Source organism: Meriones unguiculatus, chromosome 2 (assembly GCF_030254825.1).
Source record: "Meriones unguiculatus strain TT.TT164.6M chromosome 2, Bangor_MerUng_6.1, whole genome shotgun sequence".
NCBI classification, from domain to species: domain Eukaryota; kingdom Metazoa; phylum Chordata; class Mammalia; order Rodentia; family Muridae; genus Meriones; species Meriones unguiculatus.
In genome coordinates, this window is record NC_083350.1 from 161,068,830 (window position 1) to 161,140,918 (window position 72,089).

Sequence of the window (72,089 nt, forward strand, 5' to 3'; positions counted from 1 at the left end):
CAGATAACAGAGAACTGCCTATAAATCAGCATCCCAGGGCTACAGACAAACGGCCCTGTCTCTTGGACACACTACCTCTCTTCAGTTACATAATGAACCACTTCTTTCTCATAAATGACTTACATCTCTGGGTCAGACTTCATTTTCATGATTTCCATCATCTTCGCAACTAGTAGGAAAATTGCAAGGTCCAGTGGGGTCAGGATCGTTTCACAGAGTGGAAGAGAAAGGGCCCTGTGTGGACAGAGTGACTTTGGATGCGAGCCCCAGGGGAGAATATGACCTTCCACTGATTTTTCCAGTAGCTTCCGCAACTTTGCTTCTAGGTTTCAGAGTTGCCTTCCTTCCTTCAAGAATCCTCAAAATGTCAGTCATGGCTCAGCTCCAGTCTTCAGCTTTGGACTTTCTCCCAGCAATTAGCACACAGTGTCACTCTTTGACCTGGCCTCAGTTTCTCAAGTATTCTGATTTCTTCCTTACCTAAATTCTTCACTTAAAAATCTCCACTCTCCTTGTTGTCTGGATTTATGGGTGGTCCCTGTGTCATCTGGATCTCATTTGCAAGACCCTCCCTGATGTCTTACTTACCCTAGTTGGTAAATATTTGTGGAGGGTTGGCATCCGTTGACTTCCATAAGAGTTTGGTAAGTCTCAAACATGATACTCAAAGATTTCAGATTTGTATTATTAGAAACTATAAAAAGGGCTTCAGACTGTCTTTTTTGTTGTTGTTATATGAAGCCCTGTGCAAAACAAAAAGAATGTGTTACTTGTCAGAATATCACAGTAACTTCTTAGATAAACTATATTACCAAAAACGTTCTAACAGCCAGCTGATTGATATTAGGTAAACCTTACACGCATGAGGTAGGGCTGCCTATCTAAGGGTGACAAGAAGCTGTTTACAAAACAAATCAATAAAAAAGGGCAGATGGAGTTAGAATACTTTCGTTAAGATAAATATAAATAAGAGATTTAATGTTATTTATCACACAAATGGCCTGTGAGGAACATGGTTTATGTTCCATGATACATTCTCTCCCAGCTCTCCAGAGATCGTTTTTTGTACATTTCCAATCCTTTAATACCAAGATTTCAGAAGTGACAGAGGCCTCTGACTCATGTTCAGACTGTGTGGTTTGATTGTATACTCACTTAATAAGTCAGCTGTTAGTTACAGGATGGGATTATTTTAACAGTGAAAGGCAATCCCCACAGGAAGCTTGCACGGCTCTCCAGATAAGGATTCTCTTCGGCCTAATGTGGACTCCCCTTCAGCTTCTCCAACTGTGGAGCATGAAGAGTCCAGGCATGGTGTCTCTAGTGGAAAAACAATACCGAGAGCCACAACTGAGGCTAACTTCACAGCACAGCACAGAAAAGCACCTCCTTTCTTTAGGACGCTTTAAAATCTGCTCACTCACAGAGATCTGTGGCCATTTCCACTCCCAGCCCAGGGCGCTGTCGAATCTTCATCAGAAAGATTCTCCACATTGGACACGTCCCGTGTGAAGAGGTAAAAACTGTGCCTTCCCTGAGCTAGGGAGGCTGAAGTTCAACACCAAGAAAGTACATTTGTTCTTTTAAAAACCAGAAGCATACTCTTGGCAGCAGCCCTGTTTCTTAATATGCATTTAATTACCACATTACTTCTGGATTAGTAATACTTGTTTCCAGGGCTTATCAGCATATGCAGCCTGTGTGTAATAAAAAGCAATAAAAAGAAAAAAGTTTTATGATATGTATTTCAAAAGTTAGAGAAAACTCTCCCAGAGTAGATCTTTGTTAATTAACCCTCTATACTCATTACGAATGAGAAAGACATAGCCCAAGTTTTATAGGACTGCATTAGCTGTGGAAATCATATTTCACATGTGCTGTAAATCTATCCAGGATTTGTATTGGATCCCCTTTGTGATTTCTCTCCTGGTGAAAAATAACCTCAGTGTTCTGTTGTGGAATGATTAAGTGTGATAAGATCAAACCAGGAAAGTAAGTGAGCTCAGAGACATAGAGAGTGGGAGAGGCAGATGGCAGAGAGTCCTCCAAACTCAGATACAACCGTTTTCATAAGGTTAACCTATAGATTCAAGAGACAGGCGTCCCATGGCTGAAAACAAATAGAAGGAGCTCAGTGTGCTCAGAACCTAGTAGCTTCCATAGGCAGTACCCGGCTGGTGCCTCTGCAAGGCAGCTGGGCTACTCAGGTTGGCGGGGCGCCCCCTCCCACAGCCGGAGCTCCCTCCCACAGCCCAGAGCTATATAAGTTCAGCTCTCCAGAGCAAGGGCCAGTTCTCTTCCTGGACAGAGCTCAGGGCTGAAGATGATTCCTCTCCTGCCCTTATCTACTCTGCTGCTCCTTCTGCTGCTGTGCGACCTTAACCCCGCAAACGCCAACAGTTACTATGACAAGGTCCTGGCTCATAGCCGCATCAGGGGCCGGGATCAGGGGTAAGTCCCTGGCTTGTTTTATTTTATTTTTTACACTTAGCTTGTTCTAGAAATATGTACGCTATTCCTTCACAAATGTACCTCAGGGTAGTTGTAGTTTTACTTATTGCAAGGTAACAGGAAAAGAAAAAACAATGAGTATTCTGTAAACACACATATGTGTATATGTATTTACATATACGTAGATACATAGTTACAATGACATATATGTCTTAAACTCATAAGAATTGCTATCGCCATAACAAGTATTATTACTTTATGTGGGTTATTAATTTCAGTGCAATTAACAAAATACAACAGGGTAATCCTTTCAGTTTACCTGAGTTTTTATTTCCTTCCAAAACTGCAGAATATGGTTTTCAAAATTAAAGCATCTGCTCCCAGATGGGATCATGTCAAAAGCTTTAAGACGCCTCACAGGACATCAGCGCAAATTTCATTTGATTTGTATATGAAAATTAAACTCTGGGCTGTATAACTGCTTCTCTGAATCCTAGAAGTATTTTTATCTTTTAGGATAAATGTAGGATTTTTAAAAGTTATTAGAAACAAGTTGCTAACTGGAGCAAACATCTGCACTTTTTACATGTGGTTCTTGGCATTCCTCCCTAAGCCTTGGGGGGATTTTCTTAAATCTCAGAGCGCTCTTCACTGTGTTGTAAAATTTCCATGCCTTTGAGTGAACCTAAAATTGCAATAGAGGAGGATGGTTTTATTTGTTCTATTTAAAGAAACAAATTTCCTTTGCGTAAAAGCATTGTCTGAAGGCTACTTTTAACACTAATGTACTTTTGTAAGAACACAGGGAACCACATAACAGTGTGTAGTGAGACCTGTGTCCTGTGCAGTCGTTCTCCCATTGTTCAGGCAAATCCTAAAGCTGCCCAGCCTCCATATGCATACATGCTTAGTTTTAAAACAAGGGTTTTCTTTTTTCTCCCACTAATAGCAGTGTGTACATAAAAATCCTAACTCTGCTAACTCCAATTCCTTTTGAGTATTTCTTCCAGGTTAAATCTTATTTTTGAAATACTGGTATTTTAAAAAATAGTTGCAGTCATCTCAATGGTAGTCTCAAGTATACAATATGTCCTTCTTTCTTCTCCACTTCTTTCTTCCCCTTCCTCCTTCCTCTCTTCTTCCCTCCTCCTCTCCTTCCTCTTCTCCTCCATTTCCTCTTCCCTCTTGTATCCCCTCCCTTCCTCCCTCTTCTTCCTATCTCCCTTAGACTTCTGCTTTTCCAGGGACTCAGTAGGACTGGATCAGGAGTTAGGTTTGTACAAACTTAAAATCCCATCTTGAAATGTCATCTGAGCATTTCTCTCAGGCACCTGACCTATAACTGCAAAGAGGCACTCGCCATATAGATTAACTCTTTTCTCTCCCCTCTGCTTTCCAGCCCAAATGTCTGTGCCCTCCAGCAGATCCTGGGCACCAAAAAGAAATACTTCAGCTCCTGTAAGAACTGGTATCAAGGTGCTATCTGCGGGAAGAAAACGTGAGTCTCCCTTTTCTTCATTGACAGTTTGAAGATCCAACAGGATGGCATGCACCTCTCCTGGGGCACATGCCCTAGTCTGAAAGTACTGCCTAAACTCATGTGCTTTTAAAGAAAGGCTTGTACATAGGTAGAGAAGCTCCCTCTCATCACAACTGTTATGAGTGGATTTCTCTCTAAGACCGTAAGCTGGAGATGCCAAAGTAGGCCCATGACAGTGTGAGATGGCCTGAATCTTTGTTGTTTGGTCCTCTTTTGTCTTAACAGAGTCAGTTAAACTCTGTGTTTCATTTGCCCTTCTCACACCTACACATACATACACACACACACACGCACACACACACACACACACACACACACAAGGAGCGGGGGGGCAGGGGGAAAGGGGAGAGAGAAGGAGAAGGAAGGAGAGAGAGGAAGAGTCAAGGTAAACAAATTGATCTGAAATGTAAAATTTTTAAAGTCCAAATCAATGTTTCTCTGGTCATTTATACATTTTTGAAAAATATTCCACTTCATCCCTGGGTTTTCACTGAAGCAATAATGCTTCACTGCACAAGCTGCTCCATCCCCAGGAGACCATGATGGTGATAGCAGAAGCTCATGACTCAGTTGAATATCCCCATAGCTAACAGGATGATTCTTCTATGGCTTTCCTGTATATTCCACAGATCAACCTAAAGCTGAAGAACATTATTGCCTATGTGGTAGACAAGCCTATTGATTGGTTTTACATAACTATTGATAAGAAAATAAAAAGCCCTGGATCTATAAAGGTTAGGAATCACTTGCCCAATTGATCATTTTACAAGAAGGGAGCTATCTTAAAGGTAGGATAGCTTAGTAAATCAGAAAGGGTTTCCATGTCGTCCCTAGTGATGAAAACAATAGAAGGGCCCTCACTGCCAAATTGTGTCCTCTATGGGGTAGTCTTGAGGGCTGAAGAATCTAAAGATATGCTTAGCACACCATGGTCAGCCTCAGGTACCCTCCAAAGACACTGAAGCCAGAGGACTGCCCCAACCCCTAGGATACTTTGAGCTCCAAAGTGATATACCTTCAAACCCTCAAGAATAGACACATGCATGCATACACGCATACATAACTTATTTCTATCCTTGTGCTATTGGGACAAACACTCAATGCAGAACTATTTAACCTTGGGAAGTTCATTGACTTTTCCATGTTGAGTGTTTAAAAGGAAGTGTTTTTTATGTTCTTTCTGGAAGTTAAGGACATCTTATTTCACCAAAGTTGTCACACAGCAAAAGCCAAGATTCTTGTTTTCCATTAAACAAAAGTCCTGTTTGTAGCCAGACTTGTTACCAAAGCTTTAAGACTGTCCCCTTAGCAAAATTTCTTCCAATAGCTTCCACTTCAAAATCACACTTATATTTCTTCACTGAAACAAATGCAAATGCTAATCTCAAATATCCAAAGAAACCAATACTACAGAGAGGGAGGAAGCCTGGCTTGTCCTCAGCTCCCTTCTTCTCAAGTTGCCAGTGTCTTCTGTGTAATGTCATTTTTAGGTTGGCTTCTTTGGGAAGCCAAAGAGCTACTTTGGGAATTTACTAGAAGGAAACAGGCCAGGTCTCAAGAAAAGCATAAGCATCCCTAGGCTTAAGGCTTAAGGTACAGTCTACAATAATGTAGAATCCCTAACATAAAGCAAGCTCCCTGTTGATGCTAGTGACATTTTCAACTGGCTTTCTATGACATTTTTGTTGAAATTCCCATGCATCAAGCTGTGTTGATACATGATTGTTTCTTCTTCTTCTTCTTCTTCTTCTTCTTCTTCTTCTTCTTCTTCTTCTTCTTCTTCTTCTTCTTCTTCTTCTCCTTCTCCTTCTCCTTCTCCTTCTCCTTCTCCTTCTCCCCCGCCTCCTCCTCCTCTTCCTCTTCCTCCACTTCCTCCTCCTTCTCCTTCTCCTTTTTCATTTTCTTCTTGCTTTTCTTCTTGCTTTATTCAACTTCCTAACCATATAGGAAAACAGATTTGTGTGTGACTAATGCTCTCTGGGAACAAGACTAAAATGCTTCTGTTGTATTTGAGACAATCACTCAGATAAACACATTGTCCACTTCTCAGCTGAGATTACAGGGCACCATTCTACAAACTCACCCCTTCTGCTGTGTGACTTTTCTACTTCAGAGCTGACTATCTGATTATATAATTTGTTTGGAATAGCAATTTGTCTCATAATGACACTGTTCTGTTATCATCACTGTTTATCTTTAGATGTTTAACTATAGACATATCTCATTGTTATTGTTTATCAAGCTCATAAATCAAACTCAAGAGGACATTTAATTAATTCCTACATAGTCTATTTATTTCCAGATCTATGTAAGTCTAATTGCCACCAGGGGGCAAATTAAGATTTGTATCAGGGCTACAGGCAGTTTCCTTATCTCAGGTGCAGCCAACTCTTGAAACTGCAGAGAACATTAAAACTTGTATAGCACAGTTAAATTAATAATAACAATAATAACTAATAACTTAATTAATTAATAAGAACTATTGATAATTTAAAGCAAAAGTAACTCTGTGTCTTAGTTAAGAATGCAGCTTACTTGGTTGACTGCTTCCTTTGAGTGCTCAAAGCCCTGGGTTCGATCCCCAACACAACCTAAAACCACAATGATGGTGTTCATCCTAGAGAATCAGGAATTCAGAGTCATCCTCAACTACCTAGGGAGTTCAAGCCAGCCTGCACACATGAGACACTATCTTCTGGGGAGAATAATGAAATGATAAGACTAGAGAGGTAATAAATGAGTAAATTTGATGAAAACATCATATCATGTATATGTATGAAAACATCAAAGAAATATTTATTTTGTATAATTCATGCTAATAGTTTTACATGAGATAGGATTTCATACATTAGAATGAGTTAGTGTATTTCTGTCATTTCAAGGTGGCGTATAGCAATGAGCATTTTCTTGTTCCTTTTAGCTAACAAAGTTATTCTGAAAACTTTTTTTTTTTTGAGATTCACAACTCTTTGTATTTTGATAATACCTCTGCTCTTCTCATGTTCAACTGTTTGGAAGGCTGAATCTCAACATATCAAGTGGCTTGTTTAAGGGCAAGCATCTAGCACACAGTGGACACCCACAGTAAACTCCATTCTTCAGGACCAAGATCCAGGAACCTTTCCCCAGTGCCATGACGGTGCACAGAAAACCTTACAGACTTACACAAGTGTCTGGTATCTGAAGGATGGAAAGCAAAACTGGCTTCTACAATCTTAGAGCATCGTAGGACTAAGTAATCCGTTCTGTTAGGCTTATGTGGCTAACAGGCTTTTGCAGTTCTCTGTTTTAATATTGAGATTCTCCCCCTCTGTGCAGGACTGTGTTATACGAATGTTGTCCTGGCTATATGAGAATGGAAGGAATGAAAGGCTGCCCGGCAGGTAAAAATCTACATTTCTGCACTACATGGGGAGCTATTTCTCTGTGAGGAATTCATTTAGGGAGCTTGTGGAGAAGCCAACAGTATGTGCCCGCATGAGGTTACAGGCGTGTGAATGTGCGTGAGTGTATGGGTGTGTAGAACGCTCTTAAGTCTGACAACTCTTCACATTTTTTTTTTGTGATGAAATCTTAGACCTCTTTCCCCATGCACTGGAAGCTGATGGTACCTGACCTAATGGGACGCCTTGTCGGAGGCAGCTCCCCCTTCAGGGAGGTCCCTGTCTTTGAGCATGGCCTCTACTTAAGGAGGCAGCATCCTTAGCTGACCGTCTCTGAGTTTGTAATGGAAACAAACACTCTGGAATGTGCTGGCCCGTAATTCTGTCAATGAAAGAAGTTGCTTTTCAATCCCTCTGGATATGCGATGCCAATCAGTACCCTTCCCCAGGTCCCAGCTACTCAGCAGAAGGGTCTCCCCCCAGGCACAGGTCTTCCAGCCATAAACTCCAGAGAACTTACTGTCATGGAAACCAACCCATAGACAGTCCCTGGCATAGTATTGTATTCAGAATGACGTGCTAAGTCAGCAACATGCACGGCACTGTTCTGAGCGGCTGAGAGATTGTCAAAAACCTCACTTCTGAGACCCGGTGTTTGGTTAGTGCTGCTGGTGGTGATGGGATGTGACTAACTCATGTCACATCTGTAAACAGATGTGTCATAGGCTTTCTCACATGGAAACTTGCGCTTAGTAAGTGTAGGATGTGTTTCCTTCAATATCAGCATGGGCGTGCCATGAAACCCGGTAAAATTTAACCTTATTCACATTTTTTTTGTAAAATTCATGATTTAGTTTAATAATTGTCTTGGGGAGTTCACTAGAGTAGCCATTTACTTTACAACCATGTCCAAATGACACCAGTTTTCAAATCAACAGGGTCAGAAAAACAAGAAGGCTGCATAGTGCTAGATCTACCTTTTCAGGTTGGCATCAGACATGCCAGAAAAACCTTCTGAAAGTTTTAGATATGTTTCCCTCAAATGGAGAGAACTATGTCCCTATATCCCTTTAGGGAACAAGAACCGTAACAATTATAAATGTAAACACAACAAGCTGCTTACAGATTCAGCCAGCATTGCAGCGCGTGTTATCCTGGCCAGTCTCTGGGAGGGCAAGAAGCAACTTGTCTTTAGCTGAAGTAATCGGATATATTCTCTGGAAATCCTGACTGAACTGTTGTGGCAGGATGTACTAAATGTTACTTCAGTTTGGTATTTTAAAACTCACAAAAGAAGTGCAAAGAAATACTAGTCTGAGTGGTACTTTGTAATGACCCTCAAAATGGAAACATTGGGTAAAGTGGTTAATTTGTGGGATTTTGCTGCTTAAGTTGATTGGTTCAGTATATTGGGGAATAGATGAAGTTTGAATGCTTGTGGAAGCATATCCTAGAAATCAAGTTCTAAGCATCTGCTCGTCTCTGACTATCGCAGTGATGCCCATTGACCATGTTTATGGCACTCTGGGCATTGTGGGAGCCACCACCACTCAGCACTATTCCGACGTCTCCAAGCTGAGAGAAGAGATTGAAGGAAAGGGGTCGTACACATACTTTGCACCGAGTAACGAGGCTTGGGAAAACCTGGATTCGGTAATTTGGCCTTTCCATTATCTGAGACATGTATTGAGTGACACTGCCGTTTTCATTTCAATTGATCAATTTATATATGAGTTGCTGGGGCAGTGGTGTGTGTTCATGCTGTCATAGTGAAACTCCACAGGAGACACTCTTTTAAAAGGGAAGAACAATGGGCTGAAGGAATTACTATTGTTGTTGTTGATATATTCCTCTCCTCTTACCTTCTTGGTTGTAAGAAAATACACATTAAGTTCAGACAACATATATATTAGAAAGGTAAATGAAAGTGCCTAGCTAGATTTAAACATTTATTTTAAGCTGTATTACATAGCTGTATATTATTGTTGATAAACAACATAACTACAGTTGCACTGAAAGAGAAGCTTAATAGTTTATGCTTGTCGATATATGCATAATTACATGCCACACAGATTGCTGTTCCAAGATTTTCAGTACAGGAAATATTTCAATATTTGAACCAAGTGTGATAAACAATATTTGATTTTATGAACAGACTAATTCATGACAGACTAATTCATAAAATATTCCTCAATTTCCAATTGTATATAATTAGTAGAGAAATAAATTCCTAAGTTCTGCTCCTGTGGAGATGAATCGACTCAAGGATGGCTCAAGGCAGCTTCTCAGGCACAGCATCCTGTATCTCTGCTGTGTTAATGCTGAGTCGAGATCACTTGTCTTTCCTATCACACCTGGGCATCCTCACCTTCAGAGTAAAAGTTAGATATTTCCTCCTGGAACTGCACGCTGCCCTTTGCCTGCATCTCGACAACTTTGGCTCTCACGTTAGTGTGCACAGCTATGATCTCTGTGGGTCTTGTACTGATTTCCCTTGGAACCTCAATGATTCTGATCTCCACATTAATATTATTCTTCAACATATGACATGGCTACATAAGTAAAGGACACTGAGAATGTAAGCCATTTCTTAACTCTATAGATAATTGCTTTTCTTCAACCCTTTCCCCCATAGTAGGCAGAATCTATATCACCATTCAGACTTAAACACTGTCAGTGACCCTGGCTCCCCACCTCAGTCTCATAAAAAAAAAAAAAAATCAGTCTCTATCATGTTCAACAGTAAAGAATGCTTGCAGAAGACCCAAGTTTAGTTCCCAGCGCCCACATCAGCAGCTCACAACCACCTGTAACTCCAGCTCCAGACACCTACAGGCACTCCCACACACATGGTGCACACAGACAAGCACACACACATGCATGGGCAAACACACACACAAACACACTCAAGAACAAACTGGGTGCATGAGAGAACTTCCACAGCAAACCACAGCAAACCACAGCAATGAACTTTTCTCTGATTCTGCCCAGGACATTCGCAGGGGCCTGGAGAACAATGTCAATGTTGAGTTGCTGAATGCTTTACACAGCCACATGGTTAACAAGAGAATGCTAACCAAGGACCTGAAACACGGCATGGTTATCCCTTCAATGTACAACAATCTGGGCCTCTTCATTAACCATTATCCCAATGGGGTAAGTTTTATTTGTAAAAGTGTTGTTTCTTTATTTCTTTACTATTTATTTATTAATTTATAAAATTTACATTTTGGGAGTCATGTTTTTGCTCAGGTTTATCTGTTCTCTTGATTGAATGTTTACAGAAATGATGAAATGTTTGTTATAGTATAATGTAAATGCTTGTATTATGATTAAAAAAAAAGAAGAAGAAGAAGAACATGGTCATGTAACATTTCAAGCCAGCTGAGTCCTCCTAAAGACTGAATGATTGGCAGTTAGAGCTAATGAGTATTAAGCTATTTCTTAGAGATGGTGAAAAGTACAACCAAGAGGGAGATGATTGCCCTCTCAGTTACTCTCTGGACACTGTCTGGTTGAGGTTCTTGAGGTTTTATATTAGCTAGACTATGGCAAGTTGCCAGTGGGGCCTCAGGGTTTTCTCTTTTTTTTTTTTTTCAACATTAAAATTTCCCAAGTGGGGAAAAATTCCAGTGGTGAGGCAATGTAATTTATTGTTCAGTAGGACCTCATGAAAATTTTGCAATGGTGATTCTTATTCCTCTACTAGAATTCATTTCAAAGCTAATTAGAATTCTTTACGCAATTCTTTGACCTACATCAGAAATAACTATTGTAACAAGTATTTATATTAAAGAATAAAAATAAAGTCGATAACCCAGGTGAAGGAAATGATTTGTCTTGTATCTCCAGAAATGTTTTTGATGAATTGGGGTTCTAAACAGTTCTGCTTCCTCTTTGACAACATTCCAGCGTTGGTCCCCGGCTCAGGCTCTCAGCATGCAGGCTCCTCACCTCCTTACCAGTACTAAGGGAAATATGGAAATCACTGTTGTCTTAGCAGTCCATGGGTAGGTGTAATTTTTTTATTCCAAACGATTGTAGGTTGTCACTGTGAACTGTGCTCGGGTCATCCATGGGAACCAGATTGCCACAAATGGTGTTGTCCATGTCATTGACCGTGTCCTGACACAGATTGGGACCTCCATCCAAGACTTCATTGAAGCGGAAGATGAGCTTTCATCATTCAGAGTAAGAACCAGGGCAGATTCTACGGAGTCACTGAAAACTTTTCTTCCCTGACAAGATCTGTAGACTACAAAAAAACAAACAAACAAAAAAATGCTATTCAACAAATCTGGCGAACTACAACAATATATCCATGAAATAGCCATTTCCACTTCACAAAGGAAATACCATCCCATATAAAGTAATAATACATGTTTGAACATGAGTGATAAAGAAAGGATTATCATGTTTGTGACTTCAGAATGCTTAGGGTCTTTAAAACATGTCAATTCGGTAACATTTTGGATTTTGCTACAGTCAGATAAACACTGGCAGACTTTCCATTCTAACCAACAGCTTGAGGGATATTTGGAAAGTCTTAGTTGGTTGGCCCCAAAAGCAGTATTTTAGCAATTTAAGAGGAGCAAATGTCCCTGGTGAAGCTCTGAACGTCCTCCTGACACCCTAGGCCAAGTGTGTGACAGGTATCCTCAGGATTTGCCGTGCCGTCCCCTGAAAGTCATTTGTGTTTCAGGCGGCTGCGATCACCTCTGACCTTTTGGAGTCCCTTGGAAGAGATGGTCACTTCACACTCTTTGCTCCCACCAATGAAGCTTTTGAGAAACTCCCACGAGGAGTCCTAGAAAGGATCATGGGGGACAAAGTGGCTTCCGAAGGTAGGACATATCATCCTGCCCCCGAATTCTCCCAGAGACCTAGGATGAAGGCAGTGAAAAAAGACGAGGCATTGCCAATACTGGCAGCTGTGATAGGAAAGACCCAATGCAGTAGGCAATGTGAGGTGCTCTAGAAAACACCATTTAAAAGATTGAAAGAACAGGCAAGTATAGTGCTTAGTTAAAAACAGCTGTGAGGTTTTTGCAGGCATTTGTGTTGTTCCCAAGCAAATAAGTTACAGACATTATGAAAGGTTAATAAGAAGCTAGAAGGGAAGGGACTGCTCAGCAGTTAAGAGGGCTGGCTGCTCCCACAGAGGACCCACAATCGATTCCCAGCACACCACAGGATTCCAGGGAATAGGATTTTTTCTTCTGGCTTCTTCGGCACCAGGCATGCATGTAGTGGCTGAACACACATTCAGGCAAAATAAATACATCTTCTTCAAACTGAAAAGAAAAATTAATCAAGTATGGAAGAGTAATTTCAGGTCTGATTTTAATATGGATTGCATATTACATAATACTTCCAAAAATAAATTTATGCTATAAGTTATAACTGAACTGAGAAAGTTACATGGTTCTCTTTGGCCACTACATATTGATTCACAAGTTTATGTGGGTCCTTTCCAGCCTCCCTTCCAACAGCCAAATGGTCTTTGTCTTGTGCTAACAAATTTTATATACTCAGTCTCCAAACATGTTTATCTAGAGTAAGCTGACAAACTTTGAGGGTGTGAGTCGCAATATAACATGGAGGGTCAGACAAATCCCACAGACGTTCCTCATGAAACTGTCTGCATTTTCTAGAAGTTGTCTGGAGGAAATAGCTTACCTTGCCCTCAGGTTCTAGAACGATATTACAAATCATGAACAGTCTTTTGGAAGCGGTTAATGCAGTATTCTGTCTGTGTGTTTTAGAACAGTCACAGCTAACAAATAATTCATAAACTGTGTAAAACACTTTTTCTCTTTCCATTCTTTTTTGTCTTCCTGGTGCTGCACAAATAATTTGGAAAGCTCATATTCTCTTTCCTTTCTTTCTACCAAGCTAAGCTGTTTCTAGAAGCACTGATTTAAAACACACGCTTTCTATAACAAGTACAGTTAAGATTTTTAATATCTCAGTGCTTACAGCTGTGTCATATTTCCTTGATGAATTTAGTTCCACAATGAAATGCATATGGTCAAATGTTATTTCCCTTGACCTGAAGTTTGATTTTTTTTTCCTTTACTTATTTCCCCAGCTCTCATGAAGTACCATATCCTAAACACTCTCCAGTGCTCTGAGGCCATCACAGGAGGAGCTGTGTTTGAGACCATGGAAGGCAACACAATTGAGATTGGATGTGAGGGGGACAGCATCTCCATTAATGGGATCAAGATGGTGAACAAGAAAGACATTGTGACTAAGAATGGTGTCATCCACCTGATTGACGAAGTCCTCATTCCCGATTCAGGTGAGCAGGGCCCCAACCATCATTTTGCTTATCCTGGAGGTGTTTGGGGATCAAGTCCATAAAGGAAGAGCTACTGAGTAGTCTAAAGAAGCACAAACCCCAACTGGCTGGGTGCTCACCAAGAGCTGACTCTAGAGTCTGTGCAGCCATGGGTGGCCCTTGCAGGGCCTTGGTCCAGCATCTAATATTTGTAAAAGGTTTTTACACTGCTAGTGTGTTTCTTGGCAACAAAGATAGAGAGTGTAGAAAGGCTGAAAGGCAGCTGAAAGAAAACTACACTAGGAAGATAGAAAAATTTCCTCGATGATTATTTGTACTAATCAGGCCCTTCACATGCAAAGTAGAACCTTCATACTAAGGGAAGGGTGGAATCTTTTCCTAGACTGACAAGTAAATAGCTCACAGAAATAGAAAAGAACCAGGCGTTGATATATGAACCCAGGATGGGGACCGTAACAATGACGACATTGTTGAGATGGCGATGGTTTATCTTACAGCCAAACAAGTTATTGAGCTGGCTGGAAAGCAGCAGACCACTTTCACAGACCTGGTAGCCCAGTTAGGCTTGGCGTCTTCTCTGAAGCCTGATGGGGAGTACACCTTGTTGGCACCTGTGAACAATGCATTCTCTGGTACGTGCTGGCTCCTGTTCCCACTCTCTTGATCCCTTCTTCCTTCTCGGTGATTATCCTCAATAAGAAATAATAGTCATGCCCAGTGGCCCACACCTGTAATCCCAGCACTGTGGGAGGTAGAAGCAGGTGGATCTCTGAGAGTTCCAGGCCACCTTGGTCTACAAAGCCAGTCCAGGACAACTAAGGCTATGCAGAGAAACCCTGTCTCAAAAAAAAAAAAAAAACCACAAACAAACAAATAAACAAAAACCAACAACAAAAATGTATTTCACAGAGAAATATATAAATTATGAGAAAAAGTTTAGTGACCAAAAATCAAAATTTTTAATGTTTTCTAAGTACTAAGTTGCAATATATAAAATTATTAATTAGAGAAATTAGAATTTCTAGAAATGCAGTATCTTTCTCAGGATAATAATGTACATGTTCTGGCACTATGTCACATTTGGATTCTGTGTGCTTTGATCCTTGACCAGTAATAAGCATGAACTTACACATGACTCATCAACAGTCACCCATGTGACTATGGAACCTAATTGTCAGATTTTGCCAATCACCATCATGAAAGTAAACCGTTCCTATGTAGATGATGCTATTGTTTGCCCAACAAGAACTTCATGGACATAGCCTGTGGTGATAGGTCAGTTTGTACTGGCAGATAGCCTTGCTGGCCTTGAGCATTTAACTCCTTTATGATGTGAGCGAGGGGTGCATGAAGAGCATTAGAGATTTCCATGTTTCTTCTCGTGCCGTGTTCTCCACACATGATAATGTTCCTCTCTAATGAACTTATTCACAGATGACACTCTAAGCATGGACCAGCGCCTTCTTAAGCTAATTCTGCAAAACCACATATTGAAAGTAAAAGTCGGCCTCAGCGACCTCTACAACGGACAGATCCTGGAGACCATCGGAGGCAAACAACTCCGCGTCTTTGTGTATCGGACGGTAGGTGAAAAAGACCCGGATGTAACGTGCATCTACACTGGCCTGAATGTCACAAAGCACAAGTGGTCTAAGAACTGCCATAGCGAATGTTCCTCAGACTTTTGTAGGTGTGACTGTAAAAATTTAATGTTCATATAATCAGAGATGAGTGCAGTTTAGAAGAAAGGTGCTTGGGAGAATGTGCTGTGAAGGGCAGAAAACTAGCATTTGTTCCAGTTAACAAGTGACTATTAATTCCAGAAGATTCCCCATGACCTCAGTGTTTGCCTTGTAGACTACTTTGTAGTTTCCAGGGCAGATTTTGTGTTGTGTTAAACATGTGGGAGGGGGGGAAGGGGCTTCTGGGGTGCCTTTCCCCTCCCCTTCACTCAGAAATGGAATTTCTTCTGAGTGACTTTCAAGGTGAATTTGTAAAAGCCCATACAGATTTCTGGATCCTATGAAATGAATCTGAAGGGTTACTTCCTGCAGGAAACGTCCTGGAAACACTGGCAATCAGAATTACAGTACAGCCGAAAAGACTTCGTAGGGAGGGTGGGGTCACCTGGAGGTAGGTGGAGCGTCACGTGGGAGCCCTTTACTAAGGCTGCCCGACGGCAAGGCACACGTTTCAAATACCTCGGGCAATTAGCCTAACCTTCAATTATGCATGCACATATATTAAGTTGTGCATGCACACACACTGGATTATGCATATGAACGCGGTAACTTATACACGTACCCACATTAACTGATATCTCTGCATTTATTAAATTATACATGTGCATATATTAAATAAAACATGCATCTATATGTATTTTAAAACTGAATGGAATTAAGGATTAGGCATATAACTGATGGGTCTTACAGTCAAGAAAATGTACTAGATGTGAAGCTTACATGAATCACTGAATTCTGAAATATTTATAGCTAATACTAACAGAAAGAGTAGCTAAACATGGAACAGGTTGAGAGAAAAAAATAAAACAGTGTTAGACTGCAGTCTGCTGACAGGATGCACAGACCTGGCCCAAGGTGGCTTGACCAGTGGCAGGACCGATGGAAAGTGCACGGTCACGTGTACAAGACTTTAAGCACAGGACAGAAGCTGCTTTCTCTAGTCTCACCAGTCGAGTGACCTCTTGGAAGGGCTCATATCAAGCTCACAAAAGGGCATCGCGGGTCTTTCCTCCCACCGCTAGGCTATCTGCATTGAAAACTCCTGCATGGTGAGAGGAAGCAAGCAGGGCAGGAATGGTGCCATTCACATATTCCGCGAGATCATCCAACCCGCCGAGAAATCCCTGCATGAAAAACTGAGGCAAGATAAACGCTTTAGGTAAGTCTAGCACCGGCGCTTGCACCAAAGGATGAGCCCTGGCGCTGCCCGCGAAGCAGCCAGTGTATGGTGTTGCTAACCCCAGGGATACATCAACAACACAACCCTGGCCCAAGGCTCAGGGACCATCATGGAGGAAAGACTGTAAGAGGCAAAGGATGGTTGCTGTGGGGCAGTCCCTCCTGTATACCACAGGCGACCACACTCACAACAACGTGGTCACCTAATTAAGACCTTCACCATAACACCACGTGAGGGAGATTTCACCAGACAGTGTTCCTGGATTGGGAATTACAGGCAAGTACAGCCAATGAGAGAGGAAGAATCCACCTTCTCCAGTGAGGAGCCCTCTAACAGGTTACCTTAACCCCATGCCAGCCCCAGACACACGTTCATATCAGCAACACTAAACGGACTCATCAGGCTTTGTTTATATATACACACGTGTGTGTGTGTGTGTGTGTGTGTGTGTGTGTGTGTGTGTGTGTGTGTAAAGTGATTAAAGAATAGGAAGTCATGAATTTGAAGAGCGAGTGGGTGTGCCAACACAGCAGGAGTTAGAAGGGGGAGATGGAGGTGTGAAAATGATGTAAATACAGTACTTGTGAATGAAATGCTAAAATAAATTGAAAAAATTAAATTGAAAAAATTCACACAAATATTTTTAAATTAACACATGTTTTCAGTGCTATTTGGTCTGTTCCTAGGGTACCATGGTATAATGAAAAAATGAAAAAAAAATGGTGGGAAAAATCCAAAAATGAAAAAAATCCAAATGAAATGAAAATGAAAAAAATCCAAAAATGAAAAAAAAATGGTGGAAAAAAATCCAATAGTCTGATTTACTCCTTGAATTTTTTTCTTATAATTGTTTCTTTAAAAGTGATCCAATAAAAAATACTCTTTAATAAAATATCAAATGAAACAAAAGTTTTGTGTCACATAAAATGTCACTTTGGTACTTTTATAAGAAAAAGGGAGGTGGAGAAATGTATAAATGATATAGTTCAATCATTTTCCCATTATCAAGTTTTCTTAAGAGGGAGATATTGCATTTACATGAAAATGTGTGAGGAGATTTGTCATTGTTTCTATAATACAGGGACCACACCTTGCTCTGTATCTGGTTAAGGGAATGTAAACCTAACTCTTATGTTAAATTAAATGCATATTCTCTGTGCTTAGCATCTTCCTCAGCCTCCTCGAAGCTGCAGATTTGAAAGATCTCTTGACACAGCCTGGGGATTGGACCTTGTTTGCACCAACCAATGATGCCTTCAAGGGGATGACCAATGAAGAAAGGGAGATTCTGATTGGTGAGTGATGGTGAATGGCAGCTATTTACCCATCAAATTAAGAATCTTAAATAGACCTCTAGCTTTTCTGGCCAGATTTCAGAAAAGAAAAGAAAAGTCCCCTCCAGTTCCCTTAACAACCTTTGGTTTCCTCTATCCTATTTGGGATGTGAGAAGAGACATTCATTAATGTTTATTCATAAACTGCTTACTGTCATATTAAAATAGTGAAAGCACACAATTGCACAGTACAAAAGGGAACTGTCATAATTTCAAGACTAATTGGCATAGTTTGAGCTGATTAAAATGAATACTGTTTTGATAAAGCATTGGCATCTATGAGAAAATGTTGGCATTGTAGAAAAAACAGAACAGGAAAAAACTGAGACAATGAAATGTTTTATTCCTTAGTTCTTGTATCAAAATGTCAGAAAAGCAACATATTATTAAATCAACATCTGTCTTTTTTGCAGGAGATAAAAATGCTCTCCAAAACATCATTCTTTATCACCTGACCCCCGGGGTTTATATCGGAAAGGGCTTTGAACCTGGAGTCACTAACATCCTGAAGACCACACAGGGAAGCAAAATCTATCTGAAAGGAGTAAGTTACCAGGAGGAATTTATAAAGCTCTTACAGTCATTACATGGTCTTCATGTAGTTTCTCCTTACCATCACCCTTTATTTTGAAAGGTTAATGAGACGCTTCTGGTGAATGAGTTGAAGTCCAAAGAATCTGACATCATGACCACAAATGGTGTCATTCATGTCGTGGATAAGCTCCTCTATCCAGCAGGTCTGTAAAGACTGAATCACTGATGGACTAAGACTGCGCAGCTTGACCTTGGTTCTTACCATGTCTGTTGAATATTTGTCTCCACAGACATTCCAGTTGGAAATGATCAGCTCTTGGAAATACTGAACAAACTGATAAAATACATCCAAATCAAGGTATAGAATGCTAATGGATTTTATTTCTAGTCTGTTGAGCAGATGTTGTAGGGTTGATATAAAAGACTAGAAATTATTAGTATAACATTACTACAATGTAAAAAATGGAAAAAACATAGCATATGCATATACTTAACAGTGGATTATTTTATAATCTTAAAACTTAGTAAAAACCTGGTTATTTTTATAGCACCTGACCTAACTTCAGGTCCATTGAGTCACCTTAGATGTTTTTAAGTTTAGTTAGAATTAGTGTTCTTGAAGTGGAATACAGGTTGTGTTACTAAACGTAAACATTTATTTTCAGTTTGTTCGCGGCAGCACCTTCAAAGAAATCCCCATGACTGTCTATAGTAAGTATATGAACAGTTTTAGCTGCAAACAGAGATGATATGCAAATCCTTCTCTTTGTGTATACAAAGACTGCTGATAATCTGGTATTTAGAATTCCAAATCCTCTGAAACCCATTGTCTTTCAAAGGGGGCTGGAGATCTGGAAGAAGCCTCACAGGCTTAGTCACACCCTCCAAGTCCATTGAACCACTTCTCTTCTAATTGGAAACAAAAGTGACACCTTATTGGAGAGTAAAAACACACACCAGAATGGGGGAAGGTAAATTAAAAGGGCCTGTCAGGAGACAGATTACATTCCGAGCCATCTGAAAATGGTAAGGAGTGGGCACAAGGAGAGAGCATTGTCACTCATCCTACCCTGGGCCTGAGTTGGACATGGGAAGATGAGCAGAAGAACCCCAATTCTTATGAGATGCTGGTTCAAAACCTACCACATCCAAAAACTGGGCAGAAGAACCCCAAATGTGCTAAGTGAGTGTTTTAACCCCCTACACTACCAGATTATCAAGATCAAAGTTCAACTATTTAACTATGAAAGGACTTTTCACTCCTATCATAAATGCTGCTGTCAATCATCAAATAGCTTCTCCATTATGGTTTTTCTCTCCTAACTCCTCCCCCCATTCTACTTCTTTCATTGTCGCCTTTCAATCTAAAGTTCTTCTCATTTTGTTTTGGCTCTCCCACAAAAACAGTCAAATATGCTAAACATTACTTTACTTGCCTACTAGAAAATTATTCTCCTTTATATCGTGAACATTCAGCTACCTGGTTGTGAACATTTTCCTTAAAATTAATGGGAGACATGAGAAGGAGAAGAGCCAAGGTCTGGAGCAAAACAAAATGTCCTCTTCCCCACCTGCTCTAACTGCTTCAGTCCCAGGGCCAGGCCCCCAGTGCTGCCTTAGAGAGTCCACTGTAGTCACGACGATGGGGCATTCTCTAAATTCCAGCCATGGAAAAACATATCTCAAAACAAATAAGAGTCCTCCTGGCCTCTATTCAGCAGACGCGTGACTCCATCTTCCTCCACTATGCCACAAATCTTTACAAAAATATTTAACTTTTCTGCTTTATCCGCAACAGTTCTGCTATCAACTGTACATGGCAACACAGTATTTTGCTTATCATGAGCCAAGATACTATTACAGTATAACCTGAATTATGTTTGCAGAATTATGCAAATCTAGTAACTTGCCAGCCCACTCAGAGGCCTAAAGCGACTCTGTAGTTTACATTTCTATACTGGCTGTTTCGAACGCAGGTGCAGGCCAATTAAAGCAAAGATTCCATTTTCAGAATCATGTGTCAACTTGTCTCTAATATTTCTTCTGTTTTGTTGGTGCTTATTTTTCTTGCCTCCCCCAAAAATATCATACATTTTAAATTTTTATTAGGGAGCACACTTTGATATAAGTTGTCAAACAGAAAATATTTTACAGAGAGGACAAAAGTCAGGAAATCTTTAGAGCTGCCCCAATGACTTAAGCCTTCACAAAAGCAAAAGTGCCAATCAAGACCCTAATGTTCAAATTCCTCAGCAGGTGAAACCTTAAAAGTGATTAGTTAATTATTCCACCTGAACAATAGCAGCAGAGGTCTCTGTATGCTCCAGGGAAAGAGTCCTCTTTGGCAGAACCACTTGTGAGATCAAGAACTGAAAACACAAATCTGATACCTTTTAGAGCTTTATAATTTGAGTTTTCAAGGGATAACATATTGTTGAAAAGTAGTTCCCATAACGGTCTAGCACACGCCAATTCAAAGGGTCGACACAGCTTAGAATGTAAGAGAGGGGCCTGAGACTGGCAGAAACCCACACTGTGCTACAGATTCTTCGTGTCACACTTGTGATCACCTTTTAAGACTTCTACTTAGGAAAGATGAGGCTGTGGATCTGAGGACCTGGCTCATACAGTAAAAGAAACAGCACAACCAAAACCCATGATAAACTCACTTGGGAGGTGACATACATTCACCCCAAAACCTTTACATGGAAAGTAGCTTAAAATAATCACAACAAAGTTGGCAATTAAATGTTGACCACATCATATTTGTTGCAGAAAGCTCATGACTTCCTGGCTGAAATTTCTCCTCTACAACTGTGAATTATTTTCCATATTTTCCTTTCTATAACAAATGCATGGGAGTATTTCAAGGGTCTTTTTCTTCCCATATCCTTCTTATAATTTAGAAAGAATCTGACAATGCAATTTAAGATGTTATGAATTGCATGAAATTAATCATGTTTATTTGTCTTCTGTTGCTACACAGCCAGTACTCTCAAGAAGCACAAAGGGAAGTCAGTACTTTAATGACATGGTTCAAAGTGGTAGATTTCTATCCAGGCAGGGTGCATCATTTAGTTAGAGGTCCCCTCCCACCCTCTCCAGCTGGAACATAGCCAAGTCACTGGCCTGCAGAATCCAGCATCTGGACATGAGAAGACATTAATGTGCTGTGACTATTTCCTGTGACTGCCTGAACCTAGTGCCTTAGCTGATAAGTTAACCCTACAAAGACCAAAAAGGACAACTTCATTTGAGTTGTTTCTAGCTAAACTTCGTTCATGCTCCACTTTCTATGTTTTCAGCAACTAAAATTATAACCAAACTCGTGGAACCAAAAATTAAAGTCATTCAAGGCAGTCTTCAGCCTATTATCAAAACTGAAGGTAAAAACCAAAATTCTCCGTGGTTCCTTTCATTCTGGTAAAACGCCATGTAATCAACTCATCTCTCTGAATATACCTATATTCTTTTTTAAACTAACATGCTAAATATTTCTTTACAAATGGCATGCTTGGGTAATTGCAAATAGTGGAGAGTAATATTTTTTTTAGCAAAGTAGAAGATGCATCCCCTAATATTTTCAGTACATTTGCTTGTATTTATTTTAATTTAATTGAGGTTGTGTTAACACTAGTACCCAGATAATCACTTGACAAATTAATCTTGAAGAGTTCTGTCGTAGATTCCTTCAGAAAATACATTCTTTCTGTAGTTTTATTTTTACACATACTCCTACCACTGTCACCCATTCTCTTTTATGCCATTGAAAGAAAATTGTTTAAAAAAAATGTAGACATTTTTTTTCCAGTGAGCAATCATGATATCCTTTAAGATGTAGGTTGCTAAAACAGAAAAGTAAATAGCGTCGCTTAGTGCATCAAACCTTGGAGCCTCCATTTCAGCTCAGAACATAATCTAATATAAATACATTAAATATATACTTCTATAATATGACTGTGCTAACTGATGTCATCCTCTTGGATATTACCTTGATTTCCTGCATGTTTATTACCTCTAAGATTAAACTTAAGCAACAGTGTCTACATTAACGCTTGTTGCAGTCATAATTCACCACAAAGAATACACCTGTTGTCCTCTTTTTTCCATGGGAAAGATGCAAACAGTCTTTCAAAAAAGGAACAGATTATGCCTTTAACTGAATCTTAGGGAAAATATTGTTCTAATCACCCTTGGATTTGAGTTTGTTTGGATTTGTGTTTCATTCTATGGCATGAGACACATGAGTCTCTTCCATCTAGGCAACCCTACCTTAAACTCATTAAAAACACAAGGTTGATTCTCTGACTGGCCAGCTATGGACATCATTCTTTCTTGAGCCTATAGTTGAGTTATTCTTTAGAATCTGTGCTTAGCTTTTTTTAAAAATTATTTCTATCATTTCATTTTTTTATTTGTGGATGAAGAAAATTGGGGTTTTAAGTAGAAGTTAAATTTAAAGTGTTTTAGGTGACTATGTACATCTGTCTGTCTATCTATCTATCTATCTATCTATCTATCTATCTATCATGTCAGTGAAAAATGACAAGTGATTTTGGGCAAAAACATTGGATTTTTTTTAAACCATAGTCAATAATATTTGCTGTAACTGATATGCAGCGTCCAGACCTGAAGTCATTCAAATGTTCCCTGTTCCCATTTCCAAAGGCTTTTCTCCTTCCACACTTCTTCATCCAACTCTTCTATCCTCCCAGTCTTTGTCAACAGGTTCTGTATGCCACTTGTCAGTTGGGAGCAACCTTGAGGGTTGGTCTACCTGGGTTCTTCCTCAGGATAATCTTTAGGGAGGTGGGGTCAGCTCATCTACAAATATTCTTCTCTGTAGGACGGAAAAGTGATACTTTTGTGTAACATAACAACCCATCCTGGCAAACATCCACAGCTTCCATTCACTACTTTCATTCCTTTCTCAGGATTTGAACTTTGTAAATTCATTGATGGTTTTGTTCTTACTAAATGAATCAGAGTCCAAGACATAATTTTACAATGTTTCTGTCAAAAAGATACTAAACCAAAATTCAAAATTAAGAATAAGTCAGCTAAAATTTAACTGTGCTGGATGTTTTCCAAGTTATCATATATATGCGTATATGTATGTATGTATATATATGAAATATATACATTTTATACATATATAAAATGTCTAGTAAAATTCCTTCTTTTGTAATATTTAATAATAAAAGGTGCTTCCAGAATTTCAATTTAGCTTTGATAAAGAAAAAAACACTACCTTAAGCATAGTGCTAACTCATTTTCTTGCCTTGAGTCACTTCCTTTTAAAGATGAGCACGTGTTAAAACCTATCCCTACCCTTTGAGTTGAAAGAACAGTTTTCTGTCTTATATCATTTGTTACATAGTTCTGGGTAATGGTGTTCTTTGATGATTTTTCAACAAACAAATCAATCCTCTCAAAGATAATCAATTACAATGTCATTCAGCTATTGAAAAGTACAAGTTAAATGTACTGAACTGAATAATTCTCACTCCTCCATAAAATATTCCTGATTGACTAATGTAGCAGTAAGCTTTCTAACATTAGAACTGATTTTCTCTGGGAACAAAATTATTTTGCAAGCCAAATGCAACCCACTGTGCCTTTGAAGGGCACTGTTAACTGTTAGTGAGTTGATTCTGCTGTTTACATCCTTCCCTTAGTCAAGGTAAGTGCTCAAGTCAGTTTTCCTCTAAAGCCTAAAACCACAGCATCTTCAAGGTAAGTATATTAGATTTCTTAGTGTGCAGTCCTGTGCCCCTAGACAAAAATGTAAGGTCACAAGGGATAAAAAACATTAAATAAAATATTTTAGTACAGACTGGCAGACGATATCCTATGACAAAGTGTGATTTGAACCAGTTGTCACTCAAGAGATGTCAGTCTGTAGATGTTGTTTGATTCCCAGAGAAAGCCGCATAAACTACTCTGTGTAATCAGGCCTTACACCTGCTAACGAGGGACGATGGTGTTACACAGCTTGCTCATGCGCCGCTGTAAGTGCTAAGGCAGGTGGGTGGAGCTGCAGCATAACTGACCAAATCACTTGTTTTCTTAAATATTGTCTAACCTAAAACCAACAGGAAATGTTTAAAACTGCTTTCATAAAACCTGAAACAGTGAAGTCTGAATGACGAGAAATGTGGAAATAAGTTTCTTGTTTGGTCAAATGGAAGGGGTTGCTTTAATGCACTAATCTGTCTCCTACAATAATGTCTCAGGACCTGCGATGACAAAGATCCAAATCGAAGGTGAACCTGACTTCAGACTGATTAAAGAAGGTGAAACCGTGACAGAAGTGATCCATGGAGGTACACCTCGTGCCTTTCCTTATGCCTCAGTAGCATCCCTGTCACACTTTAAAATAGTGTTGATTTAGAATTACTAAACAGCTGATTTTCTCTTGATTTTCACTTCAGGCAAGTTTGAGAGATTGTGTTTACTAGGTATGAGTTCTTGCCAGCTAGTCAGGAATGTAGCATAACTTGTCTTTAAGTGTGTTCAATAATAATTTAAGGCTTAAACTCTGGATCACTTTCAATGAATGCGCAAGAATGGTAAACATGAAGTATAGCGATTGCAATAGAATCACTATTCCTTGCAGAATCACTAAAAGATGTGTTGTTCCCAGAAGAGGAGGGGGTTGATGATTTTTGTGTAAGACCCTGGTAATAATGGCTGGTGAGATGGTTCAGTAGGGAAAGACGCCTTCTTCCAAGCCTGACTATCTGGGTCAGATCCCGGGGCCCCACAGAGTGAAAGGATCAGGTTGTTTTCTTACCCCCATAGGCACACCATAGCTTACACACCCGCACACTCCACTAAGCAAAGTAAAATTGCTGTGAACCTTTTAGAGACTGCACTAAGAAGCCAGCCCTAGGTTTTCTTGGAAGGTTTTCTTACCAGTGACAGCTCAGCTTGGCAGCTAATTCTCCTGCTCACCTGAGACACAAGGGTTACTCACGCTGGTCGGAATGTATTCATAGTCCGTTCCAACAACGGCTACAACTGACCCCTGAATAAGAGTGTTGTGAGAGATGCATCTTTGGTTAAAATCTCCAGCTCTGGAGGTACAAAACGCTGAAAGAGGGTAAGTCACACGTGGTACTCTTTCTGTCTTCAGAGCCCGTCATTAAGAAGTACACCAAAATCATAGATGGGGTTCCCGTTGAAATAACTGAAAAACAGACCCGGGAAGAGCGAATCATCACAGGTAACACTTAATTCCATACGTGAACTGTACTCACGCTATGAACACTATAGTTATACTAACCCTAAAATATGTGCACACAAACCTAGTCTGTGTCGCGATAACTATTAAATCTATTCCATTTCCTGTTTTGTTTTTGAAAAAAAAAAAAAAAGATAGTGTCCTAAATGTCTTACTCTAAGACTTTTTCATAGATAGGTCGATAAACATGTATCTTTTCTTCTGTGTATACATACATGCTTTGTTCTGCCTTTAGTTTACAGCCTGTTGCTGAGTTACTGACTACTCAGAGCGACTTCCTCTGAGGTTCTATTCATGTTAAAATCTGCACGTCTACAGAGCAAAGTGTACATGAGTCTGTCTAAAACTGTAAACTTTGTAAGAGACTCGTGTCTCTGAATTAACCTAAAATTCTAAAAGCAGTCATATTTAAACATGTCCACTAATACAGTCAGTACCTCAGATTTCACAATCAGCCTCTCCGGGGGGCACAGCTGAATCCATCCCTGGCGTAGCGCCCATGGTTGCACTTACTCTAGGGAGTTTAGTGGTCGCAGCACAGACCACGTGGCCCACTCAGTCTAAAACCCCTTTTCCTTAAGGTCCTGAGATAAAATACACCAGGATTTCCACGGGAGGTGGAGAAACAGGAGAGACCTTGGAGAAATTTTTGCAAAAAGGTCAGTATGCCTAGAAAAGCAAGAGTGTGGCGATAAGCCGCTGGTCCCGTGTCTAAAGTCAGCTTGACGGCGTAGAGCATGCTGTTCATGCCACCTCGCTCCCGTGTTTCTATTCCACACCAACATAAGCATTGGCCAAACACAGGGACAAGGCCAAAAGTGGTAGCCGTACGAATTATTTGCTGGGATAGTGGTGGTAGCTGGATGGATTGTTTGCTGGGCTACTGATGATAGGTGGACAGAGTTTTTGCTAGGAGACTGGTGGCAGCCACCGTCGGGATTGCGGGTATACCGAATAGCAGCCGATGAAAACATTGTACCAGACACCAACACGAAAAACTTAGGTGGAGCTGAGAAGTCTCTGGCATTCTCTCCTGAGCAAGTGGCAGTGTGTATTGTGTTAAATTCCTTTCTATCATGTGAACCAATTTCTGCTGTGAACATGTATCCTCTCAGAGGTCTCCAAGGTCACAAAGTTCATTGAAGGTGGCGATGGTCACTTATTTGAAGATGAGGATATTAAAAGACTTCTTCAGGGAGGTTAGTAAAACCCTGACCACTAACCCCCTTAACAGGAGGTGGAGGAGTGCTTCAGCTTTTTAAAGACTGGGCAAGTAGCTTTTCCTTTAATTAGATTAAAAAGACAGCACGGTCGGCTGTCTTCGCCAAATTGATTGGTGTGTATAAGCCATTAGTCCACAAAGTCATTACTGGTTAAACAGTCTTTAAAAAGTTTTATGATATAAAATTGGGGAGCAATGAATACTTTTTTTTTGCCTTGACACAGAAAATTGAGCAGTTATTTTGACTATGTGAAAGAGTAACAATTTTGCTAGCTAGCAGATGAGCCTAAATTTGAAAAAGCCTTTCATGTTTCTAAAAACGTATTCATTGTCCCCATAGCAAAGGCAGGCATGTTCGTGGGTTTGTAGGTGCATAGTTAAGCATAAAAACATGCTTTTAGCAACTTGCATTTCCAAAACTATGTTCTTACAAGTGAATATGCATTCTTGCTTACTGTTTGAGTGATAATCTATACTCAGGATTGCAAATTCTTTAGCATATAAAAATCCATCTTTGAAGTTTGGAATGGACTCTGTCTGTGGCATTAAACTGACTTATTTTCAAAAGAAAAAAAAGGATTCAAAATATACAGACTCTCAGTGATAGTTATTCAAACAAATAGGAAATGTTTTACAAATCATTTGGATCATTGACAGCTAAATAAATGCATTTTAATTCTAACAACAAAACATCAGACTAAAAAGTATCCAGAGTACAAATAAATAAATATCTACAACAAATGTGTTCTTTTCAGTATATTATGGATCAAGAAAGACAACTGAAATCTGATGTTTATCTAAAATATAGTCACATGGCTTTCTAAAGAATATATATATATGTGTATATATACACAAGGAAAATATAGCTCATTTTAAGATCTTACATATTTCTGGAAGTCATTTTTGCTTATTTTAATATAGATACCATCTCTTATATCATGCTTCTGGATTTGTGAAATGATTGTTTTATCCAAACAATAATGCTTTTTTGAAGTATATATTCACATATATCTGAAAAAATATAAGACTTCCTTTCAGACTGCAGGGGACTTATAGCATATCCCAAGCCATAATGAAACTAATGATTCCTTGACAATGCAGTAAAGAGCTCCCTAGGTAACTCTCTACTATAAAAACATGTAAGACCTTAAAGGAAGAGCGAACACATTGTGGCATTTAAATTGAATTCTTTGTTTTTCTTTTTAACCCTGCCATAGTCTTCAGCTTTGTGGAATGGCGATGCTTTCTAGAAAATTAATTAGAACCTGTTCCTATTTTGGTTGTTTCATTTCTGTAGGCTTAAACTGTGGGTAAGTATGTGACACTTAAATATTAAAGAATCAATTCTCCCTCCCGAAATATATGTACTACCTGTCAAGGAAATGGTGTTTTCTCTTTAATTAATGGAGTTATTTCTATGTCTGTTTCTCTCAGTTCCCATTACTTCTCTGGGATGTGAACTCTCCATAGATCAAGGGAATTGGTTTCAAGGTCTCCACTTTAGAAGACTTAGCAAAATATTGTTAGGGATTTTTCTTTTCTTAGTAAGGAGGGTGTAGGCCTGGAGAGGTGACTCTGAGGTCAAGAACACTTGCTGTCCTCTCAAAGTACTAGGATTTGGCTCTCAGCACCGCACCCACCTAGAAGCCTTCAGCTGCCTGTGACTCCAGCTCCAGGGGCTCTGGTACCCTTTTCTGGATGTTCACTGGCGCTGCGCACACTTGATGTCTATAACTCACATGCATGCACATACACAGGAATAAACGAGTATTTTGAAAGACTCACAGTGTGCAATGTAGTTATTACTCTCTGGGCTTTAACTAGAAAAGTTAGCTCTTTTTCTCTAGTTCTCTAAGCCTCAAGCTCACCCTGAGTAACAGACATTTCCCTGACTTCAGGTATCTGTATATTCTCCCACACCCACCTATAAAATCACTTCCTAAAGCTCTTTCATTTTGAGATATCCCAGAGTCCAGAGAGCAAACCCAGGCTCTGAATTTAATTGTAATTTCCTTCTGAATGTTTTTGAGCTTTGTTTCTAATTTGGATGCTGTCAGAGCAGAATAATAATAATTAGCAAAAACGTCATTGTCAGACCACTACCAAATTTATATGAGGACATCTAAATGCAGTCATCCTTTTGAAAGAATCTAGAAGATTCTTCTTAACTTGCTATCAATTTTGCAATTAAATAGAATTTAATAAGCTCACTATAAACCACGCCCTTATTCAATATTTAAAGTTACATCCATCTCATTATGATGATATATTATAAACCATTTTTCTATCATCAAATAAGCCTGCAGTTAAACAAAATGTCTATTTGATATGTTATAACTTGGACTTTTTAATTAAAGTACATTTCCCTCTTCTTATCCAATCTCTAAAGGGTTTCCATGGTTTCATGTTTAACTGTAGTGATAACATGATATGGTTACATGCCTTATGGAGAATCAACATGTTGGAAGTGTGCTAAGACTGGAACAAAGCTCAGAAGTTCTTTAAAATGTAGTTTACTTTCTCATTTGCTTGCTGTTGTGCATTACACTATGCTTAGGCTTTTAATTTCAAAAAAAATGAAAAAAAAATATCAATTGGCTTTATTGTTTATTATTGATGATATATAAACAAACTAAAGTTTTAAAGAAAAAATGAAGACAATCAGAAAAATGAAACAACCACAGGAACCAATCAGCCTTTAATCCCAGATACCCTCAGAGTGAATATAAAATGTAACCTTAGGCTTTCTAGCTAGTTACATCAGTAGTTATATTAAAAGAGTTAGATAATTAGTTTTCAGCTACAAAAATACAAATCATGTGAACACTTGCAACTCTTCAATCTGAAGAATGTTGGGACTGGAGAGATGGCTCAGTAGTTAAGAGCAATGACTGCTGTGTTTGAGTCTGTGCACCTACATGGAAGCTCACAACTGTCTATAACTCTAGATCAATGGGTTCTACACCTTCTGTTGTGCTCCTCAGACACTAGTCATACATGTGGTACCCAAACATACATGCAGGTAAAACACTCCTACACAGAAAGTAAAGAAAATTTAAAGAAAAAAGGGAAAAGTTTTATTATTTATAGTGAGTTAATTTGTCAGTGATTTTATAGGAGGGACAGTGGATTTTGGGGGAAAGTGGACCTTGGCACATTTCTAAATTGCTAATGGGTTTATAGTGAGAATTTTACAGAGGCACAGGCAACACGTGTTATGTGTAAAATTCCTCTTGGAAGGCAGTGTCACAGTTTACCAAAATGTCAGCTGTAGGAAAGCCATTCATTACATGCAAACATGGAACGGAGTAGGAGACTGCAAAGGACACAATAAAACACTGTATTTCGTTACGCATTCACTACGATGTGTGGGAAGTGATGGCTTCTCAGGGAGTGTGAAATTCTAAGGGCCAGTAGGTTTACTACTCAAACAACTACACATTGAGACAATCATTATTTACACTTCATACTTCTGTGCTTGGCAATGGCCTCCTGATTCTTCCTGAAATTCCGAAGCATTTCTAACTGCCAATCTCTGATTTTAGACACACCTGCAAAGAAGATACAAGCCAGCAAAAGGGTTCAAGGTAGGCGTATCTACTGCACTGAAATATGTTTGGCATATTTTGGTAATGTAACTTACGGAGGGGAGGGTTTCATGCAGCTTGTTGAATTTTGGTTTTGGACAAACAGAAAATTTAGTGAGTTTTGATGTAAAGTTTCCTGTGGTGAGTGTCAGGAAGTAAACTATGCTCTTTACCACTTGACTCAGGTAGAACAAATCTCAAGAATGGAAAACAGACTTGTGTAAGTGGTTAAATGTATTGAATTACTGAGTCAGAGAAACATGCTGGGTCTGGAGAGATGGCTCAGCGGTTAAGAACACTGGCTGTTCTTGCAGAGGATGTGGGTTTGGTTCCCAGCACCCACATGACAGCTCACAACCATCTTAACTCCATTTCCAGATGTGGAACCCTCTTCTGACCTCTGTGGGCACTCGCACACATAATACACAGACCAACACTCAGACACATAGAATATAAACAAATAAACATTTTTTAAAAGGACATGCTTTCATATGAGAGCTGAAAACAGGCAGACCTAAATCCTTGTAAATATTACTTGAGTGAGAGGCTGAAGTTGAGACATAAGTCAATAGTACTCAAATAAGTACATACATAACTTAATTCTCTATTATATCTACCACATTTACAATGTTATTTTCTCCATTTATGCCTAATTTCTAATATCTTCTCTTAAGTTAGTAAATGGTTCAGTTTATTCAAAAGCAAAGATTTCCTTTATAGGGCTTACACACTTGGAATTGAAGGTTTCTAATTCTTGAGATAATTGCACACTAATATTTAAAAAAAACCCATAAGGTTCATAAATATAGTATATGAAAACTTGACCTTCATCCAAACCAGTATATAGAATGTTGACATTAAGTAGTCAATTGCATATGTTTTTAATTAAAAGATTTATCAAGAATTTCTTATAGGCACACAAAGTCATTTCAAATTTCTAGAGATTTAAATCATCAAATTTTATGTTCCTGTAAACCCTTGATTAAGATATAAAGTCTTCCTCACCATAAAGTGAATATATTATCCAGACAACATGGTCTAAGTAAATCTTGCTACAAGGAGCAATGATTGCCTTTGACAGATACATTTGTGCACAGGCTACCTTGTTCTTACCCATGATTTTGTCCTATTCACATCTAACTACTCTCACTTCCTTCTACTCAGGATCTAGAAGACGATCAAGAGAAGGCCGTCCTCAGTGAAAATCCAAAGACCAGACAACAGAGTTTATATAATCCTAAATCTGATTTCAAGGGAAATTTTAAGAGCCACATTGACTTCAGAATCTGAAATGCCAACAAACAGAAACCAGCCTTCAAGCAAGCCTGAACACAGAAAATAATTTCTTTGTTTATGAAAGAAAAACATAGGAAAACAGTAGATAGCCTCCTGTGGGGTAGGAACTGAAGGAAATGTAGGACCATCCGTGGCTTTTATTATCTCAGTGGGAAAAGCTGTGATTAACTTAGGAATCCACCAGAGATCATTCTCCTGACTGGATCCACAACAGCTCAGTCTCTGCTCAGTGAGCTTTTTCCCTCTTTGAGAAGAGAGAGGCTGAATGTACTCCATGGAAAGACCAAAGCGTACAGTTACCTTTCCATGGGAGGCTAAGGGTTCAAAGGGGGGGGGTGCTCAGTATAGAATCATCACACCAGGTTACAGCCAGTGGTGTTACATATTTCTCATGCAATGTGGGTTTCCTGCTAAATTTTGTTGTTTTTACACTTGATTTATACTCTCAAGATGATTGTCATATGCTTCTTGCAATATACATGTTTTCTCTCAAACATTTCAATAAAACCATTCTTCAGGTATAAGGAGAATTACTTCAGACTGGGTAATTCAGAAAACTCAAGGCTTAAGTTAAAAGTGAGTTTAGACTTTGGAATAGGACTTCATACCTTTTTTTATTTTTAACAAGTACTCAATAAAGAAAACTGAATAAAATAAGTGTTGCTCAAATTTTTCAAACTATTATGTGACATAAAAGATTATCACATAATAACTAGTCAGAATTATCAACGAGTCTAATATAACCCAGAACTGTTAAGTTATTAAAATCAAGAAAGTTACTCTCCTCAAAAGGCAAAAAGTCAACATTTATAATGTACCATAGGCTGTCATGAAATAAACAGGTCATAGTTCACAAGACATCAATTAATTATTCTTGGGCTCAGTGGCAATGTGAGTCAAAGATTCCCTTCAATAAGATTTAAAGTCACTATGCCAGTACCATGCAGCTTTTATTACTATTGCTCTATAGTACAGCTTGAGATCAGGGATGGAGATAACTCCTGTAGATCTTTTATCATACAGGACTGTTTCGGCTATTCTGGGTTTTTTGTTTTCTATATGAAGTTGAGAATTGTTTTTTTCAAGGTCTATAAAGAATTGTGTTGATATTTGGATGGGGACTGCATTGAATCTGTAGATGCTTTTTGGTAGGTTGGCTATTTTTCACTATGCTGATCCATGAGCATGGGAGATCTTTTCATCTTCTGATAGCTTTTTCAATTTCTGTCTTCAGAGACTTGAAGTTTTTTTTTTCATACAAGTCTTTCACTTGCTTGGTTAGGGTTATGTTTTTGTGGCTATTGTGAAAGGTGTTGTTTCCCTAATTTCTCAGCCCATTTGTCTTTTGTATAAAGGAGGGCTACTGATTTTTTGAGTTAATTTTCTATCCAGCCATTTTGCTTTAGGTGTTTTTCAGCAAAGGAAAAAAAAAAAAGATTTAAAGATTTAAAGTTACCAGAGCACCTACTGTGTGTCAAAGAAGAGGAATATTAGCTTGGCTTTTACCCTCAGATACTAATGAGTCTCATCTTCAGGTTGGACTGGCTGAAATAAACAAGTACTATCAGTAATGTAATAAGCACAGAGCGGGCAGTAGCATGCGAAAATAAAACACCATCCTGTAGACTAGTCACTGGAAACACCAACACTGAGGGAGGGTAGACTGAAGACCCCAGACTCTCTCCTAAGTGGCCAACTTGGCTCAGGAAACTGAACTCAGCCCTACAGTGTCACTGTGGGACTTAGGAAGAATCTCACGTGAGAAGTAAGAAATGTCTCATGTTCTCATAGGAGAAATGACAAGGGTAAGAAAGCCTGGTTTAAAAAAACTTGGTTTCTGTTCACTGATGAAGTGCTTATTAGTTTTTGGGTATCTACTAATCTTTGGAGCATAGGAGAGTGATGAGACTGCCTCCACCACTCATTTAGACTTCCAGACAGGAGAGAAAATGCCCCAGCCCGCAACCCGGAGCCTCAGCAGGAAAGAAGGTTCTGCAGAGTATCCCAGTCTAATCCTGTCCAGCGGCAGCTCCTGGAGGCCTTCCTGTGTACTCTCTCCTCGTCGGTCCTCTGACCCATCTTTGAGGCTTAGCACCAACTCCTTTCTGCTATATCTCATCTGGATTCCTCTAACACCCCAACCTGAGACTCACACGGGGCAGAAAGGGCAATCTCACTTTTAGGTCACCTTTTTTGTTCATTTTTATTTTTATTAATTACAGTTTATTCACTTTGTATCCTCCCTGTAGCTCCCTCTCTTCTCCCCTCCCAATCACACCCTCCTTTCCCCTTCTCCACCCATGCCCCTCCCCCAGTCCACTCTCTTTCCTTCTGACCCTAGTCTATCAGGTCTCATCAGGAGTGGCTGCATTGTCTTCCTCTGTGGCCTGGTAAGGCTGCTTCCCCATCAGGGGGAAGTGATCAAAGAGCAGGCTAATCAGTTCATGTCAGAAACAGTTCCTGTTCTCATTACTATGGAACCCACTTAGGCACTGAACTGCCATGGGCTACATCTGTGCAGGGGTTCTAGGTTATCTCCAGGCATGGTCCTTGGTTGGAGTATCAGTCTCAGAAAAGACCCCTGTGCCCAGATTTTTTGGATCTGTTGCTCTCCTTGTGGAGTTCCTGTCCTCTCCAGGTCTTACTATTTCCTGCTTCTTTCATAAGATTCCCTGCACTCTGCCCAAATTTTGGCTATAAGTCTCAGCATCTGCTTTGATACCCTGCAGGGTAGAGCCTTTCAGAGGCCTTCTGTGCTAGGCTCCTGTCCTCTTCCCTGTTTTCTTCCTCTTCTGATGTCCACCCTCTTTGCCTTTCTGAATGGAGATTGAGCATCTTAGCCCGAGTCCTCCTTCTTGCTTAGCTTCTTTAGGTGTACAGATTTTACTATGTTAGGTCACCTTTTTATCCTCACCTTTTTGAGCATCATTGTCATTCATTACCTGATACCAGTATCAAAAAATTTATTTTCATTTTTTCCTAGTCATGTCTGTGTGTGCTCCCCAGCTCCTTTTTTATAGTCAGTGCTGCACAGTGTGTACACCCAGAACCCCTCCCCATGTGGAAAGTAGTGAAGAAGAAACCTACTGACTACTGTCCTTTAGTACCCCGGAAATTCTCATATAGCCACACCTTCTTCATAAACCCCAGAAAAGGGTTCCTGAAATCTTAGCTAATTATTCCCCTTTTTAAGAAATAAGACCATTGTTCTGACTGTTCTAGGGCCTCTGTAAGGTCTAAGCCAATGATCTTCATTGACAGTATGGTGTCCAACTGATAAGAAAAGTCTGTTGCTTTTTTTTTTTTTTTTTTCCAACCTAGATTCCAAAAACAACACTTGGAGAACTGGACCATATGTGAAGCAGGCTGCTCGGTAGCTTCTACATTTAACAATGAAGCAATAAACTACCTCATAGCCCACACTTTTATGAGGTTTAAGAAAAGTTATGAAAACAGAAATTTCTGGAAAAGCCAAGAAACTTCATGAAAGGGGGACAATTACACTTTATGCCCTTCAGGTGTTTGGTTGTGGGTGCTGGGCAATAACAGAAAACTTGAGAGTATAAGAAATATCCCATAAGAAAAAAGCAAAACAAAACAAAACAAAAAAACAGTAATGGGGAGGATAAAGAACCTGTCATTCAGAACATTCTAATGATCAGCTCATGGAAAGGTGCTTTTTGATTTCATTATTCCTAAAAATAGCATCAGTTTAATTTGTTTAAACTTTGAAAACTGTTCATTAGGTTGTTTTGTTTTCAAACACAATACTAGAGAAATGACTCCAGTTCCAGGGGATTCAAGGTCCTCTTCTGGCCTCTATCATCAGGGCATGCATATTGTGCACATACATGCGTCCAGGCAAACATGCATACGCATAAAATACAAACTCAAAAAAATTAAAAGTAAAAATTAATCCAGATTTCTTAATGTCTCGGAACAATATATCAAAATGTTCTCTTTTATTTTTAATAAACCAGAGTACAACAACACTAAACAAAAAGCATGAAATACTACAGACAGTACTCCAGGAAGTGAAAATAAATATTATAGCAAGTTGATTATTGAGGAAAGTAGAAAGGGAATTTAAAAGCTCCTATATAAAAATGAAAAGAGCAACCCTCCCCTGAACTTCTGGGATATTGCCAACATTGTTCTAAGAGGAAAGCTCGAAAGCTACAGTGTTTATAATAATCAGAAATACTCCAAATTAGAAAAAAACAAGAACAATACACTGCAAAGTCCTAGGTAAAGAAAACAAGCCAAGACACAATGCAGTAGGCAGTAAGAATTATCAAAGATCAGCAGAGAGGATAAAAGGAATCAGGGACTAACAGGACAACGCACAGGATCGAGCAAACAAAGAGGTTCTATTTGTTGCTTTTGGTTTTGTTTTTTTAATAAACACGATTGACAAATAGCTACTCAAGTCACCAAAGCAAAGAGACATATCTGTTAATAAAAGTAGAGATAAGATGGGTAGTTAATACAAATTCTAATAAAATACAGAGAATTATCACATAGTGCTTTGGAAACATACACTCTAAAACAAGTGGTCTCAACCTTGCTAATGCCCTGACCCTTTAATACAGTTCCAAATGTTGTGGTGACCCCAAACCATAAAATTATTTTAATTATTTTTGTTGCTACTTCACAACTGTAATTTTGCCACTGCTATGAATCGTAATGTAAATAGGTGTGTTTTCCAATGGTCTTGGGCCACCCTTGTGAAAAGGTTACTTGGAGGGGCATTGAGAACTTCTGCTCTAAAAAATTAAAAAACTCATAGACACGCATGTCTTATCGAAATTAAATCAAGAATACATAAACAATTTACACCTGGGCATAATAATCAATAAAAGTGACACCATGTTAAAAAGTTGCCCGACAAAGAAAGTCCATGTCTTTACCCAGACTCTGGTACTCCTTGGGACAAACAACACAGCCACTGAATAGAGCACACACCAGGGCAAACTCTCAAGCGAGAAGAGAACCTGGGCCATCCTCTTTAAGAAGGTAGATGTGTGGGTAGAGAGAGCTCAGCAGGTAAACTACATTACCAAGTCTGAGAACCTGAATCCAGTCTCCAGGACCTGCATGATAGAAGGAAAAAGCCAACTCTCACAAGTTGTCCTCTGACTGCTGCATGTACTATTGTGTGCATGGGTGTGTGCCTATCCCCCCACACACACAGAGAGAAAAAGAGAGAGGGAGAGAGAGAGAGAGAGTACTAGCAAATAAACAATGAAATACAGGCAACTAAAGGAGACAACTAAAGAAGTCAAAGTATCATTATTTACTCTACAAATGGACTGAGGAAAAAAAAATTCAGGGAAACAACACCTTTCACAATAGCCTCAAATAATATAAAACATCTTGGAGTAACTCTAACCAATCAAGTGAAAGACTTGTATGATGAAAGCTTCAGTAAAGAAAGATATCAAAAAAGATATCAGAAGACAGAAAGATCTCCCCTGCTCATGAATGGGTAGAATTAATAGTAAAAATGGCCATCTTATCAACAGCAATCTACAGATTTAATGAAACCCCCATCAAAATTCCAATGCAATTCTTTACAAAGCTTGAAAGGACAATTCTCAGTATCCCATGGAAAAACAAAAAACCTAGGAAAACTAAAACAATCCTGAACAATAAATGAATTGCTGAAGGTATTACAGAGCTTTAGTTAAAAAAATAAGTGTGACATTAGCATATAAACAGACAAATATTAACTAATGAAATCTAACTGAAGATAGTGCAGGCACTAAGAACAATTTATAAATGGGACCTACTGAAATGCAAAGGTTTCTGTAAAACAAAGAACACTGTCAATCAGAAAAGGAGGCAGCCTACAGAGTGGAAAAGATTTTTATTAACTCTACATCCAATAGAGCTCTAATATTCAAATAAAAAAAAACCTCAAGAAACTAGATATCACAAAACCAAATAATCTGATTTTAAAATGGAGTACACATATAAACAGAATTCTCAACAGAGGAATCTCAAATGGATAAAAAACAAAGAAATGTTCTGCATATTTAGCATCAGGGGGCTGCAAAACAGAACTACTTTGAGAGTCCAACTCTCACCTGTAAGAATGCTAAGACTAATAACACAATGCTGGTGAAGATGTGGAGCAGGGGACACACCTTCTTTGCTGGTAGGAGTGCAAAGCCAGTGTACAGCCACTAAGAAAACCAATATGGCAGTTAATCAGAAAATTGGGAATAAATCTACCTTAAGACTCAGCTCTACCACTATTGGGCAAGAATGCCTCATCCTACCACAAGGCCACTTGCTCAACTATGTTTATATCAGCTTTATTCATAAAAGCCAGAAACTGGAAACAACATGGATGCCTGCCAATTGAAGCATGAATAAAGAAAATGTGATACGTTTACACAATGGAGTATTACTCAGATATTTTTAAAAAGACATCATGAAGTTTGCAGGCAAGTGGATGCAACTAGGGGGGAAAATATCCTGAGTCTTCAGACCCAAGAAGATAAACATGATATATTTTCACTTACAAGTGGATATTAGTGGTTAGGTAAATGCAAATCAGGCTATAATCCATAGTCCCAGAAAGGTTAGGTAAAGAGAAGAGCTATAGAGGGGAAGCATGATTCTACCCGGTAAAGGGAACTAGAATAGATTCTGTGGGTGGACTCAGGTTGGGTGGGTATGGGAGCAAGAGGGGTCAGGTGGGAGGGATGGGGGAAATCAGTGCAGGGACAGATATTTGGAATTGGGGGGCATTTTGGAGGCAGTTTGGAAACTTTGTGGAATCTAAGAGGGTGGCCCTCGCACCCTTAGTAATATAGAATACAGAGTCTTAACTAGCCATCTTTTGTAATCAGACAAGGCTTCCAGTGGCAGGACGGGGCTACACTCATTTGAATTGTTGGCCAAGGAGGTCCTATGGAGATTCCCTAAACAACCCAGACTGATTTTAGGACAAAAGGTTGCTCCTTGAGATCTTACAGTGGGGCCCTGTTGCCAAGGACAACATCCACACAGCTCGTTGAATGTAGAGAGGTCAAGCTTGAGTGAGTATGGAGCCTTTACCCCTAGGTTCTGGTTTCCTTAGTGCAAGAAGGTTTTCTGCAGGCTATAGAAAGAGAATTCTGGACACCAACCCAGTCACAAAACCCTCCACCGACAATCTGTCCTGTCTACAAGATGCTCTGCAGTGGTGGCACAGAACTTGTGGGAGGGGACAAGCAATGTTTGGTTTAATTTGAGGTTCACACCGTGAAGTAGCCCATGCCCTACACTGCCTGGATGAGAAAAGAATCTACTTCCATTCTACCCCCGATTCTTGGATCTTGTTGCCCTAAGGTCCTATATTATTTGCCCTGGAAATAGTCCATTTCTTTTTTCTGATTTCCCTGGCTATTCCCTTGCTATGGTCTTCCTGTTTTGTCACCCGGCATCACCTGAAGGTTTGGATTTGGCTGTTGTTTTTGCCCTGTGAGTGAGAGCTAGAAGCTACACTGTGTGTGACTCCCCTTCCCACACCAGCCAATAGTCTTCACTCAGCCTATCTCACATTTGAACCCCAGACAGACATCACAACACTGACGAGATGACATCTATTGGACATATGTTATACCAGACTTGCCAAGCACCTTGCATGGATTTCCCTGACAACTCTCCAAATTAGACACAGTGTGTTTGGTTGTTTGTTTGGTTGTTTGGTTGGTTTTGGTTTGTTTGTTTTTTTTTTTTAGTTTCTCTATGTAGCGCTGGCTGTCTCAGAACTTTTTCTGTAGATCAAGTTGGTCTTAAACTCACAAAGATCCTCCTGCCTCTGCCTCATAAGTGCTGGGATTAAAGGTGTGTCTGTAAGACACAGTTTTTATCTACTTTTGGCAGAAGAGGAAATTTCCAGAGAAATTTTTTCCCCCAAATTGGCAACAGAAAGAAACCAAATTTGAATATACAGTCCGGCTTTAGAATCTGAGCTCTTTATTCACATGCTAGCACTAAAATGTGATCCTTTGAGCAACAGAGCCCAGATTATGAAAACCAAAGTTATCCGATGGGTGGAGGAGGTATCCTCATGGGTCAGGACAGGCCACTGCTATCACAAAAGGGCAGCATCTGAGCAGGAAAGACACTCTACTGGGTCACAAATTTTCTCTGGTGCTACTTTGAAGATGGGCACACTACAAAGATTTCTGCATCCATGTGACTTCAGAAGCATGGAAGACTTTGCTCAGCACTGATGTACTCCTAGGAGCATCATGAACTTATATCAAATGCAAATGTTGGGGTGTGAACCAACGCAGACTTGCTAATGAGAAGCAGTCTTGAGGTATCTGGAAGCAGGAAGCAGTTCTGCAAAATGCAAACTCATCTCTGTTTTGAGCCAATAAGATCAGCGACTGAAGATGTGGAGATTAATAAACTCCTGTGGACAAGAAAAGCAAAACCAAAAGCTTCACCCATCTGCAGTCTTCAAGAATTTCATCACACCGAGTACAGCTGTCTGTTTTGACTTTACACAGATAACATTTTGAAGTGCATGTCTTGACTGATGATTTTTAAACACCCTATGCATCTATTTTCATGAACCTTTAATGTCCACGTGACATATGCAGACATACATTGAAACAATGGACAATTAAACAAAAAGAAAGACATTTTTATTTTGTCATATTCTAGCAGATGGATGTTGATTTTTCACTAATGTTACTTTTTTCCAGTAAAACATGGCTGAGAAGTTTGGCATGGTGATGAACATGTGGGTTCCATTAACATTGAAGGCTTTTTATCTCCATGACGTGGACCAGCAGACCATTCTTCAGTGGCAGGTCCTGAGAGAAAAGGCCGGGTCAGAGGGTAAAGAGATAGAAAAGCGCAGAATCAGGAGGTCCTGCATAGACTTCACCTTATGGCAAGCATGCTTATTAAGAAGTTCGGCATCATAGGTACTTTTTCCAGGGGAGAAATGGGTTAGAGTTCACAGTAGGCTAGTCAAACAATGTTGCACTAAGGGAACACATGATATATCCAGAGTATTAAGAACCAAGCACACAGCAGCCTTGGGATGGATAGCTCCAGCCTCTTCACAAGGAAAAGCAAAGTTCCCAGGAACCAAATGCTTAATTCCTTTGATGTCCTGGCCCCAGCCCCAGACTGGCCTTGCTGCGTCTGCTCCTGGGCAAGGGCACAGAACTAAGTAGGCTCCTTACACACTTTCATCAGAGCCTCTGAGAAAGGCTTGGATCTGTCTTCTCTCTATTCCCAGCTGCTTAATCTCTTTTCTTGGTTCTCTCTCTGAAGTTGCCATTTGTTCTCATTAATTATAATGCTTTCGACGTTTGTGATTTTTTTTTTAAACTAACCTCACTTTTAAGTCTCAGAGATGTGTTCTACACAAATGCAAATCATTCCATCTCTCCTGGATGTGCCCCAAGGCAATAGTTACCATGTTTATTTCCTATTCTTGATCTTCCTACTATTATCTTTCAGTTCAAATTTTCAGTTTCCCTTACTTGACAAAGTGGTTTGGAGGCAGTCCTCCTACAACACATCGTGGCCAATCATACATATCTTTTTAATTCGCTCCTTAAATAAACATGAAACTGCACATTCCTGCCACCTTTTCTATGATATTCAAGGTTTTAAAAGGCTACGTGTTTTTTTTTTTATCTCTATTTCTGTGCTTCCCAATATTTCAGCCAGATTGTATTTAGCAAAAGGTGGTTGAAATAAGTTCATTTAATTCTCCAAAGTTTGTTAAATGCTTTGAGCTATTTTCCTGAACCTATTTTGATTCAGATTTCAGCCGTTCAGGCAGTAATGTTCCTCACCATCTTTAATAGCCATTCCTGAAAAATAACTCTGCAAACGACGCATCTGGGGACAAAGATGGCTTGAGAAACCTCCCAGGCTGCTGTGCATCTGTACACATCTGTTTGTGGTTATTAGTCACAGGAAAGCGCCTGGGAGTTAACAAGTTTTACTTAAGTTCTCCTTCAGAGTTCCTCCATGTTGGCCAGACATTGTCGGATGCTGGCTGCACTAGCCCTGCCATGGTCTGAATGGCAAATGTCTTCCATAGACTCAAGTTTAAAACTCTTTTCCCCAGGTTTGCTGCTGCTTTAAAGGCTATGAAACCTCCGGGAGGTGACCCAGCTGGCGGTAGATTACTAAGGTCGGGACTTCTGAGGCTATGCCTGGCCTCTGAATGCCAGGATGTAACAGCCACACCCCCATGCACCTCTATAGATGGAGCTACTCTGTGCCACCTTCCCACTGTGACCAACCACTGCCCTCTGAAATGAGTAGCCAGACTGAATTCTTCCTCCCTGAAGTTGCATTTGCCAGCCAAGTGATACTAAAAGTAAAGAGTATACAGGTAAATAAGGCAGATTTTGCTCCCTGCAGTAAGGACACCCACCAGGCTCAATGTGGTTTTGAGTATTCCAGTGCCCTTCTCTCCCACAAGAACATTGACTAGAGATCACTGCGGGTTTTTCTCCCCTTTGTCATTCCAATGGGCTATTTGGCTCTTTGCAGTATGTTGCTAATGAGCCGCTATGCTTGGCAAAAGGATTGCCCAGTTGTGTAGCTAAATTCACTAAACCAGCTCCTTTTACCAACACAGGCCGCTGATAACTCATAAACCTGCTAGGTTTTATTATCCAAATGTGGCAATTATCATTTATCCTTAGCAGAATAGTAAATGTTTTCCAGATCCATGCAGACTACAGACAAATTGAAGAGACGCAGAGTGTAGAATGCTACAACTTAACTCAGGGCGGCATTTCTCTCAGCTTAATGAGAAACTGGGAATCGAACAGAGAAAATACTCATTTAAAATGTTATATACTCACATCAAATGATTGACTATGACTCATTATTTTTAGCCACATTTTCCTGTTTTTCTACTCGTGTGTTTATTAGCCAGATTCTATTAGCCTGAAAACAACACAAAACTAGACCTGAGAAAATTTAAGCTGAGAAAGAGAGTAAGTTAATGTTTGTTTATATACTAACATATATATCAAGTAACTTGTACATTTCAGGAATTAATCACAAACCACGAATTTGGGGTTGTGGCTCAAGACGAAATGCAAAGCTCTTTCCAGCTGCATTGTTTCTGTAACTGTTATTTTTGGGTTTCAGTGGGAGGTTGTTATTCATGCTTTGGGTGTTTACATAGTATGGATGGTGGCTATTGATGATCTAAAAACCCAGGCAGAAGGAAAACAGAAGCAGAATGCAAAGAAAGGAGGTCAGGTGTTTGTCCTTTGAACCAACCACTGCAAGCAGGACAGTGTGGAGGTGAGATGACTCAGCGTCAGACCTTCTGAAGCAGAGTCCATACAGCACAGTAACTTCGAACCTGTTGAGGACTCTTGCAGAGTAATCAAGGCAATAGAGAAGCTTAACCAGGACAGCCCATGCTTCTCGGGGACAGGAATTCAGGAGATTCAGAGGAGCTGCAAGCCTGCTTAACACTAGTGTGATATGTGTAGATATAGGTAGCCATGAAAATTTACAAGTCTCCACTTGGTGAAAAGTTTGAACATTTCCTCACCTCAGGAGCTGGAATGTCTGTAGCCCTGCAGTCCTCTTGATGCTGCTCCTGAGTCGCACAATGATCATTCCTTTTTTGGTATCCTGTGTCTTCCTCCCATTCCTTTATTTTGTTAACAGATATCCCTGATCCAGGTGGGGTCTCACCTTTATCTGAGTCATGATACTGTTTATTCTAATAGCTTAATCTCTTAGAATTCATGTCTCATAAATATTGAGCTATGCAAAGATACACACAAAATATAAAAAATAACTAAAGCATTACATAGTTTGATTTTCACTTCTAGGTGTCTTTATTCCTGAGTGATGTGAGACCACTCTTATCAACGTAATTTATTTTTCAAATATAAAACACTAATGGTATATGTGTGTGTATACACATGTATATGGATATATATATATATACATAACACAAGGAAGGAAACTGTCTCTTTTAATTAAAAAGAATTCATATTTATTTTTATAATGCATCACCAACAACAAAAAGTTTAAGGTCTCATCCAAATGTACATTTCCAAACTATTAAGCCTAGATTGTTGTAAGTTGGAATGCACACAAGCTTGTGCCAAACTAGGACACTATAGTTTGACTGTTTTTGTCCCAAATGTGTCTATAATGTCAGTCTCCATTGGGATGACTATAGGCAGCCTTGGAAGGCAATTAGCTTGTGAGAACTGTGTCCTCATGAGGAGGACTCAATGCCCTTACGAACTCTTGGACTATTTATAATTGTGTATGGTTGGATCCATCAGACAAACCTTTGGACACAGAAGGGTATAAGACCAGTATTTCAGTTAGAATACAAACTGTCCTTTAAGTTCGTATTGCTACAAGAATACTTTATGAAATGATAACATGAATCAACTCAGCAGGTAAACTAGAAGAATGAAGTTTGGATAAGCACCCTGGTGAACTTTGGAGGCTAGAGATTGGCAAAAGAGGATGAAATGGGATGGAGGGAGAGTGACCGAAGCTGCAGAGATGACAGTTTGGAGGTGCGCACATGCTCAGTAGAAGCAGAGAGGTGGGATGTGTTGAGAGTAAAACAACTGTGGCATACAAACACTCACTGACTACTCCAGCATGGATGTCACGGTGAGTTCTAGTGGGGACGTTAAGGACAAACACCAAGAACGGATGTGTGGCTTAAATGAAGAGTGCAAGGAGTAAAGTTGTTCGTGTGGGTGAACAGGAATCTCAGTTATGTGTTATATGAAACAAGGCATTTCATGTTACAAATTGTCAGTGAAAGTGTTCTGGGAGGCAAAGATCTTAAACATCCACGTATAAAGTTTTGCTGAAACATTCCAGGTAACTCATTGTGGTAAGAATGTATTTAATATTTTGTTCCGTCAATTCTTCCTTTCGTCATGATAATTTCCACAGTAATTTCTTACATGAATCGGTACATGTACCCCATGTCTCTCTTTTGTTCCCTGCTATTAACATCTTTAAAAGTTACCCATGTATTATTTGAGTCACTCCACAGCTTCAAGGCCAAACTCTTATTTTTAGCCCTTCCTTATCAGCCCTACCTCTTGAATATTTTTCCCCATTTCAATTATAGGGTTAGTTCTTCCCAAACTACAACGAAATGCTCAAAATATTCTTCACCTCATGCTTTCTATATTGTGCTTACAATGAACAGTCACTTAGAAAACCATGTTCAAGCAGTTCCCAAACTCACCCCCAGTCTTATCAGCACACCTCAGAGAAAAACAGCCCCCTTCACATCTGACTAACACCGCTCTTCGATATCAGCCACAGTGTCACCTTCTCCAGTGTGTTTTCAATTAATTTTATCTTCTTAATCCAAACTTACATTTTACCCACGATCTCACCTATTAACTGTTCGTCATATCACAGCTAAAAGATACAAGATCTTTCTGGTGGAAGGATAATGCTTCATGACCCTTATCGATCTGAATATAGGCTCACTCCTTCGTACAATTCTTAGCACAAGACAGATAGAAATATCTGGAGGGGGATGAGACAGAATACTAAGGCAGGAGAAAGAGATTTACAAATTATGGAAAGTACGCAGCACGCTCCAGCCATCACATACTAACTCGTGAACTACTGGCTTGAGTGAACATCCATTCCTGGGAAGCATGGGGAAAACTGACTTCACTGCTGTGTTTATAGGTCTGAAGTCATCCTTAATTAAAAGAACACTTTGTTTTTCTTAGCTTAGCATATACTTAGAACTGCAGATGTCAGGTTTTGGCACAACTGAAATAAACTTACCAAACAAAAAAAAATTTATATTCACTACTTGAACCAGATAGAACATTGGAGGGAACATTAATGGTAACCATATTTTCTTCAAAATAAGCTGCACATAAAAAAAAAAGCATGTTACCTCCATATGGTTTGCTAGTCCAAGTGGTTGATTTCCTTATTAAAACTAAAAGGAACAGAAGACAAAAGACTCTATCTATTAAATAGTAAATAAAAATATAAAGTACAGCTTTTTGGCATGGTCTTGCATGCATGTCCCTTAGGTTGATTAATTAAGCATTGATGGAATTTACAGTCAGCCCACCTCAGTTTAGTGAAGTGCTTCTCTGCTTCATCTACAGACTTTCTGCGCTCCTCTCTAAACAAATGACAGGTCACAACCACCTGCCTGCTGCAGATACACTCAAACGCCACGTAAGGAGAGAGGAAGCAGGGCTAGTACCTGCCTCTGTTTCCAGTTGTTCATAAGTTTGTAAAACTCATCATCATTATGCGTCACAAGGACAGAGTCATTAAATGGTTAGTCTTTCAAGGACATCTGGGACACTTGGCCTTTATCCCCAGAATTTTGAAGGCAGAAGTGGGCAGAAAATCTCTGAGTTTGAGCCAAGCATGGTCTACACAGCCAACTCCCAGCCATGACTGCATAGTAAGATCCTGTCTTAAAATAATAATAATAATAACAATTATTATTATTATTATTATTATAATTCAGGCACTATTTCTAAGTGAAGACAGTGGATTTTTATTTTTCTCCCAGGCTTCACAATTTGAAAATGACTTGATGAATTTGAAACTAGCCCTCATCGCCCCTTGAGACCACCAGACTAATTTGTTCAAACTTCTTTTTGCTTCATCTCTCAATGATATGGAAGCTGTCTTGCACCTTACCCCAATCTCAGGTCACACACTCAGCCCCACCGCACTCAGATATACAGAGAAGGACCTTACAACAGAGGCTGCAGAAGCCACTGGGTGCCATGTGTCACTTTCAAGATATGGACTCAACTGCGAGATGCATACGTCATAAACTGTGGTGAAGAATATAATTTGCATCCGCAGAAATAAATCATAAATATGGAAAGTGGTTTTCTTATTATTAGAATAGGATTAAAAATAAATAAAAATTAAATTATTAAGATGACTTTTCTAACAGTATTTTCTCTGTTCATATAGGACTTTTTTTTATAATTCTTACTTTAGAAATGTTTTAAAAATTAAAATCATTCATTTTTGTTTATGTTCAAAATCATCTGAGAGAAACAAGATCTTCAGTTAGCAATCCAAATAAATATTTTTTCTTTATTTGCTTGAGAAAGGATCTCACTCTATAGCCTAAACAGACCCAGAACTCTAAATCCCCCTGGGACTACAAGTATGCACCATCATGCCTGGCTCAAACACAGAATTTTTAAACTATGCTATCCAAACATCCTGATTCCTTATAAATGCTGTTTATCTAATCAAAATTAAAGCACATCACTATCTAATGAAATGAGGCAAACTTGATTACAAAATAAAACCAAGCCTATGCCTGTTTCAGTGCTATAGAATGTACAAGAACTTTCCTGGAAACAGTATGGCCTGAGCAATAACAACACCAGTCAACATGCCAAAGTAGATGGGGGAAATCTCACAAGGCACCCACCCATATATGAGTATTTATAGACAACTGCTGAGAATCAGTCTTCTCCAGGGATGAGCCCTATGATGACCTATCCAATCCCACACTGTATGAACATATAAACAATGCTAAATGAACTTAGGATAATTTTATATACATATATATATACAAATATATATCATGTACTACCATATCTATTGTACCATATATGCACTATATATGTATAGATGTGTGTATATATACATATACACACATGTATACATATGGTCAATAATTTGAAAGGGAGTAGAGGAACCAGGAAGGAGTTGAAAAGGAAGAGGAAGGAATTAAAATGACATAAATATAGTGCTCATGTATGAAATTCTCAAAAAGTTTAATTTTTAAAAAATTAAAGCTCCATAGGAAGAGCAATAGAACCAAAAAATCTGGATCCAGGGGTCTTTTCTGAGACTGATACTCCAACCAAGGACCATGCACAGATATAACCTACAACCCCTGCTCAGATGTAGCCCATGGCAGCTTTGTCTCCAAGTGGGTTCCCTAGTAATGGGAACAGAGACTGTCTCTGACATGAACACAGTGGCTGGCTCTTTGATCACCCCCCCACAAGGGGGGGCAGCCTTACCAGGCCACAGAGGAAGACAATGCAGACAGTCCTGATGAGCCCTGATAGGCTAGGGTCAGAGGGAAGGGGAGGAAGACCTCCCCTATCAGTGGACTTGGAGAGGGGCATGGAAGGAGATGAGAGAGGGAGGGCGGGACTGAGAGGGGATAAGGGAGTAAGGAAGGAGGCTACAGCTGGGATACAAAGTGAATAAATTGTAATTAATAAAAGTAAATTAATATAAAATCTGTAAGTATAAGAGGAGGGCCTGTGAGATTTCAAGGGGTTGCTACCAATCCTCATGACCTGACTTAGAACTTACATGATAGAAAGAGAAAAGTGACTCCTGCCCGTTGCGTTCTGACCACCAGCTATGCCCACAGTATGTATATGCACAACACCCACCCACACACACAAGCACACACAAGCCTATACACAACGAAATAATACTGAAATTTTACAAAAAGTACAAGAAGGAAGGCTAGAAGTGAAATCAAGAGAGAACTAACGAGATAATGGTGAGTGGCATTGTGTGACTGATTACTGGGTGGGACGGACTCTGTAAAATGTCCACACACTGAGGTTTGTTTTTCACTACTCAAGCGCAATATCTAGACTCTTAGGTTTCTGTTAGCTGGAAAAAGAAAAACATATTCCTTTTGAATTTCCACAAAGTTACTCGAATCATCACCAGAAAATTTGGCGCGCCCCCTTTGGGATGAAAACAACCTAAACATTGTTGACGCCATGTGTGCTGGGTCACATATTAATCACTCCCAGGTTTAAGCAGCCCACTCGAGCCAGACCCTGAGAACACGTGACAATCGGCATCACAACCATCGATGTCATGCTAGCATGCAGATAAGAAAAACAAACAAGAAATAAAGAGTCCAGAGACTGCCTTGGGAATGCCAGCATCGATGGTGGACAGGTCTGGCTATCACACTGGGACTTTTCTCTGAGGAGACACCTCATAAATGTCTTTAGCATAGAGCGCAATTCTCTTCCTTCTTCCATGTCTGAGGAATAACAGACATCCTGTCTTGCTGTTTTCCAGAGTAAACTACAAGATGAAAAACCCACAGCACTGTTTAGTACAGACCAAGAACTTCCCTTAGAAGGGGTTAAGTGATAGAAAAGAACTGTGCAGAGTTAGAAGAAAATAATCACAGAAGAAGCCACCGTTTCTCACAGCTGGTAAGTCTTCTAAACTTCAAGCTCTGTTTCTCCATATTTCATTTCTACATTATAGTTTTTGTCAGTTTTAACTCTACATTTGATTTAGATTTACTCATTTAATTCTAAATAAAAGAGTGACTGTTTATATCAATATTTATTTATACTTCCCAGCATACTTACTCTCACTCTATGCTTCATCCTCTCCTGCTTTTTCTTCTTTTTAACCTTTATCTCTGCAACCCACATTAAGCAAACAAAAGCCCTTTTGTTACTTTTGTTAGTTCAGCCTTGATCCTGAAATGTTCTCTTCATTTACTGGATTATTTTAATTTGTTTTTATCCAAAAAAAAAAAAAAAAAAGATTTATTTGGCTTTAAGCTTTGGAAGATATCTTGACAGCATATGAAATTATTGGAATGTCCCTCAGCAACTGAAAGACTTGTTATATTTTCTGATAATGCCCAGCAGTCCTGTTGAGAACTTTGCCATTTTTATTCTTTTGATTTTACTGTGTGTAGAGCTTTGCTCTGATGGCTTCAATGCTTTCTCAGCCCTTTGCTCTGTAACTAAGTTCCCTGATATGCAGCCATCTTTGTATTCTACCTACTTGAAGGTTTTGAGAGTTTGGGCATTTAATTCCTCAGCATTATTTACATCCTATTCTTTCTCTTCTTTGTATGGAATGTTTTTGTTTGTTTGTTTGTTTGTTTTAAAACAGGGTTTCTCTGTGTGACCTTGACTCTCCTGGATTTGCTTTGTAGACCAGGCTGGCTTCAAACACACAGAAATCTGCCTGCCTCTGCCTCCCTGAGTGCAGGGATTACAAGCGTGCACCACTACCCCTGCCTGTATGGAACTTTTAATAAGGTATCATTCATTTTCTCCCTGGTTACAACGTTATCGGTTGAGCCTGAGGATAAGCTGACTCTGGACTCCTTTAGTTTGGATAGATCATCTTTTAGCTGTTCTTGACACGCTATTTTGCTTTAGCTAGAAAACACAACAGGTTTCTCTAGCTCATGAGTATTTAAAACCATAATAGATAGAGCTTGGAACACCAGCAGTTCCCAGAACAGTTCCCCAGAGAAATACCAACATGGCTATAAGTTCTGATAAATGTCTTGATGTGAAGAATGTCAGTAAGATTTAGGTAGTGTCTACCACTAGTAGAGTTGGCTTCTCAAACTGTGAAATTGTCAGTTTTCTCTCTGCCTTTTTTAGAGGGGAAATTCCAACTCTCTGCTCTTCTACAGAAGCTCAGAGTCAGCAAATACTCCTGAATAACAGACTCAAGTTTCCAATCTGTTGCTGTAGGCCAACACAACCACTAAAATTGCTACTTTAGCTTCCTCTGCCCCAAGAAACTTTGTCGGTACTTAGCCCAATCATTAGTTTGCCCACACAGTCAGCAAAAGTCTTTGAGGGCAGGGGCAAAGAGTGCCAGGGGAGGAAGCATTGGAACATGTACAGCTCCTATCCTGTACCATTATTTCATGCATTGCTCACCCCTTCTGAAACTGTTTGCATAAGATGATGGATGCAATGGAATACAAAGGGATTTTTTATGCCCTCCCCCATGTGAGAGTCCCCCAACGCCCTGTGGTTTTGGTGACACTTTGCAGATGAGATCATATATTTATACTGGCGGCCATCTGAAAGTGTGCTTGTTCTTCTCATCAGATCATTAACAGCCAAGAGGAAGGACAAATATTTATTACATACATGGAAGTGACTGAGATGTCAGGAAGAAGAGATAATGTGGGAGCCTGAAAATTAATCATGAGAGAAAAGTAAAATTGTGGACTCTGTAGAGGCTGTAAGAAGCCAGATAAAAGAGCTCTTCATGAGAGCAAACTGAGACTCACAGGGAAAGCATGTGGGAGGATGGGAACATGAACTATAGTGTTATCATTTTTGATTGCTGAATTATCTTTCTTAAAATGTATTCATCTTATATATATTAGTGTTTTGCTGTCATGTATGTCTGTGTACCACTTGTGTCCCTAGTCCCCAAGGAGGCCAGGAAAGGGCATCAGATCTCCTGGAACCAGAGTTGCAGATGGTTGTGAGCTGTAACGTGGGCACTGCCAATTGAACACTGGTCCTCTGTAAGAGCAGCCTGTGTCCATTGAGGGAGCTCTGCAGGTAAAATATTTTATCATATATGAATAAGTCATAACTGTTGAACAAAGTGTTTGTAAAAAAAGTAAGTTTGTTTCTTATAAAAAAGAATTCCAACCATCCAAAATAATACTGTAATTCTCACTGTGGAAAAATCTACAACAAAGCCCATGGCACATGAAAACACTACTCATTTCATTGTGCAACAGAATAGCTATGGAGAAGGATAAACTATGTAACTGATACACTAACTATTCTGTGTGGGGTTCTGACATCTTTTGTGATAAAACAAAGACCTGTTATGAGTTCATAGACCTCCATCTCCACTGCATTTCTCACATCTTGATTCTATCAACCCTAAAGCAAGAATGGGGTCACTAGACATTATTCATTTGCATTCAGGAAAACTGGGGGAACAGTTATTCAAAATGAGTGATAAAAGGATGCCAATTGGATGACGTGGAAAGAGGACAATTTCAATAGGAAACAGGATAAAAATATTTCACTTAAGGGAATTTAGGTTTGTTTTCAGTGTTCCAAGTTACACAGTACAGGATGTTTTGTCTTCTTTATCCAAAATATATTTTAACAGTGGCCATGAATACATCTGCCATACCATAAAGAGAACAGATAACCATATGGGCAAAAAAAGTAAAGCTACTTCCTAGCCATAGCAATTCTTTTCTAGTTCCCACATTCTCTTGAAAGGTAAATCACAGTTCGGGTTACCACAGTCTAAAATAGTTTATGACATCTTTCAAAGCAACCAAAAAAGCAGTCTCAAGAGTCCCCAAGATGGAGCAATGAGACATGTTTAAGGTTACAAGAATGCTTACAGTTACCTACTTTGATCCTCTCATGTAACTCACCTGGACTGAGCTATTATGTTATGCATAGTGAATATAAATAATGCGTATCAATGAAAATAGAGTAAGTATGCATGTATTGTGTACGCTTAAACTTATCAATCCACCCTTTACATCAAGAATAGCCTACACAAGGGCCTGGAGAGATGGCACATTGTCTAAAGGTACTTGCTGCTCTTGCAGAAGACCAGGACCAGCCACTCAGCTGGTGGCTCAGAGCTGTCTGAAACTCCAGTTCCCGGGAATCTAAATTCTTCTTCTGGCCTTTGTGGGAACTACACACACACACAGTACACATACGTACATACATGCAAACACTTGTATACATAAATAAAAGAGAGTTAAAAATTTTTGTGTGGTGGTCTTTTAAAAACCGTGACATTTGAAGATCTTTCCTTTCAGTGTGTATAGGGTGACTATGTTCTTTTTAAGCCTTCTTAGCAAGGGTATGTAGGCAGTCTTCCTCCACACAACTCCATAATCTATGAGTTTCCAAGTAAGACAAACGTTTATTTAGGAGAGAAATTTAGCTGTTTGTAAACACTTTCATATCTGTCTTTCTTTCAACTCACCAAATATAATAATTACATTTTCAAAATTAGAATAATTAAATGAGTTGTCCCTTATTGAAGTTTAAGAATCATGATTTCAAATAATGTATGGCTGTCTTCCAGTTTTAAAAATGCTTGGCTTTCAGAGGAATGGAGAGAAATCCAGGGAAGCAATCACTGGGTTTAAATTGACATCCGTGGTGGAGGACAGTTCCCAAGCCAAGAGGCTGTTGTGGTTTTCACATCCATTAGCTGTGAGAGCCTTTGCAAATACCATCCACATGTACACAGTCTCATGAGGATTTGCTCTCCGACTTGACCAGCTTGGGAAGCTGACAAACACAGACTCTGTAATGAAAGAGCATCCAAACCAAACTATAAACCTCTCAGGCTCATCAACCACTTGGGACAAAAAAAAAAAAAAAAAAAAAAAAAAAAAAAAAAAGACGAAACCCAGTCGCTGTGCTGGACTGGACAGGAATGCCCATCACACAAGGGACTCTGAATTCCAGTTTGCTAGATGCCGTGCGCTGTAAGAACATGGCTATCTGAGACTGTGTGTGGAATGTGCTGGCTAGTTTTGTAGCAAGGAAGAAGACGAAAGGAGACAAAGAGAGTGGGAGAAGACGGAGAGTGGGCTTACTCACTGAGTCAGAGACTTCAGAACAATTGCTAACATTTGCATTCCACAATGTGCTTTTTTTATTTGCAAAGGATATTTATAAACACTTATTCAGTTAAACATCTGGAAGCTTATTGACTTAATCTATAAGAGAATGCTTGCAAAGAGAGCTCAATGACTGGTACTCTAGTAACACGGATCGTTCACAGAACACCTTTACACCTGCCTGGCATTAAAACCTCTAGGAAATTATCAAGTAGTGAGTGGAGGGGAGCTGGGGTGTTGGAAACACCTGTGTTTAGATTTGGGTAGAGTGTTCATTGCTGCCTTCTGTTCATAAATTGTCACTAACTTATAGTTAAAAAAAGTGCTTTGTAAATGTAGTCACTATATTTCAATTAAAGAGTTTAATACCTAACAATTATAAAGGAAATGTCCCAAAATTTAGAAGAAAAAAATTAATCTCTTAATTAAAAAATATATATATATATGCATTATTTTCACCCTACTCTCCTGTTACTCCAAATCCTTCCATGTTTTCTCCACTCTTTCTCAAATTTATGAGTCATACACACTCTGAGTCCATTTAATGTTGCTTGAATGTACATGTGTTTAGGATTGAGCCCTTGGGATTGGATAACCTATCAGAAGGCTCATCCCTAGAGAAGATTGACTCACCTTCTCTTAACAGCCATTAAATGCCTATAGCTTTTCATCTAGGGGTGTCCCTCTGAGATTTTTGTCTCCATATTGGCATTTCAACATAACTACATCAAAACAAGTGACTGCTTTCACCTCCTCTAAAAACAAGTTACAGTCCGACTTACTCTAAACTATTTAACTAGTTCTTTTCGAAACATTGATAAACTGTTGGAATTTGTTACAGAGATCTGAAAGTACAAAATATCCAAAGATTGTTGCTATTTTAAAACAATTACAAATAACAAAGGTTCTTTAAGGTCCTAAAAGATGGAAATTATAAAAATGACAGAAATAGGCATTACTGTGTCCATCTTAAGCCACAGAGATGAGCCTTGACTGTTGTTGCTTGTCATGTCCAATCCCAGCTGGCACATCTATAATACAATTCATATGTCTAAGTCTCAGGGAATGCCAAAGAAGAGGAAGAAAAAAATGTAAGAACCAGAGAACCAGGATGTCGGCTGGTAAATACGGTCTTCTTGACATGAGAGGAAAGCTGCGCTCGTGTAATCTCGACAATACGGCCACTTACACTGGACCTGAATAGTAACCACATAATGGGCAAGCCATGGCCTCTAAGAGAGGGAGAGTTTATCTTCTCTAGAGAAGAGCCTTCTGAGTGATTAGCTAAGCCCAAGATATCAATAATACATGCACATACAAGCTTTGTCCAATGGACTCAGTAGGACATGTATGTATACACTCATACACATTTGCATAGACATATAACAATAATAATTAAAGACAAAGTAATGAATTCACGAGTGAGAGGTAAAACTTCTTAGGCAAACTTACACCTGTCTCCACCAGGCTTTTATTCTTCTGCAAGAGAATATATAAGATTGGAGACAGGGATGCTATCAATGCCCAGGTGAGTGCCCTGTCTTCCAAGGAACTTCCTGAGAGCTCAGCTGTGTTTAATTAGCCCTCAGCAGCATCAGGAACCCTCTAATTGTCTGACCTGGGCATGATGGGCCATAGTACACAGCCTGTACCAATGCCCCAGGGCCATCTTTCAGGCAAGCCTGACAATTGTTAAACCTGAAATTCCAGTCTAATCTTACAGTACATCTCAACTTCTCCAGCACTGGAGAAGGAGTTATGGCTCGCACGTGTTCTCCAGCCCCAACTCTGGCAACACAGGATAACAAACAATGGCAGCAGAAATGCGCCATCAGAGAGCAACCCAACATCTCCACATGATGTGGAAACATTGAACAGAAATACAGATATGGTTCAGAGACTTACAAAAACGACTTTAAAAACTAAAGAGAGATTTTGTAACTCAGAAACACCATGTTTGCAGTCAAAAATATGTCAAATGTGACTTCAAAAGACTGGATAGTACAGAAGAAATGATTAGTAATTATGAAGACAGAGTAATTGAAATGGCAGAGAAAACTCACTGGAGAAAAAAAAAAAGAAAGAACAAATACTTCATGACCAGAGGATTTTGAAAGAAAAATAAAAATTGGGGAAAATACTGGAAGAAATGTTAATTGAAAATAATCCCAATTTATGAGATCTTGGAATTTTAGTTAAATCTTGCAAAAATACTAAAAGGGGGAAAAACCCACTTAAAGGTAGAATACAATGCAAAAACCAAACATAAAAAATCTTAAGGAAAGATTAAAAAAACAGCACATACTTCCTACAGGTAATAAATGCCAGCTATTTCTCATTAGGAAGACAAGCCAGCAGAAAACAATTATGTAATCTTTCTTTAAACATTAAACAAAATAAAAGCTTTGACATAGACTCCTACGCAGCCATCCTTTGGAGGCAGAAGATTGGCTCTAGAATCCACATGGATACAAGCCTTAAATACAGATGTCCGAGTGTTTATATACAACCTGCACAGAGTCCTCCAAGTTTTGAGTCATTTCTCCATGATTTCAGGTACCTAACCCAGTGTGAAAGTTGTGTAAGCATTCTCTGAGCCACTCAGCCAAGAGAATGATGGCAAAAGAAACCGGAAGTGTGTCCAACACAGACTTTTTCCCCAAATTTTTGTTTGTTTTGTTTGTTGAGACAGAGTTTCTCTGTGTAGCCTCTTGACTCTCTTGACTCTCTTTGTAGACCAGACTGGCCTTACACTCAGAGATCCAACTGCCTCCGATGCTTCTGCCCCCCATGCCGGAATTTTAGGCTTGTGACACTGTGCTCGGCTCCTAAATGTCTCTTAATCAAAGGTTGGTTGAATCTGTGGATGAGGGGAATCAACTCTCTAAGCGAAACCACCTCTCAGAAAGGAAGCTGAGAAACACATATTTGGATAAACAAACCTAGAAAAACACCACTAAGATATTTATTACACTATAAATAATACTATGAGAAATTATTTTTTTGTGTTTAAATTACTTTTTTTTAACTTTTATTACTTACACTTTATTCACTTTGTATCCCCCCCATAAGCCCCTCCCTCCTCCCCTCTCAATCCCATCTTCCCTCCCCCTTCTTCATGAATGCCTCTCCCCAAGTCCACTGATAGGGGAGGTCCTCCTCTCCTTCCTTCTGATCTTAGTCTATCAAATATCATCAGGAGTGGCTGCATTGTCATTTTCTGTGGCCTGATAAGGCTGCTCCCCCCTCAGGGGGAGGTGATCAAAGAGCAGGCCAATCAGATTATGTCAGAGGCAGTCCCTCTTCCCATTACTATGTAACCCATTTGGACACTAAACTGCCATGGGCTACATCTGTGCAGGGATTCTAGGTTATCTCCAGAAATTATTGTTTTTAAAAGCAAAAGGTGAATTGCCTATACTGAATACATGGATAATTAAAAAAGAATAGTTTATTTCCTTAAAATTTCAAATTAAAGTTATTTTGAAAACATAAATAGTAATATACTGATGAATCTGTATAACCTTAAAAGAAAAATACATGATGAAATGGACTTAAAATATATAACCCTTTATCTGACAGAGAGCTAATATCCAGTATATATAAAGAACTAAAGAAGCTGAAAAGCAGCAAACCAAGTAATCCAATTAAAAAATGGGGAACAGAGCTAAACAGAGAATTCTCTGTAGAGGAATATCGAATGGCAGAGAAAAGCTTAAAGAAATGCTCAACCTCATTAGCCATCAGGGAAATGCAAATCAAAACAACCCTGAGATTTCACCTTACACCCATCAGAATGGCCAAGATGAAAAACTCAAGTGACAATACAAGTTGGAGAGGTTGTGGAGAAAGGGGAACCCTCCTCCACTGCTGGTGGGAATGTAAACTTGTACAAACACTCTGGAAATCAATTTGGCGCTTTCTCAGACAACTAGGAATAGCACTTCCTCAAGATCCAGCCATACCACTCCTAGGCATATATCCAAAAAAGGCTCAAGTACACAATGAGGACATTTGTTCAACCATGTTTGTATCAGCCTTATTTGTAATAGCCAGAAACTGGAAACAACCCAGATGCCCCTCAACTGAAGAATGGATGCAGAAATTGTGGTACATCTACACAATGGAGTATTACTCTGCAATGAAAAACAAGGAAATCATGCAATTTGCAGGTAAATGGTGGGACCTGGAAAGGATCATCCTGAGTGAGCTGTCCCAGAAGCAGAAAGACACACACGGTATATACTCACTCATATAGACTTATAGGATAAACCTAAAATCTGTCCATCTAAAGAAACTAATCAAGAGAGAGGACTCTGACTAAAACGCTCAATCCCTATCCTGAAAGGCAAAGAGGATGGACATCAGAAGAAGAAGAAAGCAGGAAACAACCTAGGAACCTGCCACAGAGGGCCTCTGAAAGGCTCTGACCTGCAGACTATCAAAGCAGATGCTGAGACTTTATGGCCAACTGTTGGGCAGATTGAATGGAATCTTATGTAAGAAGTGGGAAATAGGAGGTTATGGAGAGGACAGGAGCCCCACAAGGAGAGCAAAAGAACCAGAAGATTTGAACACAGGGGTCTTCCCAGAGACCCATTGTCCAACCAAGTACCAGGCATGGAGATAACCTAGAACCCCTGCGCAGATGTAATCCATGGCAGTTTAGTGTCTAAGTGGGTTACATAGTAATGGGAAGAGGGATTGCCTCCAACACAATCTGATAGGCCTGCTCTTTGATCACCTCCCCTGAAGGGAGAGCAGTCTTACCAGGCCACAGAAGATGACAATGCAGCCACTCTGCATGTGATCTGATAGACTAAGATCAGAAAGAAGGAGAGGAGGACCTCCCCTATCAGTGAACTTGGGGAAGGGCATTCGTGAAGAAGGGGGAGGAAGGGTGGGATTGGGAGGGGAGGAGGGAGGGGCTTATGGGGAGATACAAAGTGAATAAAGTGTAAAAATAATATGTCAATTGCCTCAATTTTTCTATTGCCTAACACATACATGTTACAAAATACTCAGCTGTGTTTGGGCATCTTCTGGATATATGCCTAGGAGTGGTATAGCTGGATCTTGAGGTAGCACTATTCTAATTTTCTGTGAAAGTGCCAGATTGATTTCCAAAGAGGTTTTACAAGTTTACATTCCCACCAGCAATGGAGGAGGGTTCCCCTTTCCCTACATCCTCCCCTGCAAGTGTTGTCACTTGAGTTTTTGATCTTAGCCATTCTGGTGGGTGTAAGGTGAAATATCTCGGTCGTTTTGATTTGCATCTCCCTGATGACTAAGGATGTTGAGCATTTCTTTAAGTGTTTCTCTGCCATTCGATATTCCTCTATTGAGAATTCTCTGTTTATCTCTGTGACCCATTTTTTAATCAGATTACTTGATTTGTTGCTTTTTTACTTCTTGAGCTCTTGTATATTCTGGATATTAGCCCTCTGTCAGATATAGGGTAGGTGAAGATCCTACCCTATCCTTTCCCAGTCTGTAGGCTGTCATTTTGTTCTGATGACAGTGTCCTTTGCTTTACAGAAACTTTTCCATTTCATGGGGTCCCATTTATTAATTTGTGATCTTAGAGCTTGTGCTATTGGTGAGGATATATGCTCAAACATGTTCATAGCAGCTTTATTCATAATAGCCAGAACCTGGAAACAACCCAGATGTCCCTCAGTTGAGGAATGGATACAGAAATTGTGGTACATTTACACAATGGAATACTACTCAGCAATTAAAAAAAAAAAAGAAAGGAAAAGAAAGCATGAAATTTGCAGGCAAATGGTGGGAACTAGAAAATATCATCATGAGTGAGGTATCCCAGAAGCAGAGAGACACACATAGTATATACTCACTTAGAAGTGGATATTAGACATATAATATAGAATAAACACACTAAAATCTGTACACCTAAAAAAGCCAATCAAGAAGGAGGACCCTGGGTAAGATGATCAATCCTCATTCAGAAACACAAACAGGATGGACATAGGAAGAGGGAGAAACAGGGAACAGGATAGGAGTCTACCACAGGGGGCCTCTGAAAGACTCGACCCAGCAGGGTATTGAACAGATGCTAAGACTTATAGCCAAATTTTGGGCAGAGTGCAGGGAATCTTATGAAAGGAGGGGGGGATGAGAGACTTGGTCGGGACAGGAGCTCCACAAGGAGAGCAACAGAACTAAAAAATCTGGGCACAGGGGTCTTTTTTGAGACTGATACTCCAACAAAAAACCATGCACAGAGATAACCTAGAACCCCTGCACAGATGTGGCCCATGGCAAATAGGTTCCCAAATAGGTTCCCTAGTAAAGGGAACAGAGACTGTCTCTGACATGAACTCAGTGACTGGCTCTTTGATCACTGTCCCCTGAGGGTGGAACAGTTTTACCAGGCCACAGAGGACTTTGATGCAGACAGTCCTGATGAGACCTGATAGACTGGGGTCAGATGGAAGGGAAGGAGAACCTCCCATATCAGTGGACTTGGGGAGGGGCATGAGAGGAGAAGAGGGAGGGAAAGTGGGAATGGGAGAGAATGAGGGAGGGAGCTACAGCTGGGATACAAAGTGAATAACTTATAATTAATAAAAAATAAATAATTTTTTAAAATACTGAGCTGCGCACAATAAAGGTAAATAATTTTAGTTTATAAATAAAAGTAAATGTAATTCTTTAACAGTTGTAAATTAACTTTACAAACAGAACTGGCTGGGTTATGAAGGCAGACAGAATTCCAGAAATTAAAAGTACAGAAGGTAAACTTGAAAGTAGCAGAGCCTCTTGGAGCCCTCATGAATGCTAGCCAGGACAGGCAGCATAAACTCCATAAGACCAAGAAATTTTTTTTAAATGGCCACAATGCAGAACTTTCCCAAGGAAGCTAAGGCTGAAGGTTCCTTTGGACCAACTAATGGGTTCAGCATTCTCAGTGGAACATTCTGAAACCAAAGCTGTACATTGTCATCAAAATGTGGTGATGTGTCTGCCTTTCAGAGCTCAAGGACAGGACTCAGAACAATATAATTTTTATAAGCACCTCATCTCTGCACTGGATTAAAGTTCAGAATTATTCGTGCATAAATAATGAGGCTCTCAAATGAACAGCATTTGCCATGCAAAGCATAGCACCATGTCAAACACCTGCCAGAGGTTCCAAGAGACAGGCAATTCATCACTAAGAAAATAATCAATAGAATCAGAAACAAAGGGGGGGAGGGTCCCCAAGGAAAACACAGATATCAGGAAAAAATGTAAGTTATCTTAGAAGGAAAGAATGAAAAATAAATATCAATCATGCAAAATCCTGGGTAGAATAAACAAAGAAAAGCAGAAAAGACTGCTAGATTTGAAGTTATAACAAATTAAAAATAGACAAACAAAACAAGGAGAGAACCAGTGGGAAAATGGACAGATTCACGGGACCAGAGGAAAGAAGGCGTGAGACTCCATGAGTGTGTAATTACAGTCTCGAAAAACTTGAGCCCATAGCTGAGTTCCCGATTGAACAGAGCACTGCACATCTGCACAAGGAGCACCGCTCAGCAATCAACAGGAATGATTGACGGGTTCATGCAACTGCACAAATACTTCTCAGGATGGTCTGCTTCGAGAAAGAAACCAGATGTCTTTATATAGCTTAAGTCTATTTATAGAAAACACGAATGATGGTGACAAAAGGCAGACTGTTCCTTGCCTCTGAGTGCCAATGGGAAGAACATACCAAACAGGAGTACAAAAACTTTGTTCCTTGATTTCTGCATATACATTTGCTAAAAAAAAAATAGTAAAATTCAGCAGGCATGGTGGCTCATGCCTGTAATCTCATTGGCACTTGGGGAAGCAGAAGCAGGCAAAGATCTGTGAGTTTGAGGCCAGCCTGGTCTACAAAGCAAGTCCAGCAAGGCTATACAGAGACACCCTATCTCAAAAAAAAAAAAAAAAAAAGTAAAATTCTGTTATGAAGCTATGCCATCTATGTAAATATTTGTGAATGTTTATATACTTACATATGGATTGTATATGGAATTAGATTTAAAAATTAATGTTTTTCAATCTGGGAAAAAGACAATTGTGAAAGTCTGACACTATAGATGAAAACTGATAATGATAATGATAATGATTACTACTGTTATTACTATTACTATTATTATTATTATTAGAGATAGGGCCTCACTGTGTGGCTCTGGCTGACTTGGAACTGACTATGTAAGAATAAATAATGAAATTCCTGAATATTCACTAGTGACACATAAGACTATGCAAGAATGAGAATTGGTGCCATCTTGGGGATAGGGAACATCAAAGATCCAGTCTCCCTGGGTGCCCTTGGCTGACCTACAGTCCTGCCTCAGATTCCTGAGTGCTGGGATTACATATGGCCATGACCAGATCTTCTTAGGGCAGTGGATTGAACATTAACACCTCGTCACTTTTTATTTACTGTGTGTGTGGCATGCATACTCACTTGTGTGTATTTGTGTGTGTGGTGTATGTGTGTGTGATGTATGTGTGTGTGATGTATGTATGGTGTGTGTGTATGTGTGTGCACCCATGTGTGATGGTGCCCACAGAGTCCAGAAGAAGGTTGGATCTCCTGAGACTGGAGTTAATGAAGGTTGTGAGCCACCGTGTAGGTACTGGGAATGGGAATCAAGGCCTCTTCAAGAGCAGCAAGTGCCATTGTCATCCTAGCAGTTTCTATAACACTGGTCGCTTTCTTTCTTTCTTTTTCTTTTTTTTTTTTAATCTTAAATGAATTTAGACACTTGTTGGAACAGTGTGCGAGAATGGTGGTGTATGAGGAAATTTATGAGAAAACTCTAGTAAACCAAGACAAGAGTCTTGGGACCTCAGTTTCTTCAGAACATGAACTTGTTCTTGGAATGTGTCTTTGTTCCCCTCCCAGGTGTACTACTTAGGAGTGAGTTTCTTTCAGATTATTCATTGCAGCTGGGTATTGTTATTTGTCTTTATGGCTCTACGGAAAAACGTGTTTTTGCTGCGTGTGGTTTGCCTGCCATGTGCGGCTTGTCTTCGTGGTTATACAATTTGTTCATGTGACTCTTCTTTACCTCTCAGAGTATAAATTGTCTGATGTTCTGAATAAAGTTGGCTTTGGCATGAAAACTTAGTCTGCCTCATTTATCAGCTCTATTCCCCCAGGTCCACCATCAACTAGATGGTTGTTATCTTTGTTTCTCTTTAATTTCTTTGTTTGTTTGTTTATTCACTTTACAGCCCTACTGTAGCCCCCTCGCTCCTCTCCTCCTGGTCCCACCCTCCCACCCTCTTTCGTCTTTTTCTCCTCCCTTTCTTTTCAGAAAAGGCGAACCCTTCCCCCTTACCACCTCACCCCTACACATCAAGTCACATCAGGACTAAGTGCATCCTCTTCCACTGAGGCCCAATAAGGCAGCCCAGCTAGGAAAAAGAGACCCAAAAACACATAACAGAGTCCAAGTCAGAGACAGGCCTCACTCTAATTGCTAGTGGACCCTCATGAAGATCAAGCTGCCCATCTGCTATGTATGTGTAGGGTGCCCAGGTCCAGTCAATCCATGTTCTTTGCTTGGTGGCCCAGGCTCCGTGAGCCCCCACGGTTCTCAGTTAGTTGACTCTGTTGGTCTTCTTGTTTGGTTCTTGTCCCCTCCGGGTCCCTCTATCTTTCCCTCAACTCTTTTTCAACATTCCAAACCCAAAACATCTGAACCATCAACTAAACTTCAAAAACAATCAGACATGAGTCTCCAAACATGTGGCCAACACAGCAGAACTAAAACATGCCAGAAGCAAAGATAAGCTTGCCGCACAAGGACCATATGGCACACTGGAAGCCTCCTGGCTGGTTAGGCGGCCTTTTAATGTCCCGCTATGAGAGTCCAGATGACCTATACTTTGGTGCAGGTGTGCACAGTCCAACGAACACAGGGAATAATAACGTAGGGTGTGAGCAGAGAACCTGTTTAAAATGAAATAAAAACACGTTAAGAGAAGATAAATATCCTCAGACCAGAAATGGAATGGGAAGCTAAGGAGGCAAAGCTGCAAAGAGTTCAGTGCTATGTCTGTAAGCAGCAGAGGCTGGCAACAAGTCCTCCGGCACAGGGTCACTGGACTAAAACGTCACTGAAGCTCAGACCAGGAGATGAGGCTGGGATCTTCATAATAAGACGGAGCGATGACCAGATTAGGGCTGAAGCTTAAGCAAATCTCCATGTCCAGAATAAGGGAAGTGAAGGTGGCCTTGCAGAAAAGTGTAGGCATCCTTCAGGGGCCAGGCCAGCCTGGTTGACAATGTTTATTATTGCCAGATGGGGCTTGAAGCTGGCCAGAGTGGTAAGTATAATGATTAACAAAGTCAGAGAAAAACCAGAGAGAGCATAAGTCCATACAAGATACAGGGCTCTGCACACTCCCAACCCCCAATACTAAGATGTAATGCTAAGAGCCAGCAACTCCAGTAATGAGGAAATCTGCTCTTCCTAAGCAAGGTTAAATACCACCCAGAGTTTATAATCATTAAATAGACAGATTTAATTAAGATTTATGCCATAAAAAGTAGGATGAGTAAAAACAATCAAGTGGAAATATAAATACAACAAGCAGGTATTACATCGATGAGCGACAACTGGTAATGATCATGAGAATTTTTTGGTGGATCAAAAAATGTTTTAAATTAAACTGTGCTGTGGATTACCTAAGTATTTAAATATGTTAAATATTAGACCAAACATTCAAATGAGTAAGCATTAGCACATGTAACTGCTATCTCATAAAGCTTTAATTTAAAACAAATAGAAAACCTATAAACTAAATATAATAAGAATTACAAAATCCTGTGGTTGGAGAGATGGGTCAGCAGTTAAGAGCACTGGCTGCTTTTGCAGAGGACCCCACTGGGATTCTCAGCACCTACTTTGTGGCTCAGTGAGGAATATGAAGCCCTCAGATGCCCTCTCTTGGCATCTGTGGGTACTGCACATAATACTTGCAGCCAGATCGTCACAGGCATAAAATTCAAAGAAACTAAATATATATTTTTTAATTACGATATTCCATCAACTCTGAGATATGCAAATTCTTGTTTTAACTCTATGGAATCAGGATGTAGCTTACAGCCAGTGGTGACATAACTGTCCTCACCCAAAGAGCCCAATATAGAACTTGCTGGTATTTCTACCCTCCCTTCTTTCATAAGATTCCCTGCACTCTGCCCAAAGTTTAGCTATGAGTTTCAGCCTCTGCTTTGATACAATGCTGGGTAGAGTCTCTCAGAGGCCCTCTGAGGTAGGCTCCTGTCCTGTTCCCTGATTTTTTCCTCTTCCTATGTCTGTCCTGTTTGCTAAGACCTAGAGAAGACAGGAGCTCCACAAGAACAACACAACCAAAAATTCTGGACAAAGAAGTCTGTTCTGAGACTGATACTCCAATCAAAGACCATGCATGAAGATAACCTAGAACCTCTTCACAGATGTAGCTCATGGCATCTCAGTCTCCAAGTGGGTTCCTTAGTAATGGGAACAGGGACTTTCTCTGACATGAACTCTGGCTGGTTCTTTGATCACCTCCCAAAGAGAGGTTAGCAGCCTTACCAGGCCACACAAGAAGACAATGCAGACAGCCCTGATGAGACCTGATAGGCTAGGGTCAGAAGGAAGGGGAGGAGGACCTCCCCTATCAGTAGACTTGGGGAGGGGCATGGGAGGAGAAGGTGTGGGAGGGAATGATGGAGGGAGATATAGCTGGGATACAAGGTGAATAGATCATAATCAATCAATAAAAAATAAATTAATTAAAAAAAGAATGTGCAGGTATCTCTGTATTTGAACGGCAGGCTTCCTCACGTTTAAAGTATATTCAGTGTATTTATACCATTTTTGTTCCTTAAGGGAGTAAATTTGACACTAATGAAGAAAACACTTATAGAAGTGACAGAAACAATTCAGTAGTTTCTCTTGGAGTCAAATAGAACCCTGAAAGGACACTAACAAATGTGTTGATCCTTAGACCCCTTCTTTAAATTTTATTGCTAACAATAGAAAGGGGAAGTGCCAAGGCACAGAAAGAGGCATGCTTTCTGCAAGTTTAGTGAGTCTTAAGCTCCAGGGCTTCTTATCTGTGCAGATTTTCTTCCAAAAGCTTGTTCCTATTAATTTTTCATAAAGAGGGATCTTAGTATTGCATAGCTATGGATCTTACAATAACTGTCTCCAGCCCTGTTCTCAGAATAGTACAAAATGTTTCCAAAGGACACATGGTTGTTGTGTCAGGTTCACATCAACAGAGGCCATGCCTCGACACTGTAGGCACTGGTGCTAGCTTCCTATGGTACATAATTCAGTTAGGGGAAAGATGCAATCAAGAGAAACTGCTCAGGGGCTGGAGAGATGGCCCAGCAATCTTGCACTTGCAGCTCTTGCTGAGGACAGAGGTTCTATTTCCAGCACTCAACAAGATACCTCACAACCATCTGTAACTCCAGTTCCAGGGGATCTGGTGCCCTTTTCTGGTGTGGGCACTGCACACATGGTACACATATATACATGCCAGCAAAGGAGTCCTAAACATGATCTAAATAGATAAATAAATGGTTAACATTGCATAAACAATCCTATTAATAAATTAGAAAGTTCAAGGAGAAGTCAGTTCTCCAATGTGTCTAAAATCTTTCCCATTGGGACATGAGCCAAGAGGATAGAAGCCATTTAAACTTTCGTAAGGCCAGTCAGTTACCCAAGGGAAACCATTAAATGACTGCTTGCTCTTGCAACTGGAATCTATAACATCACTTTTTTGGGTTGGAATTTAAATCATGGTTCTACTTTTACATGTTTAAAACAGTGTTGTTTAATATACAGTACAGAGGAATTTTAATCAGTAACATGGCTGCTCTGGCAAGGGAATTGCATCCAGAGACCTCGCTCTGTGTGATCCGGCTGAAATGCAGATGTGCCACACACCTGTAATCCCTCTGGCTGGAATACGGACAAACTCTTGGCACACACCTTTAATCCCAAACAGTGACGTCCAATTGAGGGGTAGACAAAGTGACAAATCAGAGAAAGATCTGACAGAATGAGTCAGAGATAGGATATGCCCAACTCTCACAAGAACAGATGGGAAGGAGACTGTCTTAAGAGCAGTGCAGAGGGAGAGAGAACTCATGGAGACACTACAGTAGAGTTCTAGAGTTGAGTTGAGTTTGGTGTAGTTCAGTTGAACACAGCTGAGTTTACATGAGTTCTCATTCAGTTCATGTAGTCAGTGCACTTCAGTTTGTGGAGTTCAGAGGCAAAAACTGAGCAAAACTAAGCAGAGCAATTCAGCCAGAAGCTGAGAGAAGCTAGGTTGAATCAGTCAGCTTGGAGAGGACCTTGAGCCAGAACTAGCCTTCCACAATTCAGAAAGAGCTAGAAAGTGTGAGCTTATTTAGTAGTAAGTCTCTGAGGCTAAAAATAGCCTAGGCTTAGATTAGCAGAGGAAGGCTGGAAGCTGAAGTCTTCCAGGTTCAGGATTGCAGAAGATTAGATTCTATAGAGGACTGAAGCTTCCAGGCCTAGGCATAGGGGTGGTTAGATAGAAATGCTCTGGGCTTAGTCCAAGCTGTGTATTCAGAAAGCTTGGGTATGGCTCTCACCTCACCCCCACATCTGAGAAAATAAAAAAAAAAAAAAAAACATTTACAAGACAGGCCTTTTTTCATGTTTCTCTGACTCAGTCATCATTTTGTAGTATTATGGTCAATACAGCTACAGTATCTTAGTTGAGGTTTGTTTGCTTGTTGTTGTTGTTGTTTGGTTTGGTTTGATTTTTGTTTTTCAATTTTCTTTTTGTCTGCATGAGTTAATCATGTTTTAAGTGCTTCAAAAATAAAAAATATTTCCAGTAATTATTTCTTGAACATGTTTTAGGAATTTTTTTCTTCTTTACTTGGGGTTAAAATATTATTGTTACATAAATACACACACACACACACACACAATCACACACAAAAAGCAAATGCAGATACAAGAAGAGCCCTTACATGATGGAGAAGCCAAATGTGAGTCCTATCTATTGAATCATAACACATAATTTATATCCTATATTAAGGTTAAATGGAAATCAAATTGTATTTTTCATACATGTAGTAATGAATCAAGAATAAAAAATAAAGAAAATAATAATACATCTGACCAATTGATCAGTGTATAGCAATAATATTGGAGAAGGGTGTGCTGACATGCTCTTGTAATCCCGACACTCAAGAGATTGAGGCAGGGTCCCATCCACAAGTTCAAAGCTACAATAGGTTACGTGGAGACTACCCAAAAAACTTTTAAGTGAAAATTAAAAAAAAAAGAAAGAAAATAAAAGAAACCTAGAACTTAATAAAATAAATTTTCTGAAATGTTTTTCCCAAAATATCAGATAGGAAAATAAAACAACCCAGCATTTGATAATTTTAAATATTTACAAAGGTTTTTTTAAATTTATTTATTTTATGTGTATCAGTGTTTTGTCCACATATATGTATGTGTACCACATGTGTGCCTTGTGCCTGAAGAGGACAGAAGACGGGGCCAGGTGCTCTGAAACTGGAGTTACAGATGGTCGTGAGTGACTGGTGAGTGCTGGGAACAGAACAAAGTCCTCAGCAGAAGAAGCAAGTTCTCCTAACTACTGAGCCACCTCTGCAGCCTTTTGGAAGTTTCTTTGAATTCAACCCCTTTGCCTATGAATTTACCTATTTCTAAGGTCACTAGAAAACTGAGAAACAGAACAAAAAGAAAGAGAGTTATAATTGAACACAATCCCGAGTCTCTCACGCAGCAAGGAAGCACATGTGTCAGTGGCTGTCAGAGAGCCATGTGCATTGTATGACAGACTACGGACGGGGCATCTGTGGCTTATGGGGTTCTCTTCACACTGGTTAGACTACACAGGCTGCATGCCATTTCTCCAACTTCCCCACCCTAACAAAGAAGTTCTGTCATGTTACACAGCCAACATCACTTTTGCTGTGAGGGAGGATGTGAGTTGTGCTCTTCTTCTGGCAACCTGTGATATTTGCTTTCTGACTTCATAAAAGTCTCCTCCAAAAATTTCATTTCATGGTTGATAGCTGTTAATGGGACTTTGGGTTCATGGCCAGTGTTTGGAGGGAACAGGAGCACGTACTAAGCATGCTATCCAGTGGACACATTTCCTAGGTCACCATGCTCAGGCCACCTAACATCCTCACCGTAGTAAGGACAAAGCGAGCATTTATAGACTAAGATGTATTTCAGCCTGTAGGCTCCTTCCATGTGCTTGTAGTTGTCTCAAGCAAATTCGTTAATGAACCTGAGGACAAAGAAATACCCAGCATCAGAGAGCTGTCAGTAAAGTGCAGCCAAGGATCAGCCTCCTGTGCTGGTCATGACATGTATGAGCCCTGACTAGATGGGCAAATGGAGGATCTCATCTCAGAGACATTGTCTCTCTTCATACAAAGAATCTGGTACTCTGGTGAGTCTTTAAAAAAGGGGAGCTAGATCCAGTTTCTGTTACTTTTTGTTAAAATAAGTTGGCAGTCCTCTCTAAATACTGGTATCTTGTTTTAAAACCATTGGCAAGCCTAAATAACAGCACACACGTAAAAATTCCAAAACCCAAATAACATTACAGATGTAAAAGGAACGGCCCATTTGTGGATATACAATGTTGGATATCCCCCTCTTGATAATCTCCAAACCTCACAACACCAAAGGCATACTCCAGGCGTAGAGCAGAGCTTTTCTGTCTGGAAACAATAGCTTCTTTTCTTTCTCATGGTTTCTGAGATGTCTCTTGAATCTCCTCCCTCTCTCCCCCTTCCCACCTCATTGCTTCCTCAGAAAAGGAGAACTCCCTTTCCCATCCACCCCCAGCTCACCAAGTAGAATCAGAGACTGAGCATGTCTCCTTCCTGCCAGGGGAAAGTAATAAAAAAGCTGGCAAGTGAGCCTGTGTCCCATGCAGTCCCCACTTCCCTTACTAGAGGACCCATATGAGGCCTAAGCTGCCCATCTGCTAAAGCTTTGGAGGAGGCCGAGGTCCAGTTCATGCATGGTCCTTGGTTGATGCTTCCGTCTCAGCAAGCTCCTCTGGGCCCTGGATGGTTGGCTCTGTTGCTCTCCTTGTGGAGCTCCTGTCACCTCCAGGTCTTTTTCTCTTTCTTTCCACTTTTCCATGAGGTTCCCTACACATGCCCCAATGTTTGGCTGTGAGCCTCAGCATCTGTTTTGAGGCTCTGAAAGAGTTGTCCTCTGAGAGACTTTACCCAGCAGCACCTCAAAGCAGTTCCCAAGGACACTTGCTCAACTATGTTCATAGCATCTTTCTTCATAATAGCCAGAATCAGGAAACAACCCAGATGTCCCTCAACCAAAGAATGGAACACACAGACACACACACACACACACACACACACACACACACACACACACACTATTCTATTTACATAATGGAATACTACCCAGCTATTTTAAAAAATCATGAAATTTGTAGGCAAGTGGACAGAACTAGAAAAGATCATCCTGAGTGAGATGACTCTGACCCAGAATGACACACAGGATATGTTCTCACTTATAGAGGGATTTTAGCCATATAGTACAGGATAAGCATACTATGCGGCATAGATCCAAAGAAGATAAGTAACAAGGAGGTTCTGGGGTGGGATGCATAAATCTCTCTTGGAAGGGGAGATAAGGATAGATAGAAGTAGTGGCTGAAGAGAGAGAACAAGGTAGGGAGGGGGTACACAGAGTTAAGAAGGTGGAGAACAGACCTGGGGAGTGGGAGGGCGAGAGGACAGAAGACCTGTAGAAAAAAAAAAAGAAAGAAAGAAAGAAACGGAGGGTAAGGGTATCTCTGTGACAAGCTGGAGGCCCCTGGGAGGATATGAGGGAGAGTCAAGAAGTGACTCCAAGTAATGGAGGCCATAGAGACTGAAGAGGACATCTTCTAACTAGACTAGCCTCCTGGTAGAGGGATCTGTTTTCATGATGGGCAGTCAGAAGCCTCTTCCAACTTAAGAGGTTCCTGTCTGCCCTGCTAGCAATTGTCAAGCCTGACACTTCTCATAGAAAAATCTATGTTCCCTTTCAGAGCTTTGTGTAAAACTTTGGAAACACAATTATGTTTACTTAAATTATTTTACATAAAAATGAACACTCTTAGGATAATTCTAAATCCAACCAGAGTCAAACAGTGGTATTCTCTCTCCTACCTAACTTATTCTCAGATTCCTCTCAGTGAACTTGGGTGAATTGGGTGCCTCCTGGGTCAGAGAGTATGTGCTCCACACCAGAAGTAACAGCACTCCTTTGGACCTTGAGAAAAGCAGACCCTCCGGATTCATCTTACATGAGCTCAGTTCCACACTTACACAAAATTCCCATTTGAATCTGATCAAAATGTACTCTGTGTGTGTGTGTGTGTGTGTGTGTGTGTGTGCAATTCTCAAAAAAATTAAACAAAATTCTTGAATGGCTTCTGTGCATATTGAACTTTGAGGCACTTTGATCTACATCATTGAGTTAGCATCCTTGTTTCCAGGGAAGAAAACAAGGTTTGGTCCTCTCTGGTAGACAGGTTGTTCTCTCTCTGCCTTGCTGTGAATTTGTGGATACTCCCTTAAAGGAAGGCATCTTAAATGTTTTCATTGATGACCCCCTTCTCTCTAAAACATTTTCATGATTTAGAATATGTATATAAAATAGGCATGCAACTCAGAAATTATAAGGAAATTTATTTTAAAACAATGATCTGATATATATTTATATATTTAACATTTATTAAAAATAAAAAGCATTTTATACATTGAGATAAGCGTATTTGTTTGTTTTTGCATGAAGAATTAAATCTTGACTGAATAGTTAATGCTATAAAAAGTACAGCATCTTCAAAATTTTTTCAGAATTGATTGATGTGGTTTTAAATGAATTTCTGATAATGTCACACTCTGTATTTTTATCATATTCACCCTCATTCCCTAACTCCCCTCAGATCCACGCATCTTCCCTAACCACCCAACTTTGTGTCCTCATTAAAAAATAAAAAATCCATCCACTCCAGGCTTATGCTGACTGTATACTCTTGGGTGTGTGGCTATCCACTGGAGTATAGTTGACGTAGCAGAGGTCACCAATGCTATAGGTCACCATACACGATTTGTGGACAAGTTCTGTTGCTGAAGACACCATGTGCCTGAGTCATGTCACATAGAGAGATCATGCTGGTAATGGCATTGACACTTCACCCCTCCTAGCTAGCTTTCATAATGCTGGAAGGTGCTATGCCTATTACCAGAGGAGAACAATAACCATCCATCTTACCAAGCTAAGAACCCTATGAGCTGCAATAATGACTAGGCAAGACATTCAATAGTGGCACAAATACAAAGGTTGTAACTTTTCACAACCCCACTTTCAGTTTCATGACCCCATTTGGGGTCGCAAAGCATAGTTCAAGAAGCTGGGCACTAGCAGGGTTTCTTGACTTTGGCATGTTGACATTTTGGGAACAATAACTCCTCATTGTTTGAGGCTGTAACTATTCAGCCAGGAGAGAAGGGCCTACTCTTTAGGTAAGTACTCTCCCTTTGGCTAATGAGACAATGGACCTGAAGGAACTGGAATTCCCTGGGAGTTTCCCCGATGGAAAAGATGGTGCTGAATTCCTAATGCCAGTAATATGTAAAGCTTGTCAAATGAGGACAGATTTCACACACTTCTGACAACTTCTCAGACCAACTTCAGGAAAAACAGAGACAGAATCTCCAGAATTCTATGTACCCAAAACACATTTGCTCCCTGGACCTTCTCAGAGTAGCAATCCTTAATATACAAACCAGGTTTG

The 72,089-nt window shown here is 39.8% G+C and overlaps 1 protein-coding gene across 4 annotated transcripts; it reads left to right on the forward strand.

Annotated features, from left to right (window-relative positions):
• The first annotated feature begins 2,250 nt into the window (after positions 1–2,250).
• Postn (periostin) lies at positions 2,251–32,476 on the forward strand. Of its 4 annotated transcripts, XM_060378307.1 has the most exons (23): positions 2,251–2,451; positions 3,851–3,949; positions 7,310–7,374; positions 8,870–9,027; positions 10,366–10,530; positions 11,419–11,565; positions 12,077–12,218; positions 13,466–13,678; positions 14,176–14,310; positions 15,113–15,261; positions 16,443–16,579; positions 17,765–17,895; positions 18,348–18,478; positions 18,569–18,671; positions 18,759–18,826; positions 19,134–19,179; positions 21,774–21,854; positions 24,705–24,794; positions 25,607–25,696; positions 26,296–26,373; positions 26,830–26,913; positions 30,482–30,523; positions 31,688–32,476. In XM_060378307.1, exons 1-23 carry the CDS (start codon positions 2,324–2,326, stop codon positions 31,723–31,725), a joined length of 2,520 nt encoding a protein of 839 aa, XP_060234290.1. In that variant the 5' UTR covers positions 2,251–2,323; the 3' UTR covers positions 31,726–32,476. The 4 variants fall into 4 exon arrangements, with proteins under 4 accessions (XP_060234290.1, XP_060234291.1, XP_021503483.1 ...); XM_060378308.1 differs by lacking the exon at positions 26,830–26,913 and having other exon boundaries at positions 2,277–2,451; XM_021647808.2 differs by lacking the exon at positions 21,774–21,854 and having other exon boundaries at positions 2,277–2,451.
• The last annotated feature ends 39,613 nt before the right edge of the window (positions 32,477–72,089 follow it).

Excerpts from the sequence above, each read along its gene's own strand:
- Postn (XM_060378307.1), top strand. The coding sequence starts at position 2,324 with ATGATTCCTCTCCTGCCCTTATCTACTCTGCTGCTCCTTCTGCTGCTG. Across the intron at positions 3,950-7,309 it reads GCTATCTGCGGGAAGAAAAC|GACTGTGTTATACGAATGTT; the intron begins GTGAGTCTCCCT and ends CCCTCTGTGCAG. Across the intron at positions 12,219-13,465 it reads GGACAAAGTGGCTTCCGAAG|CTCTCATGAAGTACCATATC; the intron begins GTAGGACATATC and ends TTATTTCCCCAG.